Source organism: Chelmon rostratus, chromosome 19, assembly GCF_017976325.1.
Source record: "Chelmon rostratus isolate fCheRos1 chromosome 19, fCheRos1.pri, whole genome shotgun sequence".
Taxonomy (NCBI): Eukaryota; Metazoa; Chordata; class Actinopteri; order Chaetodontiformes; family Chaetodontidae; genus Chelmon; species Chelmon rostratus.
In genome coordinates, this window is record NC_055676.1 from 5,139,776 (window position 1) to 5,210,558 (window position 70,783).

A 70,783-nucleotide genomic window follows, 5' to 3' on the forward strand; every position below is an offset into this window, starting at 1 on the left:
ATGTTTTGCTGCGTCTTACAGGCTGATGACCAATTATTTGGGCGACACAAGTATCTTAAAATAGCAAAACGAACAATTTGGTGTGAAAAGTGTGACATTTGATCAGCTACAAGGGTTATCCCAAAATTTTCCAGGCCACATCAAGACCATATACTGTGCTGCTCCGTGCTGTACAGCACATATAAAGAAAAACCTGCAGTATGTACTGGTTACACATGTGTCCAAATCTCGTCTATTCAGAATTAATCTCACTTGTGTCTTTAACTTTTGTTTCTTTCAGATTCCCTACGCAAACATCATCAGAAAAGAAAAGATCAGCTCCCATCTGAACAAGTAGATAAAAGGTGACTATTTTTAATTAATCTAATAATACAGCTCAATAATGGAAAAATATCAACATTGGTAGTTTTCACATAAGGATATAAAAAGTGATTATTTATAGCACAGAGCAGCTAGAATAATTCAAGTTTAATTAACTTAAAAACAATTTGCATTTGTTCATTTACAGCCAGACCAATCTGCAAATGAAACTGGTTTGCTTTGAGTTAACAGGTGATTTAGTGGCAAGTTGAAATTAAATTACTTTTGCTGTTTGAGCTGCTTGTTCATTAGGGATCCTCACAATTTTGATAGCTACAGTGTAAAGCGTGGTAAATTTTACTTCACAGTAGCTTTCACTACCTAACCTTTAACTCTTTCTGGACCCACTGTAACAGACTTTAAACATCAAGACCAACATCATTCTTTGGAAAACACTGAACCAGAGCGTGACACTAATGTTGGGTTGTTTTTTATTTGTTGTGTTCACAGGCTGAGTCAACAAATTCCCACGCAAGAGGAAGAAGCTGCCTGGATTTCTGTGAATGTCCTAAGAATAATAAAAAATCAGTCACACAACAGCTGCCAGAGAAAAATTGTAGACAACAACAGAAAGGACCATGACACTATATAATATATACATACATTTCTTACATTTCTCTGGGACAGCGATGTTTCTGCCTCTGCAGTACGACCTCTGTTAATAGCCCTGCACTTAAACTCTGCCTGTCAAGAACACATTTGGACCAGATCGTACTGCCATGAGGTAGCACACTGGTAAAGTTTTATCCCTGTGTCCTTTTCCCTGGGCCCAGTTTATTCCCCAACTGGCTGAACTGAGAGGGGCCCAAACTGGCGACATCAGGGAAACAGAATGGTTCCTCCTCTTTCCTCATTGCTGCGCTGGCAGTCAGGCTCAAAGCTTTACCCAACCAGGACCAAAGCAACCACACCCTTTCTTGTCTTTTGTGAATTTTAGGGCTGCTGAAGACCACCAGGAAGGCAGTCATATTGTTCTGAACTTTTCCAAGCTCTTAAAAGATGAAGACCAAGAGGACAGAGTAATAAATACAGTAAGACTGTCCACACACTCTGACTGCTGCTGGCCCAACTGTACATACACCAGACTGTGGATGAGGACGGGCTTCACACTAAGATTGTTGCTATTGTTATTATTGTTGTTGCCATGGCATCACCATATGGGAGAATCTAAAGAGAAACCAACACACCAGCCTTTATTTATTGGCAACATTTGATCCCAAAGGGATTCTGCTCATCATGTCCACTTATGTTTATTGACCAAACGCAAATTATCGACATGGTCAGCGTTAGTCATCCTGAAGACATTTGGTGACTTGATGCACCCAAGTTTGGTCTGTTACCTTGAATATGCCAGATGAAGAACAAAATAGAGGAGAAAATGAATGAAGTAGAATGAAGTATTGGTGTTTTGGGTTTTAAACCTAATGATGCAAATAGATGAGTATCAATACAGGGTTGTATTAGGAAAAAGGATTCATGCTTTATGCAAACTGTACACTGGCACAGGAGTTTGTGCTCACGGTTTTAGTATTTGAGAATGATTTCAGAATGTACAAAAAATAAATAAAATACAGTATTATGTTCAGTGCAGATGTTGCTGCATCTTCACATCTTCTACTGTTAATTTCTGAGCACATCGAACAGCTGGAGGCACCCTGAAGGCACTTTTTACCCTCCACCCAGATTTTCTAGCCATCAACCCACAAGCTTCACTTCCACCCAGAAGTGAAGGTAGCATTACCGCTATTTGCTAAATGTGTTTGGGACGTCCTCAGATGGTGATTACACATTTAAAGGACAGTTCCATTGTTTGCTCTCCAAATGAGTGTCCAGGCCACAAGGAACAAAAGACTGAAGTTTGTCAGTATTGTATATCTAGCTGTAAATGATTTCACCTGACTGTATAACATGTCATACGTGAGAATACTGAACCTCACAGTCAGTCTATCTATATGTGTTTGTTTGTTTGTTTGTTTATTTGAGTATCAGGGCCTAACACCCTGACTGTGAAAATATTATTTATTCTAATGTTAAATGAAAAAGAACGAGACATGATGATGATGATGATGATGATGGTGCAGTCAAGTGTATGTCAGAAAGAATAAAAATGAGAACTCACCCACCTTGTTTATAGAATGAAGTGAATGAATGAACAAATTGTCATTTACTAAGAGAAATGTTACCATTATAAACTGTTAATGCAGATGTATTTAAATATGTTCTTGTAGTTTCTCTACTATTTATGTGTAAATTAAAAGTCTATACAATAACCAGAATGTCAAGGCCTATTTGCTGTTCATGGAAATTGAATTTTAGCCAAAGCAAATGTTTATTTATTTATTTATTTATTTAAATCACTAAGTTGATTTAAATAGTTTGTTGTCAGGCACATGTGGCGGCTCATTCTCACTTTCTCAGATGAAAAATGAAACCTACCACTGATCGTGAACAAGCTTTACAACCAACAGTTAGTTGAGCAGACAGCATGTCTTGGTTGCTTCTGAGGGGAAGGGCATTGAATTGATGTCATAATAAAACAAATATTGGTAACTAGTGATTTAATTTTTGCACTCTAGCAAGATAAAAACATAACAAAAGTGAAGAGCTCAACAAGTCATAGGTTAACGGAAGAATAAATAGATAAATTATGTAAAACAGATAAATTGGTAAATTAAAAATACAAACGAAATAAAGGAATATAAGAGACGGCACTTACAGCAACACAGGTCATATATAACAAAATATTGTGAAAACATTAGACATTCAGACCTGGCCACCACAACATAATTATTTTGTGATTATGATTCCTAAACAAAAATAAAAAAAAAAGGAAAATGTTTCTCATAAATTGAAATATATTTGTCGTTTTTGTATTATCTTATTTTTCAAAATAGCTCACGTTCTCTTTTTTTCTTTCTTTCTTCTCAGGGAAGACGGATAAAAAGGGAGGATGTGACACACACTGTGTAAATGCACGATTAATAAATAAATAGATTAATACAAATTATTTAAAAAAAAAACCCACAAATAAATAAATGAAATACTTAGAAAGGAAATGTCCCCTTCAGTTTACGAGACGGGGAGCACTGACGAGAGACCACTTCGTTGCACGACCTCCGCTGCTTGTGTACGGCATGTGCATCTGTGGGAGTGCTGAGCGAAGAAGAAGAAGAAGAAGACGGGAGGGAGGAGGAGGCGAAGAAGAAGTTGCCAGCATGGCGTTTACTCTGTACTCTCTCATCCAGACGGCTATTCTGTGCACTAATGCGATCGCTGTGTTGCACGAGGAGAGGTTTCTCAGCAAGAGTAGGTGGTCTGACATGTTTTATTCAACATACTGTTTTTATTGAAACAAATAGTGTTCACCGAGCTAAAAGCAGCTAGCTAATGGTAGGCGTGTAACGTCTCTACACTACTAGCTGCCTGTGTAACGTCACCAACGGACTCATGTTGGCGTTTTTCAGCAGAAAAGTGACCTTCTTCATTAGCGAGAAATGAGCCGTGTGGAATATGGTGCTTTTTTCCACAAACTTAAAGCTACTTAATCGAAATGTGGGGAGAAATGTCTTCTTTCCTCCTGTAACCAACTGCTACGCCCTGTCTCCTTTCTCCTGTCCATATTTATGTCCTCGTCTATATTTTCCTCCTCCTGTCTCCTCTCTGTCTCCAGTCGGCTGGGGTGTTGACCAGGGAGTTGGAGGTTTTGGGGATGATCCAGGAGTCAAAGCCCAGGTCCTCAATCTCATCCGCTCAGTCCGGACTGTCATGAGAGGTTGGAAAGCAACTGCTTATCATACCACAGATGCATTTTGCTCAGCACCCTGAAAGTCTGCTGCCCAGCTCTAATATTTATAGGTTTGTCATTAGAGAGTTTGCAATTTACTTTGTGTTTCTTTGCTTTTTTGTGTCCACAGTGCCTTTAATAATAGTGAATTCAGCCTGCATTGTCCTGCTGTTACTGTTCGGTTGACGGCGGTACACCAAGTGCCAGAATTAAGTAGGAGGACCAGACATTTGCCAAGGAACAACCTCGAACCACACACACACACACACACACACACACACACACACACACATAGACACACACACACATTCTGAGACTTCTGCCTTCGCCAGTCATCAGCAGTGTGGAAACACGTTCCCGTGGGGCTGGCATGGGAATAGAAAAACAACAACAAACAAATCGACCCGCAGGTGTTCACATACGAAAGAGAAGACTTGATGCGGCACCTGGGCGAAAACGAGGCTGGTGTGGACCTCCTAACCTGCTTGTCAGTGTGACACCAAAAAGACGACGTGAAAATGATCTTGAAGTCTGAACGCCACACCCGATGATGATTCTCTCGTCATTGTGCTGCTTTCCATTATCTAGTGATACATGTCATTTGTTTAATTATGTGGTTACAAATGAGAAACCTTTTAAAGAAGTGTTGTTAGCAGTCGGGCTGAGCAATATGTAAATATTTATTATTGTTATTACATTTTCAATTAGGGCTGCAGCTAGCTTTTTTTAAAAGATAAATTTGTGAGTTTCAGAAACTTAAGCGTTACATATGGTATTCTCATCTCGTCTTCTGTACCAATTTCTGAACTGTAATCTTTGTTATTTGAACACTATTTTAAGCCGTATACACCCTCAACACCTGGGAACTGTCAGGATATGTATTGTTGATGTGTACTCTTTACCCATCAATACCTTTTCAGTGCCGCAGACATCACTGGGAAGGTATTAAGATGTTTTTTTCATCTTGAAATAAATGCATTACTCATTTTAATTAATTATTTCTGTTGTCCTAGTCTTCTCTTTTTACAACAGCAGACGAGTCAAGAAAAACAATATTTGGATTAGAGGCTCTGCACCAAGGCACTCTCTCTTCCACTTTGTGAAACAAGTAACGAAGAGAAATGTTTGGTTTCAACTCGGTGAGCGTCCAGCGTGAGTTAGCCGCATAATCAGTGCCACCTCTGACCTCTGAGCTGCAGGTAGAGGGGTGTGGATCAGTAGAGTTTATACAGTTGTACCAGTTTTTTTTGCCCTATCTTACTGCCATGGAAATGCATTTTAAAGCAGTACTTTTACCGGTTGAGTAAAACTTTGTTAAATAACTGCTTTTACTTGAATATAATACTGCATCTCTCCACCTCAGATTTGAAAATTTTTCTCTCGACTGTTTATCTACCCCTGCTCCACTTCATTAATAATCCGCATATGCTGTGAATTATTAACATTTCCTCTCTACTCCACAAACATTTTTATTAACACTACTGTAGTTTTGATTCTGGATAAGTGTGAGGGGGAGTGAGGGAAAAGGGGATCTGCTGGAATTAGAAGCATATGTTTATCAGGGAGATTTGCACGGTAAAGCCACTTTGATCTGTGATTAGTCAGAGTTTAGCTGTGACTTCACGGTAAAATCTGTAAGCGATCACAGGCGACTGTACATGACTGTATCTGCACTTCACAGGTCAGGATGTGTGCTTTTTGGGTTTCTGGATTCTCAATAATAAATCATACAAATGTTTTTGACAAGTTAATTCCATTTCCATTCATTTAAATTGTTTAGATGTAAAATTGTTAAGTTTTGTGGCGTCTGTAAGATTAATTGCTTTTGAAATATTTGAAAATTAGGCATAAAATCTTTTTTGTAAATCAAATATTTGAAGTAACTTATGAAAACAATCTACATAGAAAAGACATTTCTATAAAAAAGTTACCAAGAATGGTTTGAGAATTTACGCATCACAAGTCTGTCCGTTACAACAATATAGAATAGAGAGCTGTTAATTAAAATTTGAATTTATATTGAAAAGAAAAAAAATGACCCACATTTTCAGTGCATTTTTATGTTATTTAGGAGACAAAGAGCAAAGTGCAGTAACAGAACTTTAACTTCAAATGAACAAACTCAGCTGGACAAATAAAAATACAGCATAAAAAAAGTTATATTTAAATGACGACGATTGATTCTTTCCCCATCTGTAACAAAAACTCACAGGATTGTTCAGGACCAATGAAAGCACCTAAAGAGACAAACACTGAATAAAAGAGGTTAGAGAAAGAAAAAAAAAAACATCAGAAACAAGACACTACATTAAAGCTAGTGGTGTTTTAATGGGATTTTAAAAAATGGTGCTGATTTTGATATTTCTGGACAAAGACATTTAAAGTGTGAGTCCTCCAACATCATGTTTTTCACACAATATTTATGCGAAAACAAAAACTGAAAACTTAAAAACAACATTAGGGAACAGTGTTATTCACTGGAGCAATGTGGAAAGAGGATTTGGTCTCTGTTGTCTGGCATCGTGCAGAGAGAAGGTTATTATCGCTCTGATAATACCTCCCACTATATTAAATCTATCTGAATGGCCTAAAAGACCTACTAATGCGATGCATCTGTTGGTTGTTAGTGAGATGGGAAACATATGTTTCTTTTTTTAAATCATTATTATTATTCTAATGAGTGATTACGTGGTTATGGAGTGTAACCCTCTTATCAGATTATAACATATAAATTGGAAATGAAATAACAATAAAGAAGAGAGAGTGATATCAAAAAGGGTGATATTACAAAATATTTTTCCAAAAAGGGGGGAAAAAACAAAATACTTAAAGTCAAACATTTAAAGAAAATAGAATCAGTTGTGGTGTTTGAGCTGCAGGGAGCAGCAATGAGCTCATAGAGACTAAAACCCACATGTAACCAGCGAAGAAGAAAACGTCAACAGGAAGCAGGAAAAGCAGCTGTTGCTAAAGGTTAGCTGTGCTGTTTGCTCACTTTCTAAATATGTAACGTATTAATACACTTCTACTATTATTTTTCAGTGATTGTGCCGATTTTGCGCATAAAAGCGCAGTATTTTCATCAGTAAAGAAGTCGCTCAATGCGTAGAAATGAAAAGTTAGCAGCTAAATGAATGCAACTTTAGCTTTTACCATACAGGTCCAACAGTGGTGATAATGAAGGAGGACGTCAGACTAGTTTAGTAATACTAAAACATAACCGTGCAATAAAGTTTTTTTTTTTATCTATACATGTAGTTGCTGGTGTAACGTTAATCTCACAGTACGTCAATAAATTTGAGAGGTGCTAGCCTGTAAATATCACAGCAGTTAGCTAATTAAAATGAGCAAATTTGAACAACGTCTTTAAGAAAAAAATAACACTTTTGAGAGCCACAGAAGCACCACAAGGGCTCACAAGAATAGTACTATTGAGCTGTATAATCAAATTATAGGCACAATGTGAAGCTTGTACAGAAATAGCACAGGGATATTGTAGAAATAAAGTATGGCTAATAAGTAGGAGATGAAAACTTTAAAGCACACCAGTACAGTTGAACCAATGAGCAAACAATAAGAAATTTAAAGATGTCATGATTGAAGCATTACAATTACAGTAGGGTTAGTGATGCTATCAAAAGTGTGTAAAACTTAACTCTTATTCTGCTTCCTTAGACTACAACACCACCAACAAACCCTTTATCTTTACAACATATTTAATCTTCTGTATTTGCTTGTTCCAACGCTGTGTTGAAACTGTACATTACTCACACTGAGCTAAATGCTACCTTTTCCTAGCACATGTGTAATTAGTGACAGTAACAATAGCTCCATCCCATTTAGATGTCCCAGGTCCAAACCACCAATCCAATAAAACACTTTTTATGTACAGAGCGAGCAGGTCCTCTTCCACAGAGTCGCACCACCATGTTTCTACAGTGGCCCAGAATGGACAAACCAATCACTGGCTGTAGAGAATACCTTTCAAGTCATTTAAATGATGATAAAGTCGTGCAGAAAACTCAATACTAAACATACCAGCGGTCAGAATTGTGAAGCTTGTTCATTTACAGCCCCAACTTCCCTTAAATGGCCATGCAACACACACACACACACACACACGTGCACACACATACATAAACACACATTAAAGTAAGGTTATTCTCAGCTTGGCATTTTTCTCACAACACAGTGTTCTGTTATCATTTGAGCTAAATACAAATTATAGATATATGACCTACAGGCTGTGTGTGTGTGTGTGTTTAAGCTATTTTGGGTGGGCATTAAGAGCATTAATTGTACCCTCACATTGATAACTACATGACAGAAATCCAAGCATGTCTAAATAATAGGGGATCACACAGTCAAAGAGCCATAAAATACAATCCCAAAATCTGTATTCCAGGCAGGACGTCATAAATTCTAGGGCCGAACTGGTCTATAATCCTCTCAGTTTGTCGTGATGCAGGTTTGAACAACGAAATAATCTGATAAATTCTGCCACTACCGATGTGAATTATGATTATGAACATATAATCTCTAAAATAATACATTATTATGGCTGAATAAGCTTTTTTAAAACTGAGTAAAGCCCCATTTACAGCGGACCCTGGTCATATTTGGCAGGTTAGAAAAACATAATCAGAGACTGCACTCCAACAGCTCTTATCAAACAGCATACTTGGTGGCTGCAGGTTTTGGTGAGGACTGAAACCTGTTGAAAATGTCCTCTCTTCATTTGTTATTTTTAAATCTACAAACAGTAGACAAATCGGTTATCTTACAGTAGTGATTATCAATTGTCCATCACTGATATTGTGTGTGTGTCAGAAGAACTGTGGGTCCAAAGCAGGGCATCCGTGTCTCTATAAGCTCCAAAGCATTTTCCATCCTCCTCTGCAGGTCTCCAGCATGGCGGGCAGACGGGCTCTGAAGGCCGTGCTCATCGACCTGAGTGGAACTCTACATATAGAAGACACAGCGGTGCCTGGGGCGCAGGATGCCCTGAACAGGTAGGAAACAGCCCCCAAACCAGGGACAGGCAAAAAAAAACAGAGGGTCAAGAGTCTCAAGGTTTCTGCATGAATGAAACTGAAATGAAATTAAACGTGCACTGCTGCACAGTCATGCAGTGAAGTGAGAGATGTAGGAGTAGCTGCCATTGAAGCACACATATCTTCTAGGATTATTGCATCATTCATTCAGTTTTTGTGCTGTCAGGTTACGGCAGGCGTCTGTGGCTGTGAAGTTTGTGACCAACACAACAAAGGAGAGCAAGAGGAACTTACTGGAACGACTGCAGCGTCTCAACTTCAACCTCCAGGTGAAACACCCAGAGCCATAATTCATGTAGTCCAGACGCTTCTACTGTCATGTTAAATGTTAATGTCAGTGTTGCATTTCTCCTGCACTGAAGGTCAGTTTAATTATTTTGCTGTTTCTGACCTCCGGAGAGCCGCTTTTTTCCCTGACTTTGTTTTTGATCATGTGCTTCTCTCTGCAGGAAAAAGAGATCTTCACTTCACTGAGTGCAGCGAGGAGTTTGTTAGAGCAGAAACAACACAGGCCGCTGCTGCTGGTGGAGGACAGCGCACTGGAAGACTTCACTGGTACGGAGCTGTGAGTACGTGTGTGAGGCCCTGTGTCAGTCGACTGTTTTCATTTTGATGCTTTTTCCATTTTTTAATTCTCCTGAAACTCATTTGTTTCCGCAATCAAATCAAACAACCTGAAAATGAGCTCACTCGTTATTATTGTTCATCCCTCAATATTTTTCAGCGGCTACAAAACCCACCTTGGTTTTATCGCATCTTTTAAGAGGGTTTGTCAATGTTAACCCAAAGCATGAAATATTCAACTTGTAGCACATCGATCAATTTGTTTTAAGAGTTCACAAACCAAAAAGCTGATAACTGCAGTTGTGGCCGATCTTGACCTCTGACCTCCCTGTGAAGAGGGTTCAAGAAGAGGGAGTTCTCCAGTAGGGTCACTAGAGTATCACATAATTATTGTTCTCACTATTAGTTGGACTGAATAATCAAGACATCATTTACTTTCATTTATCTCTTAACCATTTAGTGTGATTAGTAATTTCCAAATTACAGGAGTCCTTATTGTTCACTTATTGTGAGCAGCACAACAAGAACCCAAACTAATCAATCTGAAATGATATATAATGAGATAAAGTAATACTCTTTGCATTTGTGAATCTGTAGGTGTTTGTCCTGAATGATCATATCCAGATTAATCTGCTAAACTAATCCTGCTGTACATAATAGTAACCATCTTTCTGCCTCTAGGCATTGACACATCAGAGCCAAACGCCGTCGTCATTGGACTCGCTCCAGATCACTTCAACTACCAGACACTCAACAAGGCTTTCAGGTGGTAAACTCATTCATCAGACACATTGTTCAGTCTGTCACAGAACATTTGAGTTTCAGTAACTGAAATGTTGTCCTGGCAGGTCAGACTGAGACAATTTGCTTTTTCTGTTTTTCCTTACGGTGCTTTTATTTCCTGAAAAAGTGGGTCTAAATCATCTGTGACCTTTAATGAGCTTGCTTTTTGAACTGATGAAATTGCAGAATCATTGACTTTGTAGTTCTTTTCCTTTTCCTTGGAACACCGTGTAAACCAGAAGTAAAAACAGAATGCAGTCATTTACAAACAAACTGTTTACTGACCTGAAGTTCGTGTGGTAACATCCTTTATCCAATCATGTGATCACAAAGTGGTGAACCTCGCTCCATCCTCGCTTGTGAACGACTGAGCCTTTCCAGGATGCTCCTTTCATACCCAATCATGATGCTATCACCTGCTACCAATCAACCTGTTTACCTGTGGAATGTTCCAAGCAAAGCGTCCTGACTTCTTTGGAATCCGGATTGGAAAGTGCAGCCTGTTAATCATACATATCTCTCCGCAGAATGATTCTGGATGGAGCTCCTCTCATCGCCATCCACAAAGCTCGGTACTACAAACGGAAGGATGGTTTGGCCCTCGGCCCCGGGCCCTTTGTGACGGGACTTGAGTACGCCACAGACTGTAAGGCTACTGTGGTTGGGAAGCCGGAGGAGACGTTTTTCACACAGGTTAGAAAGTGATATTATTGTGTGTTTCCACTTTTTTAAGCAGAAAAGAGAAGAGGCTTTTGTATTTATTTTTATCATAAACATACAGTTACTTGAAATCTAATTTTTAATTGGTTGAAATTGACCCTATGATATAATTGTCCAACTTAAGAGTCCACTTTTAACAAGTCAGATTTTCGTATTTCTTGTTTTTTTTTTTTTTTTTGTTTGTTTTGTTTTGTTTTTTTTGGTATTGTCTGAATTGATTTCCTGGTTATTAGGCCTCTCATTTTCATTTGGTTGTTTCCTTCAAATAGGCTCTGTCTGATGTAGGATGTAGCCCAAATGAAGCTGTCATGATTGGAGATGTAAGTATATTCTCAATTGTGATTCATCGGCAAGATTATAAAAGATGAATTTCATTTTCACTATTTTATACACAAGGGCACAGAGAGTGTGGGCTGTTGATGGGAATCAAATCTGAGACTGTTCACTCCAAACAGAAATGTCTTTTAAATATCTTATAATGTTCATTGAGTTTTTTTTAGAACAAATCTCAGTTTTCACTGTTTGCTAAAAATATTGTCGTCTTTTTTTTCCTTTGGAAATTCGACCCTTAATGAAATAAAACTTGACTGGGCAGATAAGTTCAAAGCTGGCGTGTTGCTGTTTTCACACAGGATGCCAGAGACGATGTGGGCGGGGCTCAGAACGCAGGAATGTTGGGAATTCTGGTCAAAACCGGTAAGAAAAAAACTCTTCCTCCAGTTTATTCTCGTTCCTCCGTCATTTTCACTTATTCTTCTGTTTTTTTCCCTTCCTGTCTTTACCTAAGCTTCACTGACAGCAACTGACTAGAAATAGTGCTTCTTTTCTTCTTCCTCATCTGTCTTTTTCTTCCACTGTAATGTCTTCATTATAACCTACATATCATGGTATTTTCTTGGATCTCATGACCTACAGTATTTACTAATCCAGTTATTATGATGATTGTTGTTGGGGTTATTCCACCTTCTCTCCTGTCATCTGTCAGGTAAATACAGGGAAGGGGATGAGAATAAAATCAACCCTCCTCCCCACCTGACATGTGACAGTTTCCCGGACGCTGTGGAGCACATCCTGAAGAACCTGCTATAAGCTGTTGGTATCAACAGAATCTTTCATTTGCACTTGAAAAGACTCCAGTCATCACTGCTGCAGACTGCTGGTGTTTTAACAGTCGAGGGAAGAGGTTTGTAAGTTGTTCCCCTCACCCCCTCAGCCTGAAAACTAACCATCCCATAAGTCTGTCCCAAAATCAAAAAGACACATTTACAGAAAAATGTCCATTTGAGTGTGGGACCACTTATCTCTATACGTCCAGTAAAAGTTAAGCATGCACTTCAGAAGTAGCCACCAGCTGTTGCCACAATAGCAAATGTCTTCCCATTATATACAGTGTAACAGTGTATAAATATAACTTTGAATAAAAAATAATCAGCTGGTAATGTTTGTTTATTATTCCATTGTGCTCATGATCATTGCACAGACAAACAAAAGGAAGAAAGAGTGTGTTAAAAAATAGTGGCGCCTTCCCTGCAGCAGGTGAGTTTGTTATGATGAGGCTGTTAGTATACAAGTCTTTTTTCCCCCTCATGTTAAAATATTCTGGCGTGTCAGACAGACTCGTACTGACTCTCCCAGGCTGCGTATTTGTCCATCAGGTAACAGGCCGAGGGTTTGGTGTGCTTGATGACTTCCAGGAAGTCAGCTGTTGTCACAGTTTCCAGCTGGATGGCAGGCATGTCAGTGTCTCCTGGGAAGAAGAATCCCAGTGAGGCTGCAGGGTTTCATTCAGGGACACTGGACAAAAACATGGCTTCTGTGTGTTTGTGTGTGTGTGTTGGTGTGTGTGCGCGTGCGTTGTCGTCGTTGTCGTCGTCGTCGTCGTCCTACCTTCCTGATGTGACTCCAGAGCATCAAAGATCTTGCGGACTGGTCTCATGGCGGCCTCCTTACACACCAGTCTTACATCAGAGCCTGAGTAACCCTCCATCCCCTGAAACACACACACACACACACGGTCAGACTGATGGGCACTGTGTTGAGATCGTACTATACACGACTACACGCAGATGTGAAGTAGATAAGCAATTTAACACTTAAACAGTTAAACCGTTTGAACTGTAGCACACCTTTGCCAGAGTTTCATAGTCCAGCTCAGTTCGTAGCTCCACCCCTCCTGTGGAGCTAACGGGAGGCAGCCAATGAGAGATCATGGCTTGGCGAGCTGGCGAGGAGGGAAGACTGACGAGAATCCTCTTCTCTAACCTCCTCAGCATGGCGTGGTCCAGTTCCCTGAGATGAGAGCAGGGACAGTTACAAATCAGATCACTTCTCATTCACATCTTGTCCAAATATCCTGAATTCCTCCTAATTTCCATCTACACAGTTACACAAAGATAAAGTACAGTATGTATGGGCCGTGTGTTTGTGATAAAGTATTACCACGGCAGGTTGGAGGCAGCCAGTACAAACACCAGATCCTCTGACCTCGCCAGTCCGTCCATCTGAACCAGCAGCTCAGTCTTCATCCTGCGACTCCCCTCATGCTCTCCTCTGGAAACAGACACACCATTCAATGCTGACATCAGTTTTGTCAGTGCAATAGATGCAGTCAGGAAGTTTCACAGGGGTGTAGTTGAGATCAAAACGAAGGCAGAGTACGAGGATGGGTGTTGTCCGACACATCGTTACTGAGTACTCATGTAATGATGTAGTAATGACTACTGAGTCTCATGGCTCAGAAAGTCATGTATTACTCTTTCATGAAAATACTCATCTGGATTCAGACCCTCGTTATGGCTAAATAATGTAAGTTAACTATTATATCTGAATTATATATTTTATACAAATGTCTAAAGAGAAAAAAACCTCCCTGTGTTCATAATTTACAGACATCTCACAGTGATTTATCTGTTCACCTGAAGCTATCCAGTCAAACAACTGGCTATTGCAGGGAGTGGCTTTTGAGCACTGGGGAACAACATTTCCATTGACCACACTTTACGGTTCTGCTCACCCCGTGCTGGTCCCTCTCTGACTCATCACTGACTCCAGCTCATCCAGGAAGATGGTGGAGGGGGCGTGGTACCTGGCCAGCTCAAACAGCACCTGCAGACATTTACACAAATCCCGAACTATAAACCGCAAAGTCGTAAGACACGCTTTGTCACCTATCTAAACAAAATGTGCCGTGTTCGACCTGCTGTATGTGTTGAAGAACAACCTACCCTGACCAGTTTCTCAGAGACTCCTCTCCACTTGCTGACGATGCTGGAGGCTGAGATGTTGAAGAAGGTTGTCTTACACTCCGTAGCCACGGCCTTTGCCAGCAGCGTCTTCCCGGTACCTGTGAGTTAGGTGGTCACATGAGATGCATGTCAGGAAGAATTCAAAATTTAATTCAATTCAGTTTAGGACTTAGTAAATTTGTTTTATTCATCAGCATTTACAGCACCGGGGGACTTACCAGGGGGGCCGTAGAGCAGCAAGCCCTTCCACGGAGACAGGATGCCTGTGAACAGCTGGGGGTACTGTCAAATATGAACACCACAGACAAACCTTTAGTAAATCACATCGTAATTCAATATAAGAATATTTTACAGCTACAAACATATTCTTCCACCAACAAAACACGCATTTCCATCCTCTGCAGCCCAATCAGAAGCTGAGCTGTGTGAAAAGAAAACTGATTCGCTTGATTTGGTAGCTGAGTCGGTGCTGCAAATACCACATACTGCAAGTTAGTCTGAATTTTAGGTGGCAAACAGAGGCTGAGTCAAATCACCAAACTGACCTTATACCCCAGAGAATGAATAATAATGGAGACAGAAGTTGGGGATTGTGGGAAGGAGGAGGTGCGGTGTTATTCAATAAAACAGACCAGCAGAACAGAGGACAGACACATCAGTCCTCATCTCCGTCTGTAAATGTCAAGAGGATGCAGACAACCTGATTTGTTGTCATCATACACATGAGAGAGGTCCAGGTGATGATGACAGAAGTGTGTACGTATTTTCTTTGTGTGTGCTTATGTGGCAGGTTTTATTTGTATGTGCAGTGTCTGAATGCTGCGGCAAAAACTGTGAGAATGTGGCTGTGTATATAAATTCTATGTGGCATAGCACATGTGGGTTACATCTATCTATCCATCTGTGTGTGTGTGTGTGTTACCATATTATCCCAGATATAGATTTAATGTCAGCCTAACAGACTGGCCTGACCCCGCCACCCTCCTTCTCTTTAAGCCCTTTAAAGGAGATGTATTCAGAATCGAAGACGGGCGGCCGGAGCTGAAATACCAGCGTGGCCGAGCAGCGGTCGCACCTTGATAGGATAGACGACGGCCTCTTTGACTAATCGCTTTGCGTCCTCCAGGCCGATGATGTCCTCCCACCGCACATTGGGGCTGTGCAAATAGATGTCCTTTCAGGGTGAACACACACACAAACACGCAGAGTGAGAAATGCACGTGGAAGATATCAGCTAGAAATGTGTGTGCACACACACACATATATATACACACATCCTGGTGCCATTAGGCTTGCGTAAATAGGTGTCCTTTAGAATGAAACATCAGATAAGGGAAACAGATAGAACCTGGGCCTTCATTAATACAACAGATCAATTGATTTGCAACACAGCTCTTCACTGCTCTCTAGTGGACATACTTGGTACCACATAAATCACTTTGAAGCATATTTTCATGTTCTGTTTAGATAAAATCAGCTCCACTACAGGTTTGTTTTTGAGCATGTGTGTTTCTTGTTTGTCGGTGTTTGCAATACAGTATTGGAGTATGTGTGTGTGTGTGAGGTACCATGCTGATGATTGTAGCCAGTTCACTCATCTCACTACTCAGTCCAGAAAAGCCACTGAGGGGCTTCAGTAGTCGTTCCTGCAACGCAGCATAAAATCACCATCATTAGTAGTGTAGTACTATTAGCGGATTTACTATGTTTGACCTGTTTGCTATCATGTATTTTGTGTCAAATGTCAAAAGAAATACTAAAAAAAAAATTAAAAGGGTATTTTTATTTCCTCCGTGTTGCTCAGCAGCTCCAGTGTCATTACCATGTGGTCTGAGTCACTGCCAGCTCCTTTGAAAGCATTATGGCTTGAATCTTTGCTGTCAGTCACCTGGCCCTGAGACAGGCAACACAAGATTTCCATGAACATAGCCATAACAAGAAGAAAATAACTAACAGCAGTGAAAGAAAGTGTACATATTTAGCAGTTTATTTGTGAGGGACTTGACATTGTCTGCTTTTCACATCTACCAGAAAATTAGACACATACAGGTGCAGGATTAGGTCTTGATGGTTTCTTGTTTTTATGAAGGGAACTCAAAGCAAAATGAACAAAGAAACAATATTAGAAAACGTTGGAGATTATTTGAGGAAAAAAATCATCACAGGTGACATTGATTAAATTTGGATGATGGGATGATAGTTTGATTGGATGAGGGCTGATAATGACTGAAGTGTAACCAAATAAAGCTCTTTCCCCCGCTACCTTTCTGTTCATGTCTGCGTCCCAAGCTCCACTTCTGAACGAGGAAACGTTGAGACCAAACTCTGAGGACTCTGGAGGAACAGAAGAACCATTCTCCTGGAAAATGAAACAGGGTCATCAGGATGTCAGAGCAGTCCCGTCTTATTCTAACACTCTGATCTTGGTGTTTATGATGTTTGGTGGTTAATGCTGTACATTTGCATGCGAGGCTGTCCTCTTGGCTCCTTTTCCAGACTGCGGGCTCTGGGACGGGTTGATTTTGGGGAGAGGCCTACTGGCTGAACAGGGACTCCTGAGGGACAAAGAGACACAGAGGACGTCTATCATTGGTAGGTTTTGTTTGACTTTTTAATTGGCTCAAACAAATTTTTGTGTTGTTTTTGTTGTGTATTTTATTTTGTTTATATTGTTAGCACGTATGGACTGGGTTTGAATATTAAGTCTTGAACATGAAATGTGAGAGATGGAGAGACTCACCTCTTCATTCCACCACTTCTTGCATTTCTGCTTTCTCCTTGACACAAAAAAACCCAATAGAAAATGTGAATTGACCATAATTGAGTTTGACCGAGTACATCCCAACAATTCTGAATTTAGCAGCGGTGTTTCTAACATTGAGCTGGAGATTTGATTTCAGTTTCATATACCTGGTTCTGCTGCTCTCCTGATGAGTTTGGGATATTTCTGGAACTTGACGTACTGATAGCTCTCGTACTCCATCAGCACCATCTCTAGATCGATGTTATCGCAAACCTCGAACCTCCTCACACCTCCATTAGTCTCCTGGTCCAAGGCCACTGCTGCGGCTACGTAGCTGGGGAATGGACACACACATGAGAACTCACACACACACACACACACACACACACGCACGCACGTTGGGAGGATCAAAAAGTAACACAAACAAGGTCAACTATGTCTGCTATGATTTTTGAGGTGTTAAGCTGATGAATTGCATGACACTTTCTGCACAGACAGACACACACACACCCCTCTACAGGCTTGTCACTATGAACCTGATATAAATCGGCACAGCCTTTATACTGCTGTCACTCACATAGCTGCTTCTTCAGCAACATGTATTAGAATTATAAATGAATTCAGAAATATCAAATATTTTGTACCCTCTAATTTGTGTTCTTTCACAAATTCAAGTTAAAAACATTTCTCTTTTCTTGCGCCTGTGAAAACCTTAACTCTATTCCTAATTTATCCTAATTGTGCTCTATGGTTCTCTTTTCAGTGTTCCAAGGGAGATAAGCACAATCAAGGCTACTTCCACTGTTTTATTTCTCTTATATGTACTTTCTTTTCATGATATTGTATATATGGATGTTCTTTTGCTTTCATATATGTCACACTGAATTGCCGATGTGAATGAAACATGCTACAGAAATAAATCTACTATTGATTTCTTTGCAAATTCAGCATTTTCTGCAACCAAGATGGAGTCTAGCTTTTGAAACCTGCATCACATCACACATCATCTAGCGGTCCTGTTCAAGAATGCCTTGGTGTTCAGCAATCAAACAAAACCTGCGCTTTCGCCTTTTACCTGCTTTAAGAAACTCCAGGTAAGACCACCATGTCATTCCCCATCAACCACCCATGTGCCAGCACGCAACTTCATACTGACCCTTGCCCCAGCAGGTGTTGGTAAATGAGGATGAGGAGGCTCTTCCTCCTTGTCTCAGTCCTTAGTTCATCCTGTTGGACAGCAACACGGAGTCCTGACAATCACTAACACTTCGGACACAACTATCAACAGCCATCACTGAAAGTTTGGGTCAATCAATGAGTGGTATTATCTGTGTTTTGATTAGAGATTTTTCACGGTACAATGACCATTTCAGAAGATATAACAGTTTCACAGTATTACACAATTATTATGATTGATGACGATGTTGATTACTGTTATTATTAGTATTGCTGTTATTATCAAGTGGAGACCATCATAGTGTGGAGAATGGCGACATATTGGGATGGAAAAGACAAATTCCCAGTAGAGGGCGACAAAATGCCACAAGTGAGACGCAGCACCTGACTGAGTATCCAGGCAACCAGTAGACGCGAGTAACTGTGGCTCAGCTGCATGCCAAGCTAGCCTGATTAGCTCAACGGCTCAATTGCTACACGTTTAATTGTGACAGTTTAGCGCCTACTTTCCGCATAATACATGTGTAACATACAATGACCTAGCCCTGGATACGTCATATAATCAGTGTAACGTCACTTGTCATCTAAGACAAATTAATTTGGCCATAAGCAGGGAAAACGTCACATGCCCCCCTACCAAGTATCACTGCTAGTTAGCTAAAAGTTATTAGCTGGCCAACAGTTGTCCGTCAAATCTGCGAGGAAACACATACGCACAAAACAAACTCCTCGTTCACTCACCGCCTCCCGGGCTTGATGGGCGATTTTCATAGCCTGGTATGAAAGCTCCATCGTGATTCTGTAGGGCTAGTGAGACCCAAAGCCTGTCACGTTTCTGATGTTCAGTCAGATGTTTGTGAAGTCCGTTCGCCGTGTCTCTGTGTAGGATATTAAGATTGTCCCCTCGGGGCTGCCGTACACACAGGTGTACTGTTACTGTTATGTCTGTAGGTGTGTAAATAGTACAACACTGAACAGCAACAAAATACTTGTAAACAACAATAACAGTACCACAGAACCGCAGGTCCTTCATTCCATCACCTGTCAGATTATTCAACTCTAGCACCACTTAGCATAAGAATGTGTTGTGTTTGACAATTACTATTTGTGCAATATTACATTTTCCGTTTACATTTTGCACAATATTACATATCATTTACTGTTTTGTACATTTTTTATTTTCTGTGCAATAGTAGTAACACTATTTATTATTATTTTTAATCTGAAGGCAGCCTACATTGTTCGTTTTCCACAGCTACTTGGGCAATACACACTTTTTACATATTTTTTTATATATTTTTTTCTACATACCTTATTTTTCTTTTATATAGTCAAATTTCAATTTGCTTGTATAATATGTACATATATATAGTCTACTTTTTATTTTGTTCCCTGTTTTTTTCAAATGTTCTCTATCTCTGCTGCTATTTTTCTTCCCGCTGCTACACATGCTGCTGTAATGCCCAAATTTCCCAGGCTGGGGATAAATGAAGTTGCATCTTATCTTAGAACTACTCAAAATGCAATCATAGTAAGTCTGTATTTATTAGCAAAGGGTCTGTTGGAAATTTACATTATTTATTATAAAATAATAAGATTAATTTAATAAAACAGCTTTCTAAATCCCTACTTAAAAAGCCAAACATGTTCATATGCATGCTTGTATTAATATAAGATTAGAATTGAGTGTGAGATTAGTTGTGGTTGAAAGCTCTGGAAAAAAGGGGGAGCGTACTTGTGGTTTAAGATTTATTTATTTATCTTATTTATTATTATTTTTTGCCAAATAAATAAGCAGTGTGTGACCAGTAATTCATACAAACAAGTCTGAATATTGCCATCAGGGGTCATGTTATTCTTATTGTTATTATGTGAAAAGACCCCGATACAAACGTTTCAAAGTGATGTGATACTGAATGTGTCCACTAGAGAGCAGTGAAGAGCTTTGCTGTGAGTAAATTGAAGCTATGTATTATTGAAGGCCCAAGTTCTATCTGTTCCCCTTATCTGATGTTTCATTCTTAAGGACGCCTATTTATGCAAGCCTGCTCGCAGGAGGATTTCTGTGAGTGTTTGTGTGTGTACACACACAGACTGGCTTTCTACCAGTGTGACTGTGAATCTTGTTTTGTATTATTTTGCATTGTTTGTATGCATCTTGTGTGATTTTTTCTACTTACATCTATAATTCTGTGTTTGTGTTTGTGTTCAACCCTAAAGGACATCTATTTGCAAAGCCCCAGTGTGCGGTGGGAGGACATCATCAGCCTGGAGGACACAAAGCGATTAGTCAAAGGGACCGTCATCTATCCCATTAAGGTGCGGCCGCTGCTTGGGTACGCTGGTATTTCAGCTCCGGTCACCCGTCTTCGATTCTGAATACATCTCCTTTAAAGGGCTTAAAGGGGATGAGGGTGGTGGGGTCAGGCCAGTCTGTTAGGCTGACATTAAATCTATATCTGAGATAATATGGTAACACATACACAGATGGATAGACAGAGAAGAAAGACACAGAGTTGATTTATAATATAAACACACACACACAGAATACAAGCAGTATGCACATGTGCTATGGTATGTGGAACATGTACACAAGCATGCACATTCACACACCTTCACCTCCCTCTGCATGCACAAGCAAACACACACCCACCTGAAGTACACACACTTCCGTTAACATCACCTGGACCTCTCTCATGGATATGATGACAACAAATCAGGTTGTCTGCATCCTCTTGACATTTACAGACGGAGATGAAGAGTGATGTGTCTGTCCTCTGTCCTGTTTTATTGAATAACACCCTCTGTTCATGCAGCATCCCTCCACCTACACACAATCCCTAACCACACCTCTATTTTTATGAACTGTCCAGAGTATTTAAGGTCAGTTTTGTGATTTCACTTCAGATTGTGTTTACCCCTTCTGTTTATTTGTGTTTGTTTTGCAGAACAAAGAGCATCTGTGATGGATTACACACTGCAAATATAAGTCACTGAGATGCGATATGTATTGTGATTATAGGTCTCTGTGATGAATAGTGAAAACCGCTATATGCTAGTGGTGTTATGACTTCAGTAAAGACTCAGTGCAGGCGAGTGCAGTGCAGTGATCTTGATTTGCCGTGTATGCAGTCATAACCAATAAACAAGGCTTGTATCATTTTCCTTCAAAAACATTTATTTCTTTTGGCACTGTCAGTTTTCAGCTTAACCTTACAGTAAATTGCACATCCGAACATTTAAGGAAGTTGTGTTGCCCTTCATCCATGAGACCACGCTGCAACTGATGCTTCTGTATATAAACCAAATAACTCCAGTGTGGGGTAGTACAGTATAATACAGTATAATTTAACTCCCTCAAAAACCCGACATGGACCTTGATGGGTTCAGGCATCAGTCTGAAAATAAGGCTATTTTATCTGAAAAGGTTCAAACTGGGAGATGGTGGATTCAGCAGCAGTGATTTGCTTGTGCAGTACAATTCCAGTTGAAATACACAATATTTCCAAAAGGCTTTGATTTTCTGCCATTTCTGCTCAGTATTCTATCATAATGCAGAGGACGAGGCCTGTGGATTGTGTTTTGGTCTTGCCCCGTTGGGCTAGTGCAAAGTTCTGGACAGTGTCTGGCTGAGTAGTCTCACTTTGTCAGAGCACAAAATTATTCAAGTTTATCTCAACAGTTGCATTTTTAAGATGATTGTATTAAGTATTTAAGCTCATAATGCTCTGCAAAGTATTTCAGGTACAGTTTTTACGTCACCTTCTCTTAATTCATCCAGCCCGTTGAATTAATGAAACGTGAAGCATTATGAGGAAAACACAGCAGAGGTCAGTTCAGAACTGCAGTGTTTTTTTTTTGTTCATTTTCTTAAACAAATATGAATAACACAAACATTTCATACACTTCTCCAAAGACATATCTGCTGGTGTTTAGCAGCACCACACAGTGGGTACAGTACTTAGTGTAAAATATCTGCTTTATAGTTTGAAAAGCCATTGGGCTACAAATGTGATTTGATTTAATGGACAAATCTCTACCAAAGTTTTGTGAGAAAATAAGGACTACACCTTATATATTAAGACAAAAAAAGTTGAGATTGTGAGGAAAAAAAAGGAGAAATGTGAAAACTGCTCCATTAAAATTGCTCTGAAGCGGTCAAGCCCACACAGATGACAGAGTGGCTGAAATCATGAAAACACTGCTATCTCTGAGCTGCTATAAATTGGACTATGACTCATATGGAGCCAAAAATGGGACACTGCACACATATCCAGGCTGTTTTCTTCAACACATCCTGTCAGGTTTTCAACATTTTCAAAAATATATAGTATATACAGATCATTGATTGTGAAGGAGGAAATGGAGCCACATGATCTTTGGAACAAACTTGCTTCTTGGCTTCCTGACGTTGGTTTCTGTGATTGGTTTACGTAAGATCTTCACAAAGACCCTAATTTACTGAGAGTCCACATGCCTATACACAGAAATGGGTATTTACTAAGAAAATAGTAGCTTTACAGTAGATATGTTTTTTTTTGTTTACACACCTAATTAAGCATTGCATATTTGTTTTAAAAGTAATTCCTTAGTCCCCAAAATTGATGGTCATACCAGTCTTCATATCACAGCTTCAGCATTTAATACTCAATACTAAATTTTCAAAGTGGATGTTTGCAAAAAGAGGAAATACTCAACAGCCTGGTTACAAAGACCCCGATTACACCTACCATTAACATGTGTCCTGGGTGGATCACAAGTGGACTGTACTCAATACAGGTGTAAACAACCACCAAGACGCGTTGTGACCACATATGTTTTGTAGTGTAAGTGCTAATGCAGCATGATGCATCCCAGACCAAGGATGCAAGGATGCAACAGGAACATGCCTCATCAGTCCCAGACTTGGTGGTTGTTTTGGTTACAGCGCCCCCTCGCTTGAAAAATGGAGAGTAGCGCTGATGTTGTTGCTGCGCTCGTCTGCAATCACAAGTGATTTTGTCCTGCCAGTCTCAACAGTTGGAATAGCTCGTACATGTATATTAGTTCTTGACACAGTTTTGTTTTCTTAGCTAGCTGTTAGCCTGTGTGTAACAAGCATGGCAACACCTAATGACTGTTTGCGGGGCCCTTTGATCATGATGTAGGCTGTAACGAAATCAGAACACAAGTTGCCAGCTGGACACCTTGGGGATGCAGGATAGACACAGGTGTGAACGGCGATGTTCTCTTCTGTCCACCTGTGATCGGATCACCCAAAATGCATGTTAATGCCAAGAAGAATCTCTGATTTGGTAAGAGAGGAAACTATTTTTGGGACTTGATTCTTTCAGCCTGATCCTAAAAAATACAGGCTGTATTTTTAGGAGTACTGAAGACCTCACTGACTGTGAAGGCAGTTTGAGCTCTCAGAGGAATGTTCATTGTATTGAGCGAGATGCTGAGTATCACTGAAGGTGACGGGCTAAGGCTTGAGTCAGAATGATCTGTTCCTGGGTTCGCTGAGAGGTGCAGCCTTCAGGTCGGTGGTCAGTGTTGCATTGTTGTTGATGCAGTCTGATTTCACGGGGTGAAGCTAAAGAGAACCCACTTTCTTTTGGGATGAAATTAACTCTACTGATGCAAATTTGAATTGTCAGCGTTTCCGGGTAGAAATATTTGAACTTTAAATGATGCAAGATGTTAGTGGCAAACTTTTGATGTTACTGTCTCTGTGCTGGCATCCGAGCCTCGACCGGGCCTCAGAAAACCCCGGCCTCTGTCAGAAATGTACCAGCCTCGAGCAGCATACCCTTGACATAGACACGAATGATGTAGAACATTGTGACGAAGTCTTGAGTGCTGAACAGGGTGTCTGCCAGAGCAAATCCCAGCGTGGACGGGATGAAACCTTGGCCGTACTCCACCATCCATGTCCCGGCGCTCCACTGGACCGACGTGGCGTCGCCTACACCGTGTACGATGGTGTCTCCTAAGGGAAAAAAAAAAAAAAAAAAAAAAAAGGTGGTAAGGGAAGAGAAACAAAACAGACAATCTATCATTTAGGACAGACAGAAAACCATTAAAGTAAAAACAGAAAATTGCAGATTAGAATGTATTTGTAATGATTATGGATCTTGAACAAGGCCTGAGGGCTGAAACATCATCTGAATAAAAGAGACAAGCATGTGAAGTTTACTTCCAGTGTTCAGCACCTCACTACAACCCTTGCTGTGCATTACTTCTCTATTATAGTTTAAAATGTCTTACCGGGGTAGTACATTTCACTCTTTGTTGTCCCCTCCTTCCACTGCCTGAAGGTGCCGGATATGATGGTGTCAGAAATCTCAGCCCAGTAACGACCTGACGGAAGAAAAGCATGGAGTCTAATTTATGTTGTTTTCTACGCAGATTGATCACAAAATCCTCGAAAAAGAACACAAAGATTATCACAAGTGCTTCATCATGCCTGTTACTGGAGCAGGCAGACGTACCCCTCATCCGTCCAACAGACGATAACGTTCTCAGTGTGTAGATCTGAGTGTGGTTGTCCTCAACATACTACTTATGTTGCATAGAGTATGACCACACAGACAGACTTCCGTCCGTCTTCAGTCCTCACCTGAGTGTCCTCCTGTATCTACTGCCGTGCCGAACAGCAGCAGGTACTCTGTGAGCGAGGCGTGGAGGAGGCACATGGAGCCCATCCAACCTCCGGCATTCATAAACACCCACTGCAGGTCCTCGTCTGGCAGGATGTGGCCAGGATACCTAGTTCAATTACACTTTGTTAGCTGGTTCTTAAACACGAAGCACATGTTCACATAAAAAGGTTTCCCAGGAAACTGCCTTTAGGAACAGGGATGAATGAATATTGTGAAATTCTGATGGACAGTGTTCAGTATTTTCTGGCCTCATTTACACTAAATCATTACTTGGTTTCTGACAAAAACTGCAAAATAAATCATTAGGTGCAGCCTTATCTGCAAGCTAGAGTAGGTACCCAGTTTATGCCAACTGAAAGAGGATCAGCACTGTAACATAATACACCATGTGGCTCTAAACACTCAGGTTAGGTTGAACATAACAGAGTCGAATGCTGTAAGTCGATTGGCTGAATATGTGTCAATCACAATTTGGGGAATTGATTAATAAACAACATTTCCTGGTTCCCTGCCTTCGGGTGTCATATTTCTGATGCAAAATAAACTAATCATTACCTCTTCCTGAGCTCCACTACCACTTTGGAGAAGGCCTGCTCATGGTCCTGTCCTGAGAGGAGACATATAAGAAAGTCATACTTATGTAAGGCAAGGAGGAGGACTACATCCATTCTTGTTAGTTTTAATTTTAGGTTTAGACATATAACTCCTTATTACCAAACTCACCTGCGTACTGTTTAGCCAATTTGGCGACGTCTTCTTTGTTGAAAACGTACTGCTTGGTGGCCATCCACTGTCGCAGCAGCAGCACGACCAGGACGGTGACTGCGGCGAACACGAGCAGTTTTACAGTCGTCCTGACTACAGACATGGTTTAAACAAAACGGCACAGACAGAGACACAGCAGCAGGGCTCACTACAAGTGGAAAAAGTGGCAGACAGGTCACTCCAGACACGCCATCGGCAAGGGAGGCGTGGAGTCCAAAGGACAGCTTCTTCCTGACACTGAGCAACGCGGGGCGGGAAGTGGCTGCTAAGCCAATCACAGGGCGAGTCAGTCGCTTAGCCACTTCAGGGTTGCCAGTAAATTGTAAAACCCCCTTTAAGTAGTTTTTGTTTATTTTGCATATTTATGTATAAAAAAGACTCGTCCACAAGGATGCATTTTAAAAGTTGTGTTAAATGCGAACATTTGTCGTTTTCTTATTTGTGGACTTTTAGAGGCTTGTCATTACATGCGGTTTTGTCCCAAAGAGCAAGCTTTTTCTCGCGTTGGTCAAAAAACAGGAAGTAGGCTAAGGGGGAGTTTATGGATAAGGAGTAGCGTTTTGTAGCTGCTAGCTGAAGTTCAGAGTGGATGGTTCAGTGACTGGACATCGGAGAGGTGACAGCTCTTAAACAGCACCGAGAGACCGACATGAGCGCCCAAAAAGATGTCACATTTGATCCCAAAGGTAAGGAGCTTTGCGAACTTTCATTCATCCAGAATATCGCTAGCTGCAGAAGGTAACGTTTACATCTGTGAAGGGAAGTAATCCAAAGCTCTCTTTGAGGTATGGCAGTTTTACTCTCCCTTGTGAATTCCACACGAACAGACATTTTACAAATAATCAGCAGACACTCTTGAACTTTGAAAAAATTAATAAAAAAAAAACACTTTTATCGATGTTGTCACTCAGTTTACTGTTTCCACAACTACTCTTCATCCTATCAAGATTGCAATCAAAGCAACGTGGAGCAATTATTACAATAGATTCAGCTAATCAAAGTGATGCTCCGTGGATTATTTACAAGCCGAATTTTCTGACATAGTCCAACAATTCACAAAATTCATGAAAATATATTCTACCTCGAAGATAGATTTTCCGATAGTAGAAGAACCAAAAAATTAACATTGTTTTGAATGGAGTTCGGTCACATTGAATTTCCGTATGAAAGAGATCGTATAGGATTCATTATATATCGCTGTCAAGTCAGTCAGTCCAGCACAGTCTTCATGATGAAGCTAGTTTTTCAGGCCAGTCACAGACAGAGCCCTTGTTGCTCTGCACTGGACAAAGGCAGCTGTGCAGTCTCGTGACATGTCCTAACAGTTCCTGTTGCGTTTACTGTTGTTCAGTTGTAGCAACAAGTCATCCCTAAAATCGAGCATCATATTTTTTGACATTTTATTGACTAAATGATTTATTTTTGTCATAAAAGGACCAATTAATTGCTAATAAAAATAACCATTGGCTGCAGCAATGCTGGGCAACATTCAACAACAAGACACATTAGCAATTTCCTCACATTGATAACTCTTGTGTGTGTATTACATTGCCTTGTCTCTTGTCTCCTAACCCTTTCAGAGCACCAGCACCTGCGTTACAACCCTCTGCGGGACACCTGGGTCCTGGTGTCAGCCCACCGCATGAAGAGACCCTGGGCAGGTCAGGTAGAAAAACCGCCTGAGGAACACATACCCAGATATGACCCCGGCAACCCACTCTGTCCCGGGAACACACGTGCGAATGGGAAGGTAAGAAGAGGTAGATACAGGCAGTTCAACCGTTTATATGTAAGTCTACATTAAACAGCCAGTGGCAGCTTGTTTGGTCATGGTTTCTTCTGAATTCTGGAACATTTATTAATTTTGTGTTTTTTCTCTCCCATTTCTGAAACCTCGCTCTATTTTTCTCCAGGTCAATTCAGACTATGACAGCACTTTTGTGTTTGAAAATGACTTCCCCGCTCTTCAGCCAGATGCTCCAGATCCTGGTGAGTACCATTTCTGATGCTGTGAAAATACCGGAACAAGCCATCGTACTACATTATAGGAAATATTTAAGCACTGGTTGCAGTGTATGATATGTGTTCAACTGCTTACAAGAATGGATTTTTTGGCATATCATACTTTTAAGTTCTTAAGCTAATGTTTAGTGAAATGCAAAGCAATGAAGGTATACACACTTTGGGTGTTTGCTTAGTTTATTCACGTGTTTATTTCAGTTTAGTCATTTATTGCATAACTGTAGTTTTTACACTCATTCAGGAATTTTTCAGTTTTTTTCTCAGGACATGCAGTTTGTAGAAGTCGAGCAGAGGGAGGTTGTTGTACCTATATTTAAGCTTGTCGTTGCTTTGGGGCTCAGTGATTTCATGCTGCTGGTTGTCAGGCACATCAGCTGGCTCCACATTAAACAGCAGCAAATATGTTCAGTTGCTTTTGTTTCCTTGTCATGTCCTGAATCCTGAAGGAGTTTTCACACTCATAGCAGCTTTTGTTCTTGCAGAGTAGGAACATGCAGTGTTTCCTCCTTCCAGTTGCACCTGCCACAGCTTTAATTCCATGAAGGTCAAATTACACAGACGCAGTCATTTATTTTACAGAACGTTATTTTCTTTGGTAACCTTGGGTATAGACAACCCATGGTTCAAAGTAACACTGACAGTTTTCCATACCTTGATTTAAACAAATACAGCTGTTTTCTGCATGTGTTCGGCACACAATATTCTATTTTTGAGATAATTTCATGGCGCAATAAAACAGAATTTTTAAACTACTTACATCTACTGTTGTGTTCCTCAGGCTCGGCTCAACATCCATTGTTCCAGTCTAAAGCTGCCAGGGGCGTCTGGTAAGAACAAAGCTTCATGTCACATACTACAGGATAATCAATGTGTGCTCTCTTTGTGAGTATGCGTGTAAGTATGTGTAATTATCATTGGGATTGATGCCCCCTATGTGTTATTTACTGAAAGGGACTGAAGATGGAACGTCACTCTAAACTGAATCTGGTACAATATCATTTATGTTTGATATTGTACCTGTCAATCACCCAATCAACTAAAAAAATACAATGTTACAATGTCATATATATATTAAACACATACCTAACATAAATTAACATGTTGGAAGGAAGGTGAGAAAGGTTAGAACGTATTCAGAGATGCATGTTAATCAGTGTTCCTTTTAAAAGAATTATGATGCATTCAAATTTATGACTAATTAAATCTACACTGATGAGTGCAATCAGAGCAGTCATGCTGAGGCAAGTCTCATTTATTGTTGCGCTCATTATCATCATAATCAGCTATTAGGTAAAGCTAATTTTGTTAATCAATGCGCTGCATGCTGCCCGTTTTCAGGACATCTTGATCTATGCAAATACAAAATCACAAATCCTCACCACAGATACATTAAGACGTGTGCTTCCTCTAAGAGGCCAGCAGATGGGGACGTTTTCTCACCGCTCCGTTTTAAAGGCATTAGATGCTTGATTGTTACAGTGATGTGGATTTCAGTGGGGTGACGGTTACCCTGTGTGTTGGTAAATAGGATATAAGAGCTTTCTGTGTGGCCAAATATTGCCTATTCATGGAACTATATTGTATTCAGTTAAGAGATGTGGATCAGTAAGTGAAGCCTCATGACGGCAGCCCACTCACATTTCACATCATATCAAAGATAACGTTCTCAGTGTGTAGATAAGTTTCTTTTATCTTTTAAAGATGTTCCTGAACATCTCAGGAATCATTAGATGATTTGAATGTGGTTTTTAATTCCCATGTGATAGTAGGTGTGGAGGCTGCTTGCCACACACTCACACTGATGTGTTGCACTATCTTGGTATTGGTTGTTAAATTTTAGGGTATTTCTCTTCCCTGCTGATGTGAATGTGGGTGTTTTTCTTTTCACGATGTAGTGGCTGTATGCAGGTTTGGTCAGTAGTGTTTTTGTTGTGAGTGCATGTGGTCCACACATACAGCCTCGTGGCCAAAGAAAGAGGACCTTAGAAACTGGACCAGTGCTAGTTGCCCTACAGCAACATTCAGAGAGCCAATTAGAGGGAAAACAAAATGGGAAATGGGATATTGGGGATTTGGGTCATGGGAGACAAAAACAGAAATGGGGTGAGGGAAGAATTGAGAAAATTCCTAATGACTTGGTGTCACCCCCTCTCATTCATAAATCCCCTCTCAGCAGTTCAGGTTTACACAACAAATTTATTAAGCTTTCTGAAACAGGCTCCTGATGGTGTCCTTATAATTTCCAAGACAGGAACTGTAATTTCTGAAGAAGTGTCTTTGATATGACTGACAAATGATTATTTTTTTGTCAATTGGTACACTTCACATTAATTTCATTCTTTCTGTCTGAGTTTTAATTGCAGGAAAGCATAGAGTTCAACAAATAATACTGTTTTTTTCAGGTTCAAATGGATCTCTTTCAGTTTTTCCTGTCATTAAAATTAAGTTCTTTCAAGAAAATTTCTCTGGAAATCAACAAATGCCTCTAAATTGCACCCGACGTACTTCAACCCATTTGTGCCCACAACTAAACAAATTAATGACTTTCCTTTAGTGGAAGTGGTCTCTGGGCTTGCCTACAAATCTGAATAAATTTTCAAAATTGATCAAACCACTGGGCTGAAATGTAAGTTTTTCTTATCATACTATACTACGAAACTTTGGTTTATAACCACATGCCTAAGTAATAAGATTTCCAGCAGCCTCATCCTTGCTATGTGTTCACTGCTAATAAACACATGTTCGCATGCTAAAATGTGTGTGAACATGGTGATGTGCAACTGATGTGACTGGCTTTGGGTCAGTATGTTAGTGTTGGGTTTGTTGAACATTGTTGTATACAGGTTAGTGCTTTTTGGAGGTCTACACACACACACACACACACACACATATATATACACAAGAGGGCTGGCAGCTCCTATGATACTCATGAACAATTCATAAATACGACCAGTCAGTTTTGCTCAGAGCATAAACACCAAAGTCATGTTCAATAATTGATCATGTACTAGCTGCTCAGGCCCTAAGAAGAGCCTGTCTGTCGATACAAATTTCATTTTTCTGACTCTGACAGTCGAGCTGGTATCCCCTGGGCATCGCAGGTAAGGCTGGGAGCAAACATACACGTGGAAATACTACACACACTTCTAAACGCTGTATGAAGTGGTTAAAACATAATTACGCCCTGAGGCCATATTTTTTTTCAGTCGGTCATGCTCACTTTACTTTTTAAAGAGAATTCAGCGCACAATTACAGATATCATGATGGATATCGTGAGTAAAACCACTAACCATATGAACTGAATTTATTTGGCTTTGAGTCTGACCCTGGACACATGTCACACGTTCTCAACTCAGTCAGCCAATCCCAGTCATCTCCATTTCTATTTTTTGCCTAATAAATCTCCATTTGAGATTTTAAAGAACTATATTGTATTGTTTTCAAAAGGCCTTCATGGATGTGACAGTAAAAGTCCCTTCAAAGTTTTTTGAGATGAGGTTTAGTTGCACTAACAAGGATTAACTTGTTTACTAACCACTCCATTGGTATTAAAATTGAGTCAAACCGCATTTACGAACTTTGTGTTTCCACAGGCAGTTTGCCTTCACCTCTCAAGAAATACCAATAATATAACTATATATATAACTATAAATCATATAAAATTATTTTCATTATGTTTGGCCATTCACATCATCAAAAAAACAAAAACAAATAAATAAATAAAGGTAATAATATCTCTATTTTATAGCTCTTTTCAAAACTACCATTACAAAGTGCAGGAGAACAAGGAAATACATAGTCACAGTCACTGAGTAAAAAATAAATGAAACCGCTAAAAGTGAATATAAAATAACAGGTAAAATAATTAAGAAAAAGCCAAATGGTAGTTTTCTTTAGAGACGATCTAAAAGAGGGCAGTGAATTTTCTAGTCTCAGATCCTCGGGTAATCTGCTTCAACGGGATGGTTCCCGAACAGCTAAAGCCCTGTCAGCCTTGGTCTTCAGCCTTGAGCGAGGAATAGCGAACAGGGCCTTATCAGAGGACCTGAAGCTACGAGCTGGAGTGTAATGGTTTAGAAGCTCAGCCAGGCATCTTGGTGCAAAGTCTAGATTACAATTTTAAGATCAATTCTAAAACGGATGGGCAACCAGCGAAAGGAAGCTAAAATAGGCAAGATATAATCATGCTGTCGTGATCTGATAAAAAGTCTGGAGGCTGCATATTAGACGCCGTGAAGCCCTGTAATCATGTTTTGCCCATGGCAAGTGAACACATCATTATAGCAATCCAAACGAGAAGTACTGAAATCATGAGGAACTCTTGAAGATCATCAAAAGTAAGAAAAGATCTTGTTCTGGAGATATTTCTCAAGTGGAAAAGACACCACTGAACTGGCCCTTTAACACGTGACTCAATAATTGACGTTGTGATCTAGAATGACTCAAAGGTTCTTAACAGGGGGTACAACATCATGAGCTAGAGTGCCAAGAGTTGGCAGAACTTGGATGTAAGCTTGCTCAGGGTTTATAGTAAGACATTTTTGTTTTAGATGAGTTCGTCTACTATCCAGTCCTTAACCACAGCCAGGCAACTACGCAGGGAGGATCATTTAGCCGATTCTGAAGATTTTCATGACAGTTCAGCATCATCTGCATAGCGATGAAATTAAATATCATGATGTTTTACAATGTGGCCTTAGGGGAGTGATATAAAGAGAAAACCACTGGAGGACAGTCACAGAGATAACAACACATGTTCTCAACCTTTTAGTCATAATGTTATATGATAAATCCTTTCACAGTCTGCGTTTGAGGCAATGGGGACATCAGGAAGGAGTAAGAAGGTCATTAACAACACATTGTTTGACACCATTTGTAGCCATGCTAGCAGCATGACTGTAGGGATGGCAATGTTGATCTAATGCAGTCTTAAACAGCTCAGCAACTATAGGATGGATTTTCATGAGATGTGGTAGAGAGATTTATAGTCGCCATGTTCTGATTGTATAAGCTTTGAACTGTTCATCTCCAGCCATCATCAGGTCAAAATTTCCATTTGTCACCAAATACCTGTAAAACCACTGACGTTCCCATCAGCCTCAGCTTTTCTCTGTGTTTAATACTAATTAGCACGCTAACACACTAAACTAAGATGGTGAACATGGTGATGGTGGCAAACATTATCCCCTCTAAACATCAGCATGATGGCATTGACACTGTAAGCATACTAGCATGCTGATGTTAGCCTTTAGCTCAACGCACCACTGCTAAGTACAGCTCCACAGACCTGTTCGCATTGGTGTAAACTCTTCTCAGGCATATTTTTGCCAGCATTTTGCCAAATTATACATTGCTTCTATTTCAGAAGGAGATATTTCAGCTCAGTTCTTAACATGCTCAACAGATATCGACCAATACATGACAATTGTTTGATTCACTGTGTATCTTAAATGATGTGATATCTAACGTCTCTCCTGCCATCCTCTCTGCCTGTTTCTTCGTCTCTTTTTCAGTAAGGTCATGTGTTTCCATCCCTGGTCTGACATCACCCTCCCTCTCATGAAGAAACATGAGGTTGTCAAGGTGATTGACAAGTGGGTGGGGCTTGTTGAAGAACTCGGCACCACGTATCCCTGGGTTCAGGTATGGGATGCACGCACACATGCACTCATTCCTATTCACATTCACACATTATTGAAGTAATTTCTCCCAGGGCTGGATACCTGTAAAATTGTAACAGGTCAACTTTTCCCCCCGCACTCCTCCGTCACTGATCATTCCATTTTCTCCTCTTTCCAATTTTTCATTTTAATGTGTCTTGTATTGGATTGGATGAAACTTTAATGATGCCTCTGGGCAAACTCACAAATTCAAACAGCAGCAGCAGCAGAGAGAAGGATATGAATAAGATAATATGTTGAAGCTGATACACCTCACAATTAAATGCTTCTTCTATCACATGCTGAGACTACTTCAGCAAATAAAGACACTGTGTTTTTATATGTTTTTTTTTATTATTATTTTATAGATTTAGAGATTAGACGCTGACGCACATCTTTTGGTACACTGTTGGGTTGAATGGCACCAACTACTACAATACCCATGACCCCCATAAGGCATTACTGTGGAAAAGACACAAACTTGAGCTTTAAAATCTTGGAACAAATAAAATCCCTAGAGATAACTCGTATTCTGCAGTGCTGCACCATTCCGACTCTGTAACACTGTATGATGATAGATGTTGCTAGCTTATGGTATTGTTTCCTCATCAAAAGCCAGATTCCCTCCTGAGATTTAAAAACACCTGTGAGTGCAGGCATGTTTTGAAGTGTCCCATAGAGAGGCACAAAATCACTGTGGATCAGTGAAAATTCTCACTAAATAGACAAATGCACACAGAGCCACAGGGGAATTGGACATACTGACTACCAAGTATCAGCAATAAGGACTGCACCACTCTGCTAGATTTGTCCTTTAATCGGTTCCTCCTGAGACAATCCTGTTTTTCAAGAGTCCTTGAGAGAGACTTCGACCTTCTGACGGAAAACAGCATCTCCTTTAGTTTGCTTGGACGGCCCAGTGCTGGCATCCAGTGTGCCACCACCAAAGGGCTCTTCTCTTCTTCTGTTTTTATCTCTGTGGTCCTTTTGATTCGCTTTGATTTGCTCAGCTCTGTCGCTCTGCAGCACAAAATAATAAATAACAAAATAAACCCGAATAACTTTGCCTCGTATTTCCTGCTTTTAGATCTTTGAGAATAAAGGAGCTATGATGGGTTGTTCAAATCCACATCCTCACTGTCAGGTAAGAAACACACACACACACACACACACATATACAAGATAAGAAAAGACACACACAATATATGAATTTCACTTATACGCATGTTCAAATGTGTAGACACTACAACAGCCATTTCAGCTACATGGAGATATTCAATGTCTTCGACGTGGCAATATGAAGGAATATTTCCACATTAACACTCTTACGTGAACCACCTCTTTCAGTGCAGTTAGTTTGAAGGTGCAGCATTAACATGAAATAACAAAAGCTTTTATCACATAGGCACAATACGATTTGGTGTCATTGGTCCAATTTGCACATCTGAGAGGCTGGCTTCTCAGATTCACTATGACAATGAAGTTGACATGTGCCAAAAGGAACCAGACATGTCTCAACACAGAAGCTGGTGTTTGTCTCTTCATTTAGATATCACAGATCCCTTCCTGGCTTTGTCTCTTTTTCTAAAAGTGTGTATATTTGTGTCTGTTATTTCTTCTTTGTCTGATTTTTTTTTTTTTTTTTTTTGGATGCACAATCACATTTGTATTACTGTTTCGGTGTTTTCTTGTCTTTTCATGTTTGCCTTTTCAGAAAGGTGATTCAGGCAAGATTAACAACTTGCAGCGAGAGAGTGAGAGAGAGGCGTTTCCTGTCAAACTGTCACTTCACAGTGTGATGTTGAGAAAAAGCACGTTCAGGATGGAGAACAATACAAACAGAAGGACTTGGGGCTAGACAGAGCGATAGGTTGAATTTTAAACAGCGATATTGTCGTCAATATGGTCAAAATAATATGTCAGCTATCCTAGAAATGCAGAAAACAAGTGTCGCTGCCTAAAATACACAGAGGAAGACAACACCATCAGACACAAAAATCCCTGTTTTCAGCCCGAGAGTAATGCACAAGTTGATGGAAGTCCACTTATAACCAGTATAAGTTCAACTGCATTTCAGATGAAAACCACTTCAGGGTGCAGACTTTGTGACAGTAGCCTGTGTCATTCATGTTAAATGCAGCACGGATCCTTTTTCCAAAATAAAGGAATAAAGGAATAGGTTGACAGGAGGGCAAAGACGGGACACAGTGGGAAACAGCTCGCCTGGCTCTGTCCGAAAGTAGAAAGAAAATAAAAGTGTAAACTGCCCACCGACACATGTAAAGCTCTACAGAAATGCCAATGATTAAATTGATAAGTTCCTCCTCACTGGTTAATCGGTGACATTTCGAGTAAAAAAAAAAAAAAAAAATTTCACTTCCTACAAACGCCTACTTGAATTTGTGCTGTAATACAAATAGACAGCAGGTGGCAGTATGTGACCTCAGACTAACATGGTTTTCACGCATTGTCTCTCTGATGCTACATGACTGATCTGTTTCCTTGTACAGGGCTGTTATTTATTTGTTACAGCAGAAAGTTGCTTTAAAAAAGTAGAGATACAGCCACTGTAAAAGGAGAATATTTCTGATTAAGATGGTTTAAAGCCCCATTAATACATTCATATGCTGTCAAAGTCTGGTTTGTTCTTGTATAACTGCTGCCAGATAAAAAAATATATGTTTTGTTTTCATGTGGTCCAGTATGAAAGAATACACTCTCAAACCCGGATCCTGGCTTTGATGGAGCTTGTTAAAAGTTTTAGCAGTTTCTTGTTTCTTTTCCCCCCCTGCAGTCCAGATTTACCTTTCTTAAGACATCAAAGTCCAAGAAAAGACTAATGTGTAAATGTGTGCGCGTGTGTACAGCCAGACAACCCCTTCAGGCCAAAATGTAAGAAGCAAAGATCTAAAACTTTGAAGAATAACGAAAATGTAAATCATGTTCTGGAGGCAGCGTTGCTTCTGATAACTTTGCTCTCATAGGAGCAGAGCTGTATGTATTTTTGTGTAAGTGGAGGAAGGAAAAGTTATGCCTCTGGACTAGTAATGTGCTTTTTTACGGAAGTAGCACAAACCATATACAGTATTAATTCTGTGAAGCGCTCGGATATCTTTGAAAACATTTGCCTCTCAGACGTGGACGGTTATTGAATTCATATTTACTCCCTAGTATGTCTTTCACTCTTGAATAACAACACTTGGAAGTTGGAGTTTAAGGCCTGATGGTGTCATAATAGCTGTTAAGGGTGATGTCTGTTATTTTTCAGAAGTTCTGTCTCGTGGGAATGGATTATATACCTTGTTTTTATCTCTGCATTATCTCTACTTTCTTTTTGCTGCGTGAAACAGTCTGCCTCTGGATCGATGATAGATCTGTAGATACAAAAACACATGTGTACAGACAGACTCACAGCTACAGATGCTGGCGTGCATGCAAATACTGTATATCCACACACACACACATCACTGCCTGGAGGCATGCACATGTACAGTATTTACACATGTAGTTCACACATTAACCATGTCTGTCTCTTTCAGCCTTTCCAGGATCACGATCATTCTAGCATATCAAGCTGAGCTGCTCTCTGCTTCCATCGCACTAATTGTGCAGCAAATCTTACCCTGACGTAGGGCAAAAATGCCAAAAACACTGATAATCTCCAGCTTTTTTTTTTTTTTAAAGATTATTTTATTGCATTTGCTTTGTTATTAGCATATTAAGTGTTATTCATGAATCTTGACACAGGACGATACAGCTACATGACATGTTCCCTAAAGGCAAGACCAGCAGGACACAAATAAACTGCATGAAAATTAAAAAATGACAAAGCTCCTGATTGTCAAAAGGACCTTTTTTTTCTCCCCCTGTTGCAAAGAAAAAAACTTAGGAAATCATAGGAGCCTGCGACATTGTGATTCCTGCGCTGCATTCTGGGTGAAAAAGTGGAGGAGTGTTTAATCAGAAAACAATTTGCCGTGCAGCCTGAAGCAGTGCTGCTTAAAGGAGCAGAGAACATTTTGACTGGTACTCTGTTCGTGCTGATAGAATATTACAATTGGAAGACCTACTCGCGGCGACACAAATACATGGTAACAGGCCTAAAATCTCTCCTACAAAGACAAAAGGGCAAAAATACCCCCTGAGAGCAGTTAGCAATCATTCCGAACCTGGACAATATCTCAAGTAATGCAGAGAAATCAAACTCAAGACCAAACAAATGACCATAGTCAGCTATAAACACACACCATCAGCTTTGCTCCCCAAACTAGCAATCAATATTCTGGTAGAGGTCTCACTCATCAGAGCATGAATATGTGTTGCCCACTGTTACACCGTTGAGTTTTGCATTCCTGCATATACTTGTGTCCATTAGTTTGGATGCTCATTATGATAAACTCATATGCAAATGCCTCCTAGTCAAAACACCAGTAACTTGTTATCTCAGGTAGTGATTTATCACACAGCAGTGCATCAGTGGTTACATGTTCGAGTCATTTGGCACTCTTTCCCTGCTTTTACAGCCATTAAAATACCATCGAGTGTGAGGATGAATTATCCGTATGCCTGTCATGACGTTCACTGTCATCCATAAAAAGCTTTCTTAAATGCAGTAGAAGTGCATTATGAAGCTAATTCTGCAGGCTAAAAAGTGTTTTCCCCGAAGTGAGATTGAAAATGAACTGTAGTGCTGTGTGTGGAGGTGAGTAACGCAGACGAATGCTCTCCACAAATGGAATGACCTGCGGGGTCTCATCTGTCTGCCTGTTTCCTCCAGGGATGTTTACTTTTTCAATCACAGTTAATACCAGCGTCTCATTTTCAGCAAATGCTGTCTGCTGCAGTGACAGTTGGTGGCTGATGAGAGGAACGTTTCAACAATGTGTTTGTCTCAGTCAAAGCAGCTGCTTTAAACTTTTAATTTTGTATTTGGAGATGTTTTATATTAATCACAATCAGGGAGCCAATTTTGTCAGCGAGTGTGTGTGAGCGTTCTTGTCTATACGGATCATTGCTCTGACATTTACAGTATGTGAAGTGTAACTGAATCAGCTGTTGTGATGGTTAACCGAAATGTTCAATTACCACAGCTGTAATTTAGTGTGACTTTAATATTATGCACGCAGTGTTTGTGTTTGTAGTGCAACATATTTGTTTCTCTAATATAAGTGAAGTTCATGCCTTTTTTCATGTTTTTTACATGAATATAAAATGGCGCGATGTAAATCCCTCATTAGCTGCATATGCATGCGACTTTGCAAAGGACAATAATACATCATGACAGTGTTTTTACAGATTTTAGTCTAGCCTAGCCACCTTATCTCCAAATCATTCTATATTTTCAATACACTTTTGTATGAAAAAACACATCATTTTATTAGTTTCCATACATTACGAAATGCATATTGCAGAGGCTTTGTAGCGTGGTAAGGCACATACTATGATTTTTTAATCGACCCACACTTTCAGCTGCATTACCTCTACTACTTCCACGAGAAGTGGAAGAGGGGAAGATGGGGCAGGTGTCACTGTGGCAGACACGGGTCCTGTTTCCCCAACATTAAACCTGGTCCTCGACTATTTTCATTGTGCATCTATATTGCATTTTATTTGAAATGACCACAAGGCTTAAAGCTTCTGAAAACTTAGTTTTAAAGTATTTCTGTATAATATTTAATATTCATGCGTAAATAAGTAAGTCAGTTAAAGTTTGTGAAAAAACACCCTCGTAATATTATTTATTCGGTTTAAAACTTCTTCATCGGGACTGTGTGACTATAGTCAAATATGACTGACATTGACTCACAGCATATGCAGACAGTCCACCAACTATCATATAGTGCTAAATCTTGATTGGTCCTGAGAAATGTGTGACATCACCTTTTTCCAACTGAACTCCGCCCACTTCAGAATAGCAACACAAGTACATATGAAAAAAAAGAAGTTGTAAAATAAGCACAAGTGTTCCAAGTTTGGCAGAAAATGTTGTGCTCATGTACTTCAGAACCCCAACGCTAAGTACTTGAATGAGAAAATATTCCATCAGGGCCTTTAATGCCTGTATACACAACCCGGCTGATTCGGTTCACTGTGATAAAGCACCTGTCTCAATGGCGTTTTTCAGCGTCTGCAAGTTGATTTTTACACTGTATTGAAATAAATGTAAGCCAGTGGCTGCCAGTGGAAACCCCATTTATCAATCTAAAAAGCCTGAATGGAGAAATTAAAGTGAGTTTTGAAACCAAGAAATCTTTCCACCTGTGAAGCCTTTATTGATTGAGTGGTATTGAGAAATAACCCTATTAAACCACAAATGTAATGAGGTCATTTGGAATCAGGGCAGCAGGAAAAAGAGCTCAGGTTGCTTGTTGCCCCTTTGATTTTCTGAACAGAGAGTAGTATACACACACACACACACACAACTGTAAGTTTTTCTAAATATCTGTCTTATCGTCATCTTCCTGCTTCCTGTGACATCGTAGGTGTGGGCCAGCAACTTCCTGCCTAATGAGCCAGCTCTGTCAGACCGCTGCCAGAGAGCCTACTATGAGAAACATGGAGAGCCGCTGCTGCTGCAGTACGCCAGACTAGAGGCTGACAAAAAGGTACAGCTGTACACATACAACCACAATAGGCAAATAATGTTTTGGATGATCATTTAGAGCAGAATTTCACCCTCAGAAATGTATACTTACTGTTCCGCTGGCCTCGCGGAGTTACACGTTCAAGGACTTTAATGGCTTAAAATTGAAATGAAATTGAACTCTGCATTTTCTATTATATATCAGGGTCAAAATGAATACAAAAGCACTGGTAAACATTTAGTCTTGGAATCCATATTGAGTAGTCCAGAAAACCTTCCTCTAACATATGCATCGTGGGAAGATGTTCAACAAATCTGGCAACCCAGGCAGAGTGGTCAGACACAGTAAATCAATAAAACATGTCTTAAAGGTCATGTTTTGTTAAATAAAGTGCTTATTGTGAGTTGCCCAGGGGTTTTCCCCTCTCACCTGACCAAGAGCAACATCATGAGTGGTGAATGGCGACACAGAGTCACTTTATGTGTGATAATTTTATGATAAACTCCCTTAAAAAAAAAAAAACCCTAAATATGCAAAACAGTGGCGCCATATTTGCCTCACTATGACTAGCCTCATTGCCTCTCCCTTCATCCCTTCAACTTCCACCATCTCCCGCCATGCCTCTCTCGCTTTCTCTTACTTCATCTTTCTCTTGTTTTTCCCATCTGCATCCTCTGCCTGTCTTTCAGTCAGTGAAGCGTGTGATTGGACAGCAGAGACACTCATTAGCATAATGCTGCGGCATCCATCTTCAACCTGCGTGAAGATTAGGAAAACCAACTCCACTTTTTTTTTTTTTGCGTGTGTGTGTGATTGTGAGAGAGGGATTTTCCAGTCATGTGTGTGGAGCGGCAGTAACCATCAAAGACAGGGCCTAACAGAGCACTGAGCGCATTAAGCATGTTGGCAACTGTCTTATTAGTAAGCAGACATTTGGTGGAAAGCGTGAACGAACTCTCTGCAGGAGAATTAAACTTGACAGAGCCATGACGTTTTCGCTTTGCTCCCTTGAGCTGCAACGAGATGGCTCACTTGTGCTACTTTATTATTTAATGCACTTCGTCTCAGGTTACAGCTATAACCCTTTTTGGAACTGGCTTCAGTTGTGTTTATCCAGCGATGAGCCAATCAAATGTGCCGCCAGTGTCCTAATGAGATTAACAGGTATCACCTTACCTTTCAGGCTTCCACCTGTAAGGCGTCCTTTGAGTGTAAATAGTGGTGAACAGATTGTACGTTTTGGTTTGGTTTCAAAAACTGTATTGATGAAAAGTTTTCAGAAGTTGCATGTCCAAACAGTAGAGTAAAAAATCCAAACTTTTATTTGTTGTTTTTTATTTATTTCATTGATAAAAGGAGCAGTTTGACATTTTGGAAAATATACTTATCAGCTTGCCAGCCTGGAGTTTGATGAGAAGATCAATACCGCTCTCACGTCTCTACTGCAAATGTGTAGCTGGAGCCAGCAGCCATTAGCTTAGCTTAGCATAAAGAACGGAAACAGGTGGAAACAGCTTTCCTGGCTTTTAGCCGGGACTGATTGGTATGCAACCAGTGTAGAGTCCAGGAATTTACTGGTCAGGTACTGGTTAAGTTAATCAATAGTTAAGTTAATCTCAGAAGTTTGCGAGAAATCAGAACAGCAACTCCTTTCCTCTTTTTCTCTTCAGTCGGTCTCATTTCTGCCACTCGTTCGCTTCCCTGGAACAAATCACAGCCACTATTTGCGTTGATTAGCCACTTCACACGCAAAGCTGAAATCCACTTGGGGTCTAACTTAAGAGCAGGTTTTTTTCCTGCTCTTTTTCTACTCTTGAATCAAAGCTGATTCTTCTGAGTGACTGAAGGAAAAGTATTTAATTCCTCTTCAAGAATAGTTGCAGAAAGGGACAATGGGCTTGATGATAGAGTACAAAATTGACCAAAGGAGTTTGAGTGCAAAGTAAGATGGAGGCAGAGAAGAAAGCGGTTGAATGGAGAGGGGGAGAGAACAAAAGGAGACAAAAGAGTGGACGGAGATGAATAAGGACAGAGACACAAAGTCAGAGAGAGAGAGAGATGTGTGGGTAAGAAGGAAAAGAGAAATCAGACAGCCACTGATTCATTCAGGGAATGAGCTGATACCCGTTCCACTGGAGTGTGTGTGTGTGTGTGTGTTTTGAGTGGATGGCATTAAGGTTTCGAGAAGAGCAAGGTAGACTCTAGACAGCTGCTCATGGGGTCTGACCTTTATAAAATCAGCGTGAGCAGGAGTGTGTGTGAGTTTGTGTGTGTGTGTGTTTCTGAGAATGCCTTCAACTGCTTGTTCTTGTGTTTGTTTGTGTGTGTGTGTGCTCGTGTGTGTTCCTCTCTGCACCTGTCTCTCTGAGCTGGGGTTACGAGCGTAAATTGGCACACTGCAGTGTTTGGAGGAGTTTGAATCGGGGGTTCGGCTCCTTGGTGACACTCTTAACTTTGAAACAGAAACTTTCTAAGCTAATTGAATAATGCTCTTTGGGATTTGCAGTCAGTGAGGTGTCTGTGTGAGGACATCCTCCACTTCCTCACTCTCTCTCTCTGCACTCCACTCCTCCTCCTCAATCGTCCCTCTCCATCCTGGTTCGCTCTTATTTCTCTGTCTTCATTGTACTCCTTTATGATCCTGTTCATGGCAGCGGATGATGAATACAATGGAAAAAAAGAGTGTGAGGAGGGGAACACTGAAGAGGATGAAAGGCTGAAACCTTGACCAGAAATTTAAGTTAAAAAATCAATAATGGATAACATTTCACTAAATACTTTGACAATAACACATGATATTAATATTTCCTCCTTTCAAATGATTTGTGGAAAGGGAAGCTATAGTCTAAGTGTCATAAGACGAATCCTATACTGTAAATACAGTTCATTAAGAGAACTGAACACTTTAGGATTCTGTTAGATTAGTCTTTGTTTTCCTGCAGTTATTAAACACCAGATCATCCCCTGTAGATCCCTTAATTATGCACTCATGCCTGGACAAGTTTGTTCAAACCTCTGAGAGATTTACGGCCTAGGATGCCCTAACACTCTCTCTTTGCTTTGGCATCTGGTTACTGATAATCACTTGTTTTCTTGTTATTTTTTATTTTTTAATTAGTTTCAGCACAGTGTGTACATCCTGTATAAATGCAAGATACGAAACTGAATAAAAATTCAGCAGAAGGATAAGAAAGATAACATATGATTCATTCATCCATGCAGCCCTAGACATTGTCAGTATTTCTAAAACCAAAAGGCTTTAAAAAGAAGGGCACCCATTCTTTAAAGTATATACAGCTATATATATGTTAAGAATTTTCTTAGCTGCAGTCAAGCCAGAAAAGAAGGACCTTGTTTTGCTATCTTGACAGATTAAGAGTGAGTCATCATTAAACAGCACATTGCTTGGTAGACGTGGTATGTGAATCCAAATAGCGTCTGATAATGAGTTGATCACTTGACAACCAAACGGCATGAGTCCACAAAGCATGTGGAAATATGTGCCAGTGAAATGTTTGGAACGGGTCCGTTTCTGAGGCTAGAGAAGTGATGAAGGGTTGAGTCATTATCCCAGGACTTAGTTAGTGTGAGATGACAGTGGTAAATACTGAGTCACCATGCTGCCCAAAGCAGGTTCAGGCAGGCCTATAAACCTTTAGGCCCTGCTCACACACACACACACACATAGGCGTGCTAAGTTATTCTGGCTGATTATGCCTCTACTCGGGTTGAGTTGGGCAGAGCTATGCTGAAATTGTGAAGCCACTGGACTCACTGAAATGGTAAACCTAGCAAGACGACGTCTTTAAATACAAATGCTCTCGCCCATATGACTGTAAAACATAAAGCCCACAAACAAGAAGTTATGTATACTTACATGAAAATGCGTGCTAAAAACATATATACATATAATACATAAGAATGTAGATAAGATCCTCACAGCATGAAATGACAACATCAGGCCTGTATCATCACAAATATAGCTGGATCTAAATCGAGGTGCCTCTATATTCAAAGTAGGATGTCCCTAAAATATATACCGTCGGAACAGAAATCTAAAATATCCAGCCAACGGATATCCGTCAAGTAGTAAGCCAAGTACATACATCATACTGAATGGCAGTCATGTTTAGAAAAGACCACAATACCAATCACAGTGAGTAGCCCAGACAACCACAGCCAACATCACCATAATGATCTGAGCAAGCCTATAACATCCGGCACCATCATAATGATGTGATCAGTTCCATAGAGTGGAAGGATGTGATGTGCGATCGCAATCACTGTAAACAGTGTATGAGAGTGACGCTGCAGTGTGCAGTCTGGTAGCAGGATGATGTGCTTTTGTGTTGAGACAAGCTGGAATAATGCCAAACACAGTGCATCGGGGTTTGTTTTGGTTGAACAAAGGTGAACCCTGCAGGTTCGCCAGAGATGGCTGCAGCAAAGCACGACAAGCCTGCATGAATTCGTCTGTTGGTCAGTCCTCAGTGGAAGTGAATAGGAAATGTAGGGTGGGAGTGTAATGTGACTGTAGTTTTAGGGAGATGTCAATCAAGTGCAGTCTGCACGTGCGCACACAGTAATGAAAATCAGGCAAATTAGTTCAAATGACCTGTGTCATTTTACCAGAATTGGATCCCCTACATTTATGTGGAGTGCTGAGCTAAACACCCGACTCTGGGACGTTTTTGATGAGCTGGTCGCCTGTGAGTCACCAAACCTGCACTTGTGGCTGTATAACAAAAGAAATCACATGCATGCTTTTACATACGCAGGGCCTTCAATGATGAATCAGATGTAGCTGTAAGCAGTGACATTTAGAGAAGTATCACACAACTTTGTAGCTCTGCAGAGCTTTTTTTTCTAATTGTATTTGTTTTATGGCACATTTAATGAACAGCTCTTTTTGGCAAACTAGCTCTGATAAATCCCCTGCCTCCCGCCCACCCAGCACCATACAGCAGACAGACAAGGTTAGCGACTAGCTGGTGAACGTAGTGAAAAATTTAGCGGCTAAAGAGCCAGAAACTTTTCTCAGGAGTTGGTGGAGACCAAACTGGAAGAAGAGCGGATAATTGTTTTGCATTCATCAGGTGACCAAAAGCACATGAATGCCAGTGTTGTTTTCTGTCTGCTGTTTGTAAAAAACTGTCGTTCGCTAACACCGTGGCCATAACAACCTTATACTAAATCTGTCAGGGCTGTGTGTTTTTCGGCTTGTTATGCGCTTCTTCTGCCCTCAAGTGGCCAAAAAAATCAATTAATACAGCTCTTACAACTACACTCCACTGATTATCGACCCTGCTGCGAGGTTGTTTTTTATGCTCTGAGGCCTCTACACACCAGCATTTCCATTCACTTTGTGATCAGACTAAGTTGTGTTGGGAAATATATGTCGACATGCAGTTACTGGTCATCCACTGCAAAGAAAAACAACAGAGGGAGAGATTTTCTGTGTTGTTTTTGGGATTAATATGGAGCTGACTTCTTCTGACTTGTTGAGCACACACACACACACACACACACACACACACACACACACACTGAGCTAATCTTTGTCTAATGGATATACCAAGGTTAGGTCGTGTTTGTGCCCACTCATCTGCTTGTTAAATCTCAGTTTATGACACACTTTGCATTTAAACAGTTTATGATAATTAGGCATCTTGCTGCAAACAGCCAATCTGGACTGACTTGCATTATTGCCATTTTGAACTCAGTTTGTTATAAAGTAAAAGCATGCTCAGTCAAGCTTTTTCCCATATTTTCTTTTACTTAGTATTCCCTGTTTTTATTCATGTCTGAATGCATGGTGGGAGGCATGTTAATAAGCTGAAGCAGTCTGATCAAGTTCATATGTTTATGATTTTTGTTTTTCTGAATTTCTGTGTGTTCATTATAATGTATGTAGGTGATTGTCCATGATGCACCATCATTTCATCAGCATCTTAAATCAAGATTCAGCTTTTAAATGGCTTCGTAATTACCTGCTACAGACAGCCTATATGAGGTGCATTGTCTCTCTCAGACAAATACAATATAAAAGATGGATTGAGAAAAAACACACACCCAACACCTGAAAAGGAGAAACAAAATCATGAAATGAGAAAAGGTGAGACAAGTCAAGTAGTAGCAGTCCTCTCTAATGTTGAGTACAAGGTGTTTTTGAAAACCTTCCATTCACTGAAGAAGTTCAAGGAGCTCAACCAGCTGAATGATGCTCAGATTGTACACCAGCTAGTTGCTAACCTTCAGATTTTGTGGGTCAGGTTCACTGGCTTCCATTGATTTGATTTGGAAAATTCTGAATACGTTTAGAAAGCAGCCTTTTACTTAAAAATATTTTTGTGGAATTCTGTAAAATACTGTGCTCTGCAGAGGTCTTTTCTCATATCTCTTCGACTAAACACCCTGATATGCATTAATTGCTAGTACAGGGTAATGTACTGCCATGTTTAATATGAACTGAATCTACTTCCTAATGCAGCACAGACTAGGGAAACTACACTTCCTAGAGAAGCATCTGATAGAATGTGAGGTTGGCCCACAAATTTTAGCCCTCTGTTAGAGAGCTGAAGCACTGATGTGACATCCACACGAACCGCGTTGCACTAGAGTGCAACAGTCTGTAGTCTTGAACATTTAGCTAAGTGCTAATGCTTGCATGGCAACACATTTCACATATCAAGTAGTAGTTGATATTTCAGTCTGGAGCACAGATACCACAGCCATGGTCATCAGTCCCATGTCTCAGGAACGCCTTGAGGGAAGCTGTTCAAACGTTCACTTGGACTGAAGGATAGCTGATTGGTGGTGTAAGGTCAAAGGTTACTGTGACCTCAGCTGGTGCTTTGGCTGGTTGGCAGAGGCGTACAACCACAAGGTGGTAGTTCCAGTTTTAAAATGCACCAACCCTGTAGAAAGGAATAGAGTGAACTGCACAGGACACTGTTGCATCAGGTTAAACTGTAAGGTTGGATTTGTGGTAATTTTGCATCATTATAAATGTCATGTGACTTTAAATTATGTTCCCCTATTTCTGAACAGATGCAGAAAGTTCTGGCTAACTTTTCTAGCTTCCAATTAGTGTTGTAGTGACTAGTGACTTTGCTGAAAAGTTAATTTTTAAGCAGAAAACCTATACAATTATACATAATATTGCTTCACTGCACATTCAAAAAAATGTATTTTGTCTCTTCTCTAGGAACGTGTGGTGGTGGAGAGCTCTGACTGGCTAGCAGTGGTTCCCTATTGGGCAACGTGGCCCTACCAGACGCTGTTGTTGCCACGACGACACATCCTCAGAATCAATGACCTGACAACAGAGGAGAGGGAGGGTGAGTGTGTGTGCCAAGAGACTGACAGAGTGAGTGACTGAGAGAGTAATAAGGCAATTAAGACAAGTTTAAGGTGACTCAGCAGCACAGTGGGGAGCCTACAGGTTTGATTCCCAGCCGAGGTGCCTCCGATCTGTGTGTCTGTGTCTGCTTAGGTGTGTGTGTGTGTGTGTTTGTGTGTGTTTCATCTTCCATGATCATTCACAGCACATTCGAGCTCCCGGGAGAGAAAACTTTTCATTTCAGACCCTCCATGAACTTTCACTTCACCTTAATGGTATTTAGTTGATCCCACATCAGTTTCATAACACTGTTGAAATTAAAAATGAATTACATCTAAAACCAACCAAATGAATCCAAACATGAATATGACTCATTCCTACTTAATATTATCTTCAAATATTGTAACAACCCTGATTCCAAAAGTTGTCTGCTTATGGATGGATAATCTGCTTATTCTGAATTTGACGCAGCAACATGTTTCAAACGAGTTGGGACAGGAGCAACAAAAGACTGGGAAAGCTGTGGAACGCTCCAAAAACACCTGTTTGGATCATTCCACAGGGAAACAGGTTGATTGGTAACAGGTGATAGTATCATGATTGGGTATGAAAGGAGCATCCTGGAAAGGCTCAGTCGTTCACAGGCGAGCATGGAGTGAGGTTCAGCACATGATTGTATAAAGGAGATTACTACATGAACTCAGGAACACTTAAATCTGTTGTTAAACAGTTCATTTGCAATTGATTGCATTCTGTTTTTAAATTACATTTCACACCGCAGCAGAGCAACTTTTTGGAATCAGGGTTGTAATTAAAGGTGGTATATTTAAGTTTATGGTGGCTGCTTGTATGTTCTTCCTGTTCACTCTCCCAACATTATATAGTTTATGAGATAATAAAATGCATGGGTGATAGTTGAATGAATTGGTTCTTTGCAGTCGTTCACTTCCCTTTCTTCCTAACATTATGGTGTTTAAATGACTACAGCAGATGTTGTTGTTGTTGTTCTCGGAGAATGAATTCTCTTTAGAACGAGGTGATCTGGTGAGATTACCTACCACTCCCTCTCAAGGACAAACACTGCTGCATCTTTAAATTAACTAAGGGCTCATTTGGAAGACCTCTGCTGAGAGTCGAAAGTCTGTTTAGCTGATTGAGCTCTTGTGTAATGAAGATGTGAAGCCTACGGCACATAGATAAGAGGGATCAGTGGGATAGGTGTCTTCTGAGACACAGCCCATTACCACGGTTTCACACTGAACAAGAGACGAATCAGCACGGAATAACAAATCAAAATCCTCCTGCAGTCGGCAGGATCAGTTTTTGCCTGCAGTTTGCCCGCAGCCATTAGAGCAACAGATAGGTTTGTTGGCGTCTGATGGAGGGATGTTGCTGATTTTTATGTGATCAATTATAACAATGAGGAATTAGATCAATGAAGAGTGTATTAGCTGATTATGGGTAAAGTTAGCTCCACAGCATTTGTGTATCACTGGGACATAAGTTCTCGGAGTATTTTCAGATGGTTTTCGCACAACAGAAGCCTACATGTAAACAATTTTTATAAGAAACAGACGAAGTGGATATTCTCATATTCTTAAATAAAATATTTCATTATTGTTAGTGTTTTATTTTGTTGTCTCCAATGTGTCTCCACAGTGTATGTGTTATGTGTCCAGATTCAGGTTTCTGTTGGACATTATTTTAATTGTCCTGCTTGTTATGCTCTGCAAATAGAAAAAAACACCATTAATTATATATTTTCTAAGCTTTTAATGATTCATTGATTACTAATTGTGATTAAAGATCATGGAAGTCGCTTGTCTGTAATGTGGTTTGTATGTAGGAGAGAAACTTGTTTGTGTGTGTGTGTGTTGATATATTTTCGGTCTCTGGTCTGCCTGACTCCTTCCTGGTGTGGCCTTGCATTGCTTTTATATTTAATGTCCCCTCGAAAATAATAAAAGTTTCATCATCTTTTCAATTTACAGCATGTCTAGTTTCGCATTTCTTCTCATTTTTCAGTTATTTTATATATATATATATATTTTTTTTAAAGATTTTACTCTTACGTGCCCTCGCTCAACTCCCCTTCCTAACGTCATTCATTGTTAACGATTCTCGCTAGCGAATGCCTTCTTTTTCCCTATTGCCCACCTCCCAGCTGTTTCTCACCGCATCTCCGTCTCTTCTGTCTGTCTGTTTATCAGGTCTGGCTGACATTATGAAGCGCCTGCTGACCAAGTATGACAATCTGTTTGAAATCTCTTTCCCCTACTCCATGGGCTGGCACGGTAAGACAAAAAGCGGGAGAGTGGGAGCGTTAAAAAGAAAATGTTTTGGTATAAATGTGATGACCTGTTTAAAGTCTCTTTTATAGCGTGGCAGGAGGAGAGAGGGACAGATGGTTGGAAAGGTTCAAGATAAATAACTAAATCCATGAAAATCTCTGGATGGATCAGTGGATTATAACACAAATACTGCTACAAACTGGAGGCTGTTCACGAATCAGGCCAGATACAAACTAATTCATGCAGTCAGTTTGATATGTGACTGATGGCAGTGTGCTCATCTGTGTCATTATCTGCAAAAGCCAGTCATGAAATATGTGTGGAGTGTTCTCCCAGTCAGGATTTTTAAAGGACTTCTAGTGTTGTACCAAATTAAACTGCAATGACAAGCGATAAAGAGGGAAAAGATGCATTAAAATGCTTTGCTTTGCCTTCACACCCTTCTCGGATCCCTCCTCAGTCCTGCCTTTCTCTCTTTTTACACTTTCCTTTCTTTATTCTGTGTTGTGCTGTTAACGTGAGATCATTTTCCACAAAAGGGGTTCTCTAGACACATCCACCATCTCCTTCTTTGCAATATTAGAGGCTGCAAATCAGCCAGTCCACTCCAGTCGTTTTCTCTTAAATGTGATTTTGCATTAGCTAATGTCATGCACGAACATGGCGTTAATATCAAATATAAATATTAATTAGATTGTCCAGTGTGATGGGAAAGATGTATAAGTGTAGTTGCAGCGCGCCTTTCCCTCAGGTTAGATAACTCTTGTTACATTTCAGTCATTTCTGCTGTAATAAAAATCTCTAAGTGACAAATGAGAAACTGTTATTACCACTTCACACTCAAGACACATCAGCATATGTAAAGTTCCTCTCCAGGCATTGATTAAAACCCCTAAAATCTCATCTCTGTTCATCAAAATTACATATCTTGTATTTTTTATTTAGGCTTTTTCCATCGAAAAAAATTCCCCTCATGCCTTACATTGGCTTAGATGTAATTCATCACCTTTGTCTTCATGTCGTACGCACAGAGCTACGCACTCCCTGCCTCTATCTCCACCCGCCTGCAGCTTCCACTCTGCTCATCAAACACACAAACCTTATCAGCAGCTTAGCTATCTTACAAGCTGAGTAACAGTAGGCTTGGGTTTGGATACAGTCAACGGATAAAAGATTCGAAAAATAACCTTTCTAGTTTTGTGAAACTATTTAGTATAATGAAACTTAGCTTGCAAAATAGCAAGTTGATTGGATGTTTTTCTTAAGTATGTTATGTGTGAAACCCTGGCTGTCTGAATCTGGTTTCTGAGGTCATCGGTCCGCAGTTCCAAGGTGAAAATGGTCAGGCATGGCGTTGACTGCTGCGCTGCTGCGTTAAAGAAGCATGGGGAGACAGAAAAACTGTTTTGTCTGGTTTGTTGGACAGCATGGTGGCAGGGCATCCCATGCTCAAAACAGCATTTCGGGTTTGGCCACTTGAGGCAGTGTAACAAGCTGTAAACACATCGTTTGCATATTATCATCACTTTATAAAGCTGTTATGGTTAACAAGTTATTATTTGCATATAATGGCTTTTTTAAACATTGAGCATATACACAGCCACGCTAGCATTCATTTTGAGTTGTGTCACTTTCCACCTGGTTAACATTAAGCCGATATTTGCAGTCCTTTTGGCTCTATTTTGGCCTCTACCAACTCCTGAGAGAAATATCTGCCTCTGCTAAATGCTAAATCTTCAGTACCTTATTTCTGCCTCTCTGTGTGTTGCGTGTTTGACGCCGTTTTTAGAGCCGTTTTTGCTAAAGAACAGCCCTTCTGCTGCTGGGTGCTGATGAGAGTGTTGAGTGATAGAAAATGAGCCAAAGATTATAACGACGAGATGAATGATGCTAAAATGCTACGTAGAGCTGAGGGGAATTGAGTCGGGTGATGATTCTCTGTGGATTCGTCACCATGAGCGACATTTTTCACATTAGTCATTCGATCTGTTCTTAATATGAAAATATTGATTGGAGTCTTTTGCTGGATGTTTTACACTCGAAGGAAAAGTCTCCCACCTTTACAGTATATGAGCTACATTTATTTATCTCCCCTGCCTGTCCTTCCAGGTGCTGTTTGTTTGTTTTTCCTTCTTAGAGATGACTCACAAGTTCATATCCTCAGAGAAATATTGAATAATCATTTCAGAATGCGAGAATGTTTTTGCTTTGGTTGGCTGAACTTTGCTCTGGGCCTGGTGCTGAGAGAAGTTGTAATCCTGCGTTTGAGCAGCGTCAGATATGTGCATTATACAAATCTCTGCCTTTATGTCGATTCGAATAATTAAAGTCAGGAATCATGACAGTGTTTGTGTTTTTGACAGATATTTTTGTCCATTCTAATCAATCCTAAACACACATCATTCAGTTCAGTGTGTTTTTGTCTTTTCAATGTGAAGACTCCAACAAGTGATCAATCATCTTTCATCTTCTAAAAAGAGCACAACGTCACCTGCACGCTTTCAGTGCTTTCAAGGCATAATAGCTTGGACAAATGTTATAGAGCCTATAGTGGGATTCTCAATTCATAGGGAATTGTATGGTGAGTTCCTTGTCAACATTTGTTTTTTGAATCCACAGACCGTTTTTAATATTCTCTTCTTAAAGAGCATCACTTCAGTGAACATAAGTTACTGAAGGGTTGATTGAAATTGAGATCAGAATGATTTAAGCACTGCAAGTGAAGCCTTTTTAACGCTATCTACACGACACTCTGTTATGTACAAGTTGCTGTTTTCAGTGTTTGTTGCAGTTTGTCATCCTGAACAGCTTAATTTATCTTTCAGCAGTGTGTGACTGGAGCCTACACCCATTCCCCCGTAGTTCCTGTTATTTTTTTACACCACAGCAGAACACCACAGTCACAGGAGACGAAAGAGCCTGTAACAAGCGGGCAAGAGAATAAGCAAGCAAGCACGCAAAAAATGCTGGGAAATGTTACCTTTGTAATGGGGGCCGAATTACCTTTTCATGCGGAGTGACAATGTGTATTCTGCATCACAGCAGTCAAGACGTGGGTATGAATCTTCTTGCAGCTATGGCCAGGCGAGTGTATAATTGGCTTGGTGTGACAAAGCAGCTTGCACAAACACACAAAGGACTGTAAGCTCTGTCCAGAAAGGTGAGGAATCACCGTCGAGACAGCTGCAGCTCAGCTCAGGTGCCGTCTGATATTTATCTGAACCGAGACAGCGAGGGAAATGGCGGCGGTGAGCGATGTCAGAGAAGCGCCTTGCAGCGAGTTCAAACTGAAACAAAGGTTAGCGGAGCGCAGTGATGCGATGAGTGATGTGTGACAGAGAGGAGAGCAGTGTCATCACGGCTGAGCGGACAGAGTCGTTCTTGTGTAAGCTTAAGGTTGCAGGTTCAATCCCTGCAGCGGTTGTGTCCAGCTGGGTTGTTTCAGTGAGAGGGAGCCTCACTGCTCACTGACTGGCTAATAGAACGTATTCAGAAAGATGTACAGTCTACCACATTGGCTCTGACTGTAATATCTCAACAACTGATGGTTCCCTGATGTTGACGACGGTGACCCCCTGAGTTAATGACCAAATACCTGCAAGATGAATAACCGAGGGGACATTTGAAATGAAAGTAAGTTTGCTGATGCTGTCCTGCTGACCTGCAGTTCATTCAGCTTCAACTTGGATCATTTTTTTATGAATTGCTTCCTCTGTTATTGTTAACGACTGACACAAATTGTGGTGGTGAACACAGTAAACACTACGCTTTATAAAACATCATGTTTATGCATTGTCGTTGTCAGTATGTTAGCTCTAAGCACAGCTGTCCCTATGCACATCCTGACAGAGTCACTAACATGGCCGCAGACTCTCAGGCTTTTTTGATTAGTTTTGAATGAAATCAAAGAAATTATACCGTTAAGGTTAATCGTGCCTGTCTGCAGTATTTCAACACAGACCTGCGATCACCGCCTGCGAAAAAAAAAATCAGATTACCAAGAGCGACCTACTCAGTAGTTTTCATCAGGCGGTTTACCTCTTTCTCCCCAAGTCCTGAGCTTTTTTCCTTCAGTTGTTTTTTTTTTTTTTTTTTACTTTGTTTCCATAGTCGTGAAGCAACTTATCAAATTTAAGATGTTGAGGAGACCATTTTTAAGCCCTGATCATATGCTCTCAGATCCAGTTCAGAGAATGAAACACTGCAGTTTAACACCTGCAGTCTAGTTTTTCCTTCCTTTTGTTGTTTTTTTTCCAAAGTAAGGCAGCCCACATGAAAGATGGCTTATAAAAAGAGAGATATGATACACTCAGTGTGGAGTGTGGAGAAAAGGACAGAGGGCAGGAGAGGGCACCGTCATCGACTCGCTCTCTTCTTTTTATTTTATCTGATATAAAATCTTTGAAGTAAAATCTCAGTCTAAAGGTTGCCCGTGGTGAAGGCTTGTGTTAAGTTTCGACTTTAATCTCATAGTCTGTTTCATTTCTGAGATAGTGACTAAAACTCATAGGTCATGTTGCAGCAATGTGTTGAAGGTTACTGGCAGATAGTTAGTCGGTTCATCATATTTTCTGTGGCAAACAGATCGGCATATGCCTTGTGGGGAAAAAGGTAAATACATTTAGAAGAATTTCAAGTGAGAATTAGCTTGAAATGACTGACATTACAATAAAATTAGGCTTTTATGGTTTCCCCATTGAAACATACAATACCAGGGGCGCCCCATTTACCTGGATACTCATTTGTAATGGTAGTTACAACGCTAGCTTTAGCTCAGCTAACTAATTAGCATAGCAAACACTAATGAAACCCGACTTCCAACACTACAAGGTCCACACAATTGTTCATAGACACAAGGACCACCTTCGAAGATAGTCGACTACATCATACACCATAAAGCTGAAAGATAACAGTTAACTGGCCTCTTCTAAACAGCTAACACACTAGCAGGGTGACAAAATTTGATAGCCTTTTTAAGGAACACTTGGCTAAACGTCGCTTAGCTCGTACTGTAAGCTAGCTAGCTACTTTCTTTTAATTTCAGGACAAAACTCTCTGTGCATTTTTCCTTTCACGATTATCACAATAATGGCAGCTTCATTCTTCACATAGCTTAAATTAACATGAGCAATGTAACAACTAATGTAATGTTAGCCACTAGGCACTGAGAGATTTAGCAACGTGTTTGGCAAAAATGTCGAAATCAGATAAAATACTATTGATAGGCTGACTGGATCCAGAATCACAGTGAACGGGGCGCTCACCTGGTGGACTGCGTATCATGGGTCACCTGGTTCGATTCCAGCCCGGACCCTTCGCTTCATGTCATCGCCTCTCTGTCCCCTGCCTTTCCTGTCTCTCTCCACTGTCACCATCTAAATAAAGCAGAAAAGCCTATGAAATAATCTTAAATAAACATACAATACCTGAAAATGGGGTAAAATTGCCCACATGCCATTTTCACACCACCTTGTTTTCTGTTTTCAGACTACTCCTACCTGTCTAATTAGCACAGTTTGGTTTATTAGCACAGTTTGGTTTATGAGGACCCTCCTGTTTCTCACTATTCAAAACATGAAAAGAGTGAGAAGAAAGTGTCAAGAGAGTGAGAGGTGCTGGGCAGATATAAAGAAGCCAGAGAGCCAGAAAAACAGAGGGAAAGTTCGAGGGAGAGGTGAAGCTGCAAAGTTAATGTCCACTGTGGTATCGAGTTGCAGAGAGGTTTTTTTTTTTTTTCTTGTAACATGTTTCTCATCTTAATTGACTGCCTTCCTGGTGTTTTGCATTGCTCTTCAAGAAGCTGACAGAATACTTCCAACTGTTTTTTTAATTGGTATAAGAACTTTCAACTCCCAAAATTATGGTGTTATTTTAACTTCATCAATGGGGATTAAGGGAAAAGAGACTGCTGAGATTATAATAGATGTGCTGTAGTGCGCTAACACACAGTTTGTCTGACATGTACACAAACACAGACACACTGCACACACACACACTGACCACCTCATTCTGGAAACACACACACACACACACACACACACACACACACAGAACTGGCCCACATAATGAGTTGTGTTATCTCCCCATCTGTGTTTGTGCTTTATTTTAGCTCATTTGGAAGCCGCCAGCTTTTATTCAGGGCTAGGCTTATTAGTGGCAGTGTGGAGATAGAAGTGGTTGGATGGTGTTTGGGTCACCTGGGAAATTATGGATAAGATAAAGCTACCTGCTTATTCCTTCAGGAGCAAAACACAACCCATTACAGACTGTATTAACTGGGTAGATGACGGACCAGGACACAGACACAGACAGAGGCACGGGTGAAAGAAAGTTATTCGCACTGAAGCATGAATTATAGTGCATATCACTGAAACATACTGGGGATATGGAGGTAGTAGAAAATATGTCCAGCGAACAGTCTTATGATGTCTCTCTACATGACACTGATACGATCGGTGCTCCCCCAGCCTAAAATGTCTTGCTTCTTTTGCCTCTTCTGTTAAAACCTCCACAAGAAATCTAACAGCCACTATGGACCAGGCTCTGGACCAACACGTCAAGCCTCTGACTCGTTCCTGCTCTTTTCAGCTGAGAGGAATTACAAAACTCAGGCCACTGGTGTCTCAAGGGGGGGATGGAAATGATGATTCAAGCTTTTATCTCTGTCCCATCTCGACTATTCTTTCTCCCTTTAAACCGCCTCAGCAAGACATCCCTGCATCGTTTACAAGTGGTCCAAAATGCTGCTGCAGAGCTTTCGACCGTGCCCTTCAAAAAGCTCTCACGGCACCGCTTTTGACTTCTCTTCACCGGCTCCCTGTCGAATTGAGAATGGAATCTGATGTTCTTGTGATCACTTATAGAGCCCTAAATGGTCAGGCACCTGCAGGTCCCTAAGGTCCTCTGATTCCAGTTTGTGGGTTGTTCCTCGCTTCAGGCTGAAAACTAAAGGAGACGGCGCTTCTGAGGTTGTGGCTCCTAAACTGCATCTATGATATGATGTTAAGGCAGCTCAGATCACACACAGGATGAGAGGTGTGGTTTAGGTTTGCTAAAAGGTTAACCCATCTGGATAATCTTTGCCAGTCAGCCACCAGCGTGAACAAAGCCTCTGACTGACTGGATGAGCAAAGCTGGTGCTGTGTCTCCATTCTAACGTCCTCCTCTCTTCATTCAGGAGCCCCGACTGGCCCCCACTTAAAGGAAGACAACTCTCACTGGCAGCTGCATGCTCACTACTACCCTCCTCTGCTGCGCTCAGCCACGGTCAAGAAGTTCATGGTGGGGTATGAGATGCTCGCCCAGGAGCAAAGGGACCTCACTCCAGAGCAGGTGAGTAATGTAACATGCACATGTGCATGTTCATACAGTACTGAGGATGCACGTTCTGCAATGTACAGCACATTTTGTAGATAAATACCAGCATGTACCAAATATTTTCACAGTATAATTCAGTGTACAGCTATATTTCATGCATCAAGTTGATGTTTTTATCTGGAGCTTATTGCAGTAAGGGAGAGGGTGGAGATTTAAGTCCTCATTTACATAGCAGCTCTAGAAAATAAACTTGTCACCTTTCTTCAAATGTTTGTGTTTTTAATTTCTTAAACTCCACTGATTTAAATTTGAGATGTGTTAGGGGTTTTGTTTGGGCTATCAAGGGACCATCAGACCTTTTTGTACTAATTATAATGCAAAACTAGGATTTCAGTGGATTCACTCTCGTGTCCCTGCATTTGACTTATAAACTACAAAAAAGCTTGGCACCGCTGTGGTCCTGTATTTTCAGGCTGCTGAGAAGTTAAGGAACCTACCCGAAGAGCACTATAAAACCAGAGAGAGCCAGGAAAAAGGAGGAGGAAAAGAGGGAGATGATGGAGGAAAGTAAAAGTCAAAGTGAAACGACCTGTGTGATGTTTGAAAGGGAGGTGAAAAATAAAGCTTTATTTAAACCACAGTATACTTTTGGAAATGTGCGGTTGGTGTATTGCTTTCGTTTTGTAAGTTCTGTAAAAATAACACTTAAAGTTCACGATATGTAACTGTAACACACTCCTCTGAAACGGCACAACATGTTTAAGTGCCTCTCTGAACATACAGCTTTAAGATATTCTTAATTGCACCGCATGCAATGTATGTTTACATATTAACAAATTTTTATGTCTCCGTGCTGGCAGCAGTCATGGCAGCAGGCATCATGTTTTTTGGGTTATCTCTCTGCCCACCTGTCTATCCCGTCCTCATGAATGCGATATCTCAGGAATGCCTGGAGGGAATTTCTTAAAATTTGGAATTGGAAGGATGAACTGATTAGAAGTCGGTGGTTAAGTGTCAAGGTCATCGTGACCTCACAAAACACGTTTCTGGCCATAATTTAAGACGTCTCAGAGGATAAAATGATGAAGTGATGACATTTTATATCCAAAAGGTCAAAGGTCAACTTTTTCTGGCCATTATTCAACACAATAACTGAGGAACAGAAGGGGAGATTGTGACCGTATTTCACATTTGGTCAGATGCTGCCGGGTTGAAGATGTGTATGAAGCATCCACGTTTTACAATCTGTAGCGTCTTTGCAGCAACATCCATATTCGAAGCCTTGTAGTGACCACAAGCACATTGGTTCTGCAGATTTTGAGCTTCAGGTCATTGTTGTTGCACCGTGTGATGAAGCTCTCCATCAGTCCTCGGTTCTCCTCTGGAAAAATAGCCTCTAAGTGAAGACTTAGACTCTTACTGGAATCATACATGTTTGTAAGATTGCACCCAAAAATAACACTTAATACTGTTTTGAATTAAGGTCTTCACTACACATATTATACGAGCCTGGACAGACATGGATGAAAACTGCAATTTGACTGGTTGGCAGTGGCAAACAACCACAAGGCGGTAATTCCAGTTCTGCACACGAGGCTGATACTGGGCTCCTTACTGCAATTATAAAATGGGCTTCTAACAAAATGTGTTATGGAACCCGTCCTCCGTGTTTTAGGGAGATAATGAGAGAACATTATTCTTTTCTTCTCGGCTGTCCCTTCTGCTGAATTCAAACAAACTTTGTTTGTTGTTTCAACAACAGAGCTTTTTTTTCTTCCAACAACACAATGAGTTATTTGTGATTCAAATGAATGCCTTTGCTTCTTGGAAATGTTTTTTTTCATGGACGGTAATTGCTGAATTAGTTTGACAGCTTTCAGCCTCAAAGGTGTGACAGAGTAATGCTTATTTTTATATAGAAAATAAATGCGTTAACAAATGCCGTGTCTCTTGTTTACGTTAACAGAGCCGATATTATCCTGCAGTAACATCAAGTTTACTTCATGCCAATTGGCAGCTGGAGCACAATTTCTGAACATGAATATCAACAGATTCAGAGTCTGAAATTCTTGTTGATAATAAGTTGTTAACAAATTGGAACAAGTCTAGAATCATATACTGAATATTAGAATGTTTGGGTTACTTTGGTGGTATGTGCACTACATTACTGCACTGACAAATGTGTTAATTACACTTAGAAAACTTTTGCACCACCATTGTCAGGTGCACTGTTGAATAAGATAAGATATAAAGTAATACCAATTATTAAATGAGGGAGCGATTTTGGACAAGGAATGGCTCTGAATAGTTCAGCACCACGGACAGAGATTGAGAGAGACCTGAGGTGATGCTTCAGCACCACGGACAGAGGCTATGTGCATGTTTAAGGCTGGGCTCACATTTATTTCAAGTGTCTCTAATAATAGGCACATGTTGATATGTGCATTGAAAAGACTATTAGTTGCTGTAATTGTTCTCTTTGTTCAGACTAGCCACAAAGAGATCCTTCCGAAAGTGATTTCGGTGTGAGTGATGTGGGACAAAATCCACAATCCTCGTTCTGTTTAAAATGGATTTTAATCTTTTGTCCCCACATTACTTACATCAACATTTCTTTACAATTGGATGTCTTTGTAGCCAGTATGAACACTCCCAATGCAGGTTTTTTTTCAGACTTGGGAAGCACTGACAAGGCTGTTGACCAGCTGCAGAGTTAGTTTACACTGGTGCCATGATGTGTTCAGTTCACATAGCTGACAGCTGGAAGACCACACAGGCTCAAGAGTGATGATGGATTCCGGTCCAGAAACAGAAGACCATGCTGCAGATTTATCAAGTACTAATACGGAACAATATGGATTTCACATGATATGATGACTTTACAGTCATTCCACATGGGTATCACCTCATTACTAAATACAATTAGAATCTTAATATCAGCTGCTCCTACAAGTACACAAGTATGTATGCAGGGGAATTAAAGGAATACTCTATTGTCACACTGGTAAAAAGCCTAAAGGATCACTGACAGACCTTGTCCTGGCATAATAATTTACTCACTGGAGAGGCGCTGGACAGAGATTCAGTGAGCTAGAGGATTCATGTGGATCAACGTCAAACGAACTGCGTTTACCACTACAGGTGAATGGCTAAAAGCAACGTGAATATGCACATGTGTTGATCAGGTTCATGTTCATTCCTGACATGTTAAATGAGGTGTGCTCTCACTTAGATAACAGCAGATGGTAGTGTTGCTTAAAAAGTGAGGAAGATGACCTGGACTCAGACTGAGGATCTGTCTCTGATTTAGCCTATACCAATACATTTAAAGGCAATCTCTTTCTTTCCATGAGTTGAACTAAAGGTTTCTGTGCACGCTTGCAAATGTTTTCTACCTCAGCAGGGAGGTCAGGGTCAGCTATAGTACACCTAGAGCAAACAGGTAAGAGAGTATGCATCGTGGAGTGCATAGATCAGCTTTGTATCTACAGCACGCAGTGATTCTCACTACATTCAACTTTAGAAACACATGGTTACAGCGTCACAACATGACCTGCTCCTCTTCACTTCCTGACCAATAGTAATAATGATAGCAAACTTTTGTGTAACAACAGTACCTGATAACTGTTGCATGCAACACTGTATGATCAGCTGACAATAAGTGATGCAGCGATTATACACACACACATATATATACATACATATATATCTACACAGTCCCATCAACTGTTACAGCTTGCATATTTGTTTAGGCGAACACACAGACACACACACAAAGTATACATGAAAATATACATTGCAAGTATCTTTATCCGCATTATGAATCCTATATCCTATATATAATCCTATATATACTGCATGTGTGTGTGAAAAAAAGGAGTTTTTGAATTATACATAAGTTTTGGAGACTGGCTGAAACTTAAAAACAGACGTTTGACATTTTAAACACACACACACACACACAGAAATAGGGGCACACATGGGCTTACCCATGTATTGGAGGCCTTGAGCCTTGGATTTTGGGTTAGAAGTAGTTTTAGGTTGGGGTTAGGCATGTAGTCATGATAGCTGTGGCTCACAAGTCTAGAAGTACAAACCAGTGTGTGTCATATTTTAATTAATCCAATTTGCGCTCCAACTGCCTGTCAAATTAGTCAGATGGTAAGGATTGGTAAGGACCATATGGCCATTTATCCCAAAACTACTTCAGTTTTATATCCCACCTTCCAGGAAGCCTCTATTTCACTTCATTTCAGTATGATATAACAAAAATCAGTTTGCAGGGCTGTTTTCCTGTTGGCACACCAGCAAACTGGTATTTTCCTGAGGAGCACTGAGGTTATTTCCTCAGCCGTGCAGGTTTGGCGACTCACCCTTCGCCACACTGTGAGGTGAGGTGCGGTGAAGGGTGAGTGATGCCGATCCAGCGCACTGAAATCTTGGTGCCAACAATGAAAGCATCTTGCATTGACACATTAGTCCCGTGAAAAATCGTAGATAAATTACCCCCTCTATCCTTTAACAACTCCCTCAGAGCTGTCCATTCCTACCAATCCTCTATCCAAAACACCGGGTAGCCCTAACTGGGGCAGCAACTGCAAGCGTCATCTTCTTTTTAATGAGTACAGTCAGTGTGTCGCCTGAAGCTTCGCATTTTTAAAAATACAGGCAGACATGTGGCTGTGATCACCAACATGGCATAGAGGTGAAGATGAAGCTGACAACTACTGTGTGCTCAGATTAGCAGCAATTATTTTTGCATGAAAAACAGTCAACTGAATTAAACAGTTGAAGTCATTTCAGAAATAAAAAATGTACAACATGAAAAAACTAAATCTCATTTTTAATTCTACTTTGATCTTATTTGTGGCAAAAAAGATTTTGTCTTTTTAACAGTTGTTGGTTTGAATCATTTGGATGACAAATAAAATTGTGCAGTATATGCAGAGAACACGATCACCATGCCATTTAGTAGATTTTAAAATCATATGTCACAAGCAACCAGTGCAAAAGACACAAAACAGAACCATTAGAGTGCGATATAGAACAAAAAAATAGAAGAGGAAAAGAAGCAGCCCCTCTCTTTCTCTGCAATACCAACAATAACTTTTCAAGCTAGTAAATATATGTGCCAGTCAGACAGGTCAACCCTCCCGCTTTCCCAGGATTCTCCTGTATTTGACCCATCTCTAGTGCTGTCCACCTGTTTATATTTTTCTTTTTTCATAAGTCTCACGTATTCTCAACCTTTCCAAAAAAAAAAAAAAAAATGGCAGTATGTAGAACATTAGCTGTAACATCTACTGACAAGAAGTCATTGACTCAAATGGTACCCGCCCATATAAGAAGAAGAAGAACAAGAGCTTCACACCAAATGGGAGCAGCGTGGGTCAAAATCATGTTGTATGAAAATATGTCACAAGGATTTTTGGAGAGGAGAAAGCAATGTGTGCCAGCAATCACGCAGTGCACTGTCTACTCATAGTGACTACAGCATTATTTAGGTTCTTTTACTGTTATGTTTAGGCACCAACTCTGGATTCTGGTGTCACAGTCCTGCACTACGCCCGTCATCCACCCCGGCCACCTCCCTGCAACTGCAGCGTGGTACGTAAATGTAGCCTTTCATTCACCCAAAGAAACACAGACTCTGAACATGACCCAGGTAGCAATTATGTTGTCACCACAATGTAATTCTGAATGCAAATTAGTTTTATATAAACGGAATGCCGAGGACACAGGATTGCCTCAAGCTAGTGGTCGCAAGGAACACAGATGATGGACCTGACAGGATATGTCACGAGATTCACGCGCTTTTACCAAAGACTGTGATTAGACTAACTGTTGCTGGCTGTACTTTTTGGTACAATTTTTCAGGATAACAATGTGTCTTATGTGGGAATGAAATGGCTTTTTAAATAATTTACATGAAATATTGTAAAAACACAAAGTTCTTAAATTATTTTATTACATCTTTTTTTTTTTTCTTCCTGCCACTCAAAAGTAATTGGATATGTCATTTAATTACATTTAATTGAAATACTGGCCATCTCTGGTTGTTTGGCTGAGTGTAAGCACAGTTGCAGGTTATGTTTGCAACCAAGCCGGCATTATTTCCCAACCACGCCTGCTTTTTTTTCACATCATGTGACTAAAATTCATCAATCACACTGCAAAAAGTCATCTCTCAAAAGCAAACACAAAAAGCAATAAAATGAGGGAGAATGTTAATTAAAATAAGCAAACTTATCTGCAAAAAAGAACAGGAAAATTTCCCTGACCAACATTTTAGTATTTTAAAGATATGTACTCTCGAAGACTTCAGTGGTGCACCCAGAAAAAATGAGTATATTTGTCTGGATACAAATAAATTCTAAGTTCGACAAAACAGTTTTATCCTTGTTAGTGTCGATCAAACAGCTTTAGAATTTCGGATATTCTAGTTTCAAGCATTAACTTTCTCAGAATCAGTGATAAAATCTCAGAGGTTCCAATTTCTTTAGGTGATAAAGGACCAAAAAGGTTCAAACAAGTGAAAATGCTCCAACATAAAAACTGTCTAGTAAGAAGATGCATCTTGGAACACAACAAGCAAGCATATATATTACCTTGATTTAAGGTGTTTTACTTAGATTTTTGCAGTGCAGTGCACTGAATCAGCCATCAGCCTCAACGACTTTAAACTGGAATGTACTGGCAGCCACAGGACGGAACAAACTGCAAATCTTTCAAGCGATCCACAATAACAAAGAGAGCAACAGTTTAAGATTTCTTTGTTTTTTGCTTACATCTAAATCTACCTCTGGACACACAAGCGCACAGAAATTTTAGCAGGATGTCATCCATTACAGAGCAATTTTACCCTTCCTTCCACACTTGACGTTGCCCAGCCGCTTTCTGCTTTGAGGAATTAATGATGCACACCTGTTTTCGCTATCACTAAACGAACTGCACCTGCATCGGGAAAGAACAACAAAAACATCATGCATTACCGGGGGGACCCCTTTCCTGCTGTTTTTCCTATAAACACTGGCTGTTGTTTACCCCCTCGTGACAGATGAATATGAAACTAAAGTGGCTTCTTGTTTCCTAGAGTTGCATCATTTAGTTCGACCTCACCTTTTCATTTCTCCCAGATCAAGAGGAACCTTTGACTCAATTCTGCTTTCAGCACGTATTCAATAAAGGTGGATTTCACTTTTATCACACGTAAACACTGCGTCAGCTCTGACTTCATCGTCCCTGCTGGTTTTAATGTCTCGTTTAAGGCCCAGCCCCGTGTCAAAAGCACGTAGGGCTGGGACATTCTGTGTGCAGCAGTTGACATGACGTGAAGTGTGATCTATGGTTTTAACCCACATGCTCTCTTCGCTTGTATTTGTGCTATCATTCACTGCCATCAGTCGAATGAAGAGCTTCAGTATCTCTTCTTAACTAAATGTTACTTTCCTGCTTGTTATTTCAATGAACACGTTTATCTCCGTTCCCACACTCTGTGTAGCGTTTTTGCCAGCCACCCTTTTTATCCATTATTTCCTGGCTTTCTATTTTCATCAGCCATCATCGCGTCTTCCTTTTATTGACACCCCGGCTATTCCTCGGGTGAGAGTCCAAACTTTTATTTATTTTTTCCTTTTTGGGAGGGATTTCAGGTGTAGAGATGAAAAAAAGATGTGCATGGGCACTGACACATACGTACAAGCCACACACACTCACCAGTTTCATTATTTATACTACTTCCAATGAAGCTCAATCCCACTTTCTCTATAAATATTAATACTGATTCCAGGTTGTGTTACAGTATACAGTTGAACAGTGGAAATGTGCCGGTATAGCTTACAGACCAAGAGGTTCTTTGAGGGCGTGGATGTTGGTGAGACAGTGTGTAGCCCTTTTTATGTACTGTGACAGACCTCATTCATTCGGGTCAATATTTATCCAGTCCTCCAGGCTCACCGTGGATCCTCTTCTCATCTATTTCATCACTCCTTCGAGACTCTCCGTGTGTGCGTCTGCCTGTGTGTATGTTCAGGTTATATATTTCTATCTCCACACAGATAGCAAGGAATGCGCATGTGTGCGTGTGTGTCTGTGTTTGTGTGTGTGTGTGTAACCCCTGCGTGTCCCCTCACTGGCAGAGGAAGGAGGATGGTTTGGCTCCTATGCCAAATTCTTGTTGCTTGTCTTTTTCAGGACTGGTCTGGTAGAGAATTGTTCTCCCAGTGCAGCTTATGATGCCAAATGTGCTTTATGAGATCTGATTAGTAAAATTTGCAAGCCCTCATGGTAACAACATGTTGTGCGGTTTAAAAAAAAAAAAAACAAGCTACAGAAGGCAAGTCATTTTAACATTCAAGTACAAATGATCACAGAGGGTGGACGCAATAACGTGAACATCTGTATGAGTGCCTTACAATAACCCAAATCATGGAGCTTACTATGCTACATCGACATTACTATGCAAGTTGTAGAGTATAATCATAATAATAATGATAATAAGAAGAGTATAATATGGTTGGAATGAAAGAAAAAGTCATGAGATAAGTACGGGTTGAGTTATATCATAACTTGCTAATCAAGTAGGTCATTTTCTTCCTTTTATGGTGGGCTGTTCAAACACATTTATGCACAGCCACGTAGATCTGCACACACACACACCTGTTGTTGATTTATGAAGCCATTTCACAAATGTGCTGAAGCTAAAGGCCATGCTAGTGGCTCTGAGAGGCTGTATTTGGGAAAAGCAATGCTTCGAGGTAAATGCTAACCTATGCGTGCTAACACACTCGCAATGACAATGCTAATATGCCGACGTTTGACAGGTGTCGTGTTCATTTTAACGCTGACCATCTTAGTTTAGCACGTTAGCATGCTAGCATTTGCTAGTTAGCACTAAACACAAGGTGCAGCTGAGGCTGATGGGAAGGTCATTAGTTTGGCTACAAATCAATATTCCTGATGTTTGCACACTTCTTTGGAGCTCAGGTAGGAAACTAGTATGACAACTTTACAGCATCATATTTCAAGCAATGAATAAGAAGACATTTAACGCTCAGCTAGGAGCTAATCGGTTTCATCTGGACTGTGTGGCTGTGCTACCTTGTGGTAAATCAACCAGTGCAGTGCGATATTGTTATGAATAAAACCACATACCATGTTATCTATCACACTGGCATGACAATCATACGGGTCCAATTTGCACCTCTGATACGCCGAGCTTTCGGTTCACCGGGGTCATGACAGGCAAGATGACATTAGATTTATTCAAGAATTTTCAACCAGCACTTCACTCCACTTCTCTCCTCCCCTCTGAGATAGATGCAGGCAGAGCTAACGGCTCAGTCGACTCCAATTAGAAGGAGGCGTGAGCGAGCCTCTCTCCTACTAATGTCACCTCACCGGGTGCTAGAGATCCTAAGATAAAGAGAAAGAGGGAAGCGAGGGACAGAGAGGGAGGCGACGGAGCAGCGGATACAGGGAGAAACAGAAGATGGAGGAGGGTGCGGTGGCGGGACGTGAGGACACCGCGGAATGACTTACTTTGAATTTGAAAGAAAATTATTTAAAACATGCACCCTCCGCAAGCCACTGTGGCAGAAATTGTCATAACAGGGCCTCTCCGGCATAATCCCGGCAACACTTTAATGTTAAGGTTGTTTATCTCAGGACTACTGTATTCGACAGGATGTCCCTGTAATTTGTTCCAGTTCATAACTTGAGTGCCTTTTTTTTTTTTTATGAGGCTCTGACAAAGCACCCTCCCACTCCATCTGTGCACCCTGATTATATCCACCGTGCTCCCTTTGCACTCAGCTCACCAATTCGTCTTCAGCTTAAACCACAGCATCATCTCTAAAGTATCAAGTTGCTATAGCTACAAACAAATACGGACCTCCAGCGAACACAGAGCTACACTAGCACTCATTTGGAGTCGAGTTTCTGTAAGTCTGGTTTGCCCTCCTCCATGTAGTCATTGATCCATTGCTGCTATAAAAATATGGATTGGCAGAGAATTGGCTTGTGTTTAAGTATCATAATTGTATATTATTTACACGGTGAGATGTTGTTGCTTCGTACGCACTGCTATTCATTTTAATGGCGCTGTGCAGCAGCTTGTGACCTTTCTGGCTGACTCAATGGCAGACTGTGGTACAATGCTCTGCATTAGCTGAAAGACAGGGGGTCCAGAACAAACCCAAAATGAGAGAGAGACAGAAATCAAAGACAAAAGGGAATATTGGTTCAGAAGCGTTCCCATAGTGAGAATAATTAAGGCATTCAAAGATGGAGGGTTTTTTTTTTCTTTTTTGGACTTTGTTGGGTATGTTATTTTTTCCCAGCCTGGGTTGGGTGGTCTGCTTCCACACAACAAAGCCCTGAGACTTACAACTCTGCAGAGTTCAGTCTGTAAGACTAGAGAAGTGAGGGTTAGGTCACCAGCATTCAGGCCTTTACACCTTTAATCCAGACAGAGCACCGTACAGCACTCGACTTCGACTAGGATTTATCTTTCTGTCTGAAAAGGCAAGTTAACGGCTGGAAGCAAGGAATCAAACTTTCCCTTGTGTGTATCACATGTGCATTTTTTTAGTTCTCAGACCAACCACGAGTCATCTCATTCAAACCCGATCAGCAGCAGAGCTCAAATGAAGCTGAAAACTTTCACAGTTGGCCCCTGCAACCACACAGCGTTGGTATAATGGAAGTAAACAGACTGTTTTTCCTGACATGGGGAGACAGTCTAACAAGCAAAAACTACAATTAAAAAGCAACCAAAACATGATTAAAACTCCACCACAGCACTGCTGTTATCATATAAACTTTCTGAACAGTCAGCGAGAACGGGGCCAGTGTATTCTCCACCTATGGAAATTAACTTTGCAGAGTCAAACTCTCTTGCATGCAGCATCGTCTTCTGTCGAAGTTTTGCAGGCCAGCCATGACTTCATTCTGCCTCGGAGCTCCATTTTAGATCAGACCATCAGCAGACTTCAAACGAGGCTGAAAACTTTTATAGTTAGGTCCCCCAGTCGCGCACGGCTGCTGTTATGAAAATGAACTAAGAATGATAGTTTTCATGGCATAGGGAGACTCTCTAGTGTGACAGAGGGGAAAAAAACACTTTGAAAACAGGACACAGGCCAGAGGCAGTGTTATTACTTAAACTGTGCAAAAGCAATGGAAAAGCCCATCGTATGGGTCCGCTTCATTCAGTATATACTGATGTCTGCTCAGTGTGGAGCAGAGGTATGTAAATGAACAACAGAGGGCAGTAAGAGACTTAACTAGCAACCGCGATACACAAGACACATTACAGGTAACATTAATAACAAGATCCGTGCATTACTCACATGAAATGAATTCCTCCATTAGCACTGGAGCAGCTGTTAAAATGCTGATAAGTGAAAAAAATGAATTTGTGTTGGTGTGAAGGTAGGATATGATGAATACACTCTCTCTGGATAAACATTTTAACCACATGCCGCTGGAGGTGAGAGTATAACATCATAATCCTGTTGTGTTCTATTGTATTTCGCTGTAGTCTATTCAATTTCTTGACATTAATGTTCAATCTGAAGGCCACCGAGGGTTTATGATATTTTTCATACATGACAACATCCACCCTTTGGAAAAAAAGGAATCTTACTGATTAATAATTGACTGCAATGCTCAAAAAAGGAGGTAATTTAAAGGAATGGTCCAGGTTGAAACAGGAGGATCAGTTTAATGGTCATGAGGAGTCTTCTGAGGCTGTGGAGGGAGCTTTCTGAAGCCTGATGACGAGATGACCTGGGTGATGGTCATCGGGTTTAACTCCTGACTGACCACTATGGGCTGTGGGAGCTTTTATTACAGTGTTGGCAGACAGACCACACTGGCTGTGGGTTGCAAATGCTGCTTCATTGGTTTTCATTCAAAAATGTCACAACAGACACATTTCTGATGAGTCAACTGATGAGTCAGAATAAGTTGTGATGTATATTTATTGCAATGGTAGTGAGCTGTTTCCATTTTCTTCCTTTTTTGTTAATCTGATATTCAACAGAGCTAATGGCAACAGAAAAACACGGGAAATAATTTGAGGAAAAATGCAGGTGATGCAGTGTAAAGACCAAGAAAGTCTACATGTAAAGGAAGATGGGATGGATGGGTCAAACAAACGTGGGACTTTCCCCCACGAGGCAGCTGTTTGTGTCGCGTGTGAAGCAGAAAGTTTAATTTACATAATATACAGAACCTATACAGGCTGTTCCTAAACCTAACCAGGTAGTTTTGGTGCCTAAACCTAAGCAAACTGCAACCGTTTCACAATGTTAGACGTGAGGACGAAGGTCCACCTTTGATGAAAGTCCGCCTTCATCATACCAGCTTGACTACTCTTCACTAGTGATTAGTCATTTTGGGAGTCATTGGCAATCAGCCTATTCAGTCATTTAGGTATGAGGATATGTTGAAATGTCACATGGCATAAATTGTACATAGATTTATATCCCTCTTCATCACTGATCTTACTTCTCTTATCGTCATCCTTTTATCCTCATCTATGTTATTCTTCGACATCCCCCCCTTTCATTTTCCGCCATCTCCCTCCCTTATCTCCGCTTCCTTATTCTCTCCTTAGTCCTCTCCTCCACCACCACCTCCAGGATAATTTATCAGTATAAGAGCTGACTAAGCAGCTGTTGGTGTTATCATTTTTGTTTTGGTTTTTTTTACATTGACAAGAGAAGCAGATACAATCGATAGCCCCACAGGGCCACGTAGGAGTTTCTTAGCTACCAAGAGAATTAGCAAGCAGATGGATTTCAGAAGCTGAATATTAGCTGCCAAAGCACAGCACGGACCCAGATGCCCTTAACTCCACTTCATAAAACAGTAGAGAGTGCTGCCGGATTATAATATTTCTTAGTGTAAGATAAAGAGGATAAACATGCAGCTCTATCCCGGAATCTCCACGCTCTCATTGGCGAAAAAATGGTTCAATCTAGAGAGCAGACGGATACTCTATGTCCTCTTCTGCCGTCACATATTTAAAAACAAAATGACACAAATGTGTCTTTAGTAGATAATGAAACACACACACACACATACACCGAGAGGCTGAAAGTGATAACCTCAATGCTGTTCAAATCAAGATAGGAAAGACTGAGCGCCACAGGACTTCTGGAATAAGCCTCCAGGTCTCCGAGCTACGAGAAAAAAACAACAAACGGTCTTTTATCCGGTTTGCCACAGCACTGTTAAACAAACACTTGTTAACCTGGGCTGTCCACTGCTGTTATGTGGATGCTATCTCGCCGGCCACTCCGTGTTGTTTATCGTACCCTTTATTGTCTTGTAGAATTTGTTTTATCGTACCGGTCCTCCAGAGCAAGCATCGCAACCCAGTCCTACCCCATGGGGACGATCTGATTAGATTTTTAATTCCCGAATGTGAATCTATCTCCGCTATCGCCTGTGGAAAGGCTTTGAGCGTCTCGAAGGGAGGTCCACTTGCTGTGAGCTGCTCCCAGATTTATTTATCAAGCGCGGCGCGGTTCCAACCCACCATGCGGAATCACACTCAGGATACGGTGAGAAAACATTTATCTTCATCTGATATGTTTTTGTCTGTCTTTGAATGTGTTTAACCCTACCCGGTGGGGACAAAACAAACAACAAGAAAGTGCCATAAGTGAATTATTCCCTGCATGCGAGTGTAAAATCTGTTTCATTTTAAGTTCCTGT

At 40.5% G+C, this 70,783-nt stretch overlaps 6 protein-coding genes across 6 annotated transcripts in view; 4 read left to right on the forward strand and 2 right to left on the reverse strand.

Annotated features, from left to right (window-relative positions):
* skor2 (SKI family transcriptional corepressor 2) overlaps positions 1-850 on the forward strand; it is an 8,546-nt gene extending 7,696 nt beyond the window's left edge. The window contains exons 7-8 of the mRNA XM_041960772.1: positions 281-344; positions 811-850. Of these exons, the coding sequence (XP_041816706.1) occupies positions 281-337 (57 nt within the window). The 3' untranslated portion in view covers positions 338-344; positions 811-850. The remainder of the gene's footprint in view (positions 1-280; positions 345-810) is intronic.
* Positions 851-3,530: 2,680 nt separating this feature from the next.
* ier3ip1 (immediate early response 3 interacting protein 1) lies at positions 3,531-4,870 on the forward strand. The gene is made up of 3 exons (XM_041960698.1): positions 3,531-3,666; positions 4,031-4,132; positions 4,275-4,870. Exons 1-3 carry the CDS (start codon positions 3,576-3,578, stop codon positions 4,328-4,330), a joined length of 249 nt encoding a protein of 82 aa, XP_041816632.1. The 5' UTR covers positions 3,531-3,575; the 3' UTR covers positions 4,331-4,870.
* A 2,216-nt stretch (positions 4,871-7,086) lies between these two features.
* Positions 7,087-12,695, forward strand: hdhd2 (haloacid dehalogenase-like hydrolase domain containing 2). Its single transcript, XM_041960604.1, has 9 exons — positions 7,087-7,117; positions 9,047-9,156; positions 9,365-9,467; positions 9,648-9,753; positions 10,444-10,528; positions 11,073-11,238; positions 11,535-11,585; positions 11,898-11,961; positions 12,251-12,695. Exons 2-9 carry the CDS (start codon positions 9,056-9,058, stop codon positions 12,352-12,354), a joined length of 780 nt encoding a protein of 259 aa, XP_041816538.1. The 5' UTR covers positions 7,087-7,117; positions 9,047-9,055; the 3' UTR covers positions 12,355-12,695.
* Positions 12,696-12,872: 177 nt separating this feature from the next.
* On the reverse strand, positions 12,873-19,221 carry katnal2 (katanin p60 subunit A-like 2). Its single transcript, XM_041960524.1, has 16 exons — positions 19,171-19,221; positions 18,410-18,480; positions 17,421-17,587; positions 17,251-17,287; positions 16,969-17,065; positions 16,774-16,869; positions 16,333-16,404; positions 16,079-16,156; positions 15,586-15,684; positions 14,729-14,792; positions 14,490-14,608; positions 14,279-14,370; positions 13,705-13,815; positions 13,392-13,554; positions 13,153-13,255; positions 12,873-13,012 (listed from the first exon to the last, which is right to left on the reverse strand). Exons 1-16 carry the CDS (start codon positions 19,219-19,221, stop codon positions 12,873-12,875), a joined length of 1,560 nt encoding a protein of 519 aa, XP_041816458.1.
* A 2,993-nt stretch (positions 19,222-22,214) lies between these two features.
* Positions 22,215-26,060, reverse strand: sigmar1 (sigma non-opioid intracellular receptor 1). The gene is made up of 5 exons (XM_041960520.1): positions 25,797-26,060; positions 25,629-25,680; positions 25,031-25,179; positions 24,679-24,771; positions 22,215-24,400 (listed from the first exon to the last, which is right to left on the reverse strand). Exons 1-5 carry the CDS (start codon positions 25,939-25,941, stop codon positions 24,171-24,173), a joined length of 669 nt encoding a protein of 222 aa, XP_041816454.1. The 5' UTR covers positions 25,942-26,060; the 3' UTR covers positions 22,215-24,170.
* A 90-nt stretch (positions 26,061-26,150) lies between these two features.
* galt (galactose-1-phosphate uridylyltransferase) lies at positions 26,151-58,948 on the forward strand. Its single transcript, XM_041960519.1, has 11 exons — positions 26,151-26,524; positions 27,419-27,588; positions 27,752-27,827; positions 28,639-28,687; positions 33,375-33,504; positions 34,609-34,665; positions 40,004-40,126; positions 47,313-47,445; positions 49,658-49,741; positions 56,916-57,070; positions 57,528-58,948. Exons 1-11 carry the CDS (start codon positions 26,488-26,490, stop codon positions 57,624-57,626), a joined length of 1,113 nt encoding a protein of 370 aa, XP_041816453.1. The 5' UTR covers positions 26,151-26,487; the 3' UTR covers positions 57,627-58,948.
* The last annotated feature ends 11,835 nt before the right edge of the window (positions 58,949-70,783 follow it).

What these genes read in the sequence shown, in the direction of transcription:
- sigmar1 (XM_041960520.1), bottom strand. Translation starts at nt 25,941, where the DNA reads ATGTCTGTAGTCAGGACGACTGTAAAACTGCTCGTGTTCGCCGCAGTC. An exon ending in ATTGGCTAAACAGTACGCAG is followed by an intron (nt 25,681 to 25,796) that starts GTGAGTTTGGTA and finishes GTCTCCTCTCAG; the next exon opens with GACAGGACCATGAGCAGGCC. An exon ending in AGATACAGGAGGACACTCAG is followed by an intron (nt 24,772 to 25,030) that starts GTGAGGACTGAA and finishes TTCTTCCGTCAG; the next exon opens with GTCGTTACTGGGCTGAGATT.
- galt (XM_041960519.1), top strand. Translation starts at nt 26,488, where the DNA reads ATGAGCGCCCAAAAAGATGTCACATTTGATCCCAAAG. An exon ending in TGTCACATTTGATCCCAAAG is followed by an intron (nt 26,525 to 27,418) that starts GTAAGGAGCTTT and finishes TAACCCTTTCAG; the next exon opens with AGCACCAGCACCTGCGTTAC. An exon ending in GGGACCTCACTCCAGAGCAG is followed by an intron (nt 57,071 to 57,527) that starts GTGAGTAATGTA and finishes CTGTATTTTCAG; the next exon opens with GCTGCTGAGAAGTTAAGGAA.
- katnal2 (XM_041960524.1), bottom strand. Translation starts at nt 19,221, where the DNA reads ATGGAGCTTTCATACCAGGCTATGAAAATCGCCCATCAAGCCCGGGAG. An exon ending in GGACAGCCTCGCATGCAAAT is followed by an intron (nt 16,870 to 16,968) that starts GTACAGCATTAA and finishes TTCATTTTCCAG; the next exon opens with GAGAATGGTTCTTCTGTTCC. An exon ending in GCTGCTCTACGGCCCCCCTG is followed by an intron (nt 14,609 to 14,728) that starts GTAAGTCCCCCG and finishes CCTAACTCACAG; the next exon opens with GTACCGGGAAGACGCTGCTG.
- ier3ip1 (XM_041960698.1), top strand. Translation starts at nt 3,576, where the DNA reads ATGGCGTTTACTCTGTACTCTCTCATCCAGACGGCTATTCTGTGCACT. An exon ending in GGAGAGGTTTCTCAGCAAGA is followed by an intron (nt 3,667 to 4,030) that starts GTAGGTGGTCTG and finishes CTCTGTCTCCAG; the next exon opens with TCGGCTGGGGTGTTGACCAG. An exon ending in AGTCCGGACTGTCATGAGAG is followed by an intron (nt 4,133 to 4,274) that starts GTTGGAAAGCAA and finishes TTGTGTCCACAG; the next exon opens with TGCCTTTAATAATAGTGAAT.
- hdhd2 (XM_041960604.1), top strand. Translation starts at nt 9,056, where the DNA reads ATGGCGGGCAGACGGGCTCTGAAGGCCGTGCTCATCGACCTGAGTGGA. An exon ending in GCGCAGGATGCCCTGAACAG is followed by an intron (nt 9,157 to 9,364) that starts GTAGGAAACAGC and finishes TTGTGCTGTCAG; the next exon opens with GTTACGGCAGGCGTCTGTGG. An exon ending in AGGAGACGTTTTTCACACAG is followed by an intron (nt 11,239 to 11,534) that starts GTTAGAAAGTGA and finishes TCCTTCAAATAG; the next exon opens with GCTCTGTCTGATGTAGGATG.